The sequence below is a fragment of the Rana temporaria genome, chromosome 3 (genome assembly GCF_905171775.1).
Source record: "Rana temporaria chromosome 3, aRanTem1.1, whole genome shotgun sequence".
Taxonomy (NCBI): Eukaryota; Metazoa; Chordata; class Amphibia; order Anura; family Ranidae; genus Rana; species Rana temporaria.
In genome coordinates this window covers 98830647-98902681 of record NC_053491.1, presented here as the reverse complement: position 1 = coordinate 98902681, position 72035 = coordinate 98830647, and the positions used below count along the sequence as shown (strand labels likewise).

Here is a 72035-nt window from a genome sequence, read left to right as displayed (position 1 = left end):
TCTTTCCGTGCTGCCCCCCTGCAAAGTGCTGCCCTAGGCCTGGGCCTTGTTGGCCTAGGCCAGGATACAGCATTGGCTGGAGGGAGGGGGAAGAGACAGGAGGGGGGGGGAGCAGGTTGCGAGCACACAGACGACCTGCAGCTGCGCCTTTTCCCTGTGATAGCACAGCAAACCCGAGACCTGTAGTGGTCTGTGCAGCAGTGTGAGGGGAGAGCGCTCAGCTACACTGATATAATAGGGAGGCAGCATGGGCCCCTGTAGCCATGAGCAACCGCTGGGCTCAAGGGGCAGCTGCTTTGGACCCCACAAAAATAACTGGGCCCGGGGCAGCTTCCCCTTTTGCATTAATATGTGCCCTGCAGTAAACCCTTTTAACCACTTAAGACCCGGACCATTATGCAGGTAAAGGACCTGGCCCCTTTTTGCGATTCGGCACTGCATCGCTTTAAATGACAATTGCGCGGTTGTGAGACGTGGCTCCCAAACAAAATTGGCGTCTTTTTTCCCCCCACAAATAGAGCTTTCTTTTGGTGGTATTTGATCACCTCTGCGATTTTTATTTTTTGCAATATAAAAAATAGTAGAGCGACAATTTTGAAAAAAATTCTATATTTTTACTATAATAAATATCCCCAAAATATATATAAACATTTTTTTTCCTCAGTTTAGGCCGATACGTATTTTACATATTTTTGGTAAAAAAAAAAAAAAATCACAATAAGCGTTTATTGATTGGTTTGCGCAAAAGTTATAGTGTTACAAAATATAGTTTTATGGCATTTTTATTAATCTTTTTTTTTTACTATTAATGGCGGCGATCAGCGATTTTCTTTGTGACTGCGACATTATGGCGGACACATCAGACACTTTTGACACATTTTTGGGACCATTGTAATTTTCACAGCGAAAAGTGCTATAAAAATGCACTGATTACTGTGAAAATGACACTGGCAGTAAAGGGGTTAGCCACTTGGGGGTGCTAAAGGGGTAAAGTGTGTCCTATTGTGTGTTTCTTACTGTAGGGGGGCGTGGCTGTATGTGTGACGTCACTGATCGTCTGTTCCCTATAACAGGGAACAGACGATCAGTGACAAGCCACAGAGAAGAATGGGGAAGGTTTGTTTACGCTCACCTCTCCCCGTTCTTCAGCTCCTGTGACCCGATCGCGGGACACCGCAGGCGATCGGGTCCTGTGGTCACGGAGATTCGGACCGAGTCGCTCGCGAACCGCCGCCGGCGCGTGTGACCCACTTAAAGGGCTGGGGGGATGATTAGGGGTAATTTCTGCCCCCCAGGACCGTTCCTCTCCCCCTCAGTAACAGTCTCTCCTCACCATTCATAGAGGTATCCAGTAATAAATATGGCCGACGGCTGATGATGAAATCATAGAAACACAGCATTCGAGATAGGAGACATCTATGGCGGGGATCGGTATTACAGCCAGAGAAGACAGAGATCGCCATCTTGTGGCCAAATTCAATAATAACCATTAAAATCACCCAAAACTGTTTAATTATAAGTAAAATCAATAAAATGATATAAAATTGATAAAGGTTTGTGTTATATGACTGTTGGTGTGAGGGGTTTACTTCAGTGTGAGGCGCTGTGATTGGTCACAGGTTGTTGATCACTTCAGTCTGAGGACCTCTCAGCTCACTTCTACTTAGTAAGTTGCCGGAGTGACATTCAGAGAGCTATCTCCTGTATTTCACTGCGATTTTCAGCGACTTACGGCGAATAACCGCGACTTGTATCATTTTTATTGATATTTATCACTATTACTAACTCTTATTATAATATTCTTATTAAAATTAGATTTTTTTTGCCTTTTTTAGGTCTCCAGAATGCCTCGTCCATCACGTCGGGACGGCGACTCACCAACAGCCCACCGGAGGAGATCCAGATCCCGACGTCGGCGGAGGCGAGAGGAGACCCCACCCAGGAGCCGTTCACCCAGAGATCGCGTCAGGCCCATTGAACATCTGCCAGCACCGCCGCCGGCCATGGAGCCGCGTGGCGAGGAGCAGGTAACCTGTGCTATATGTCTTGTAGGTTATGAGGTTGGAGAAGAAACAGCCATCCTCTCCTGCGCTCACGAATACCACATGGCCTGCATTCAACGGTGGATGGAAGAGAGCGCAACCTGTCCACTGTGCCGAGCTTCCATCCCCCAACCGGACCGCAGAATCCAGTTCAACATCGACGACTTGATCGACGAAAGCTTTGATACTGAGGTTGATGAATATGGTAATGCATGGTACATTGATGAAATGGTAATGTACAGGTTTGAGATTTATAATGATGGAAATGGTATGATGTGGTTCATTGACTTGGAAGAGCTGATGGCGTTCAGGTTTGATATTGAGGTTGATGGAAGTGGTAATATGTGGTTCACCAACATGGAGGAGAGGCGCAGGTACAGGTTCAACACTCAGGTCGATCAAAATGGTAATGTATGGATCATTAACCTTGAAGAGTTTTAAAGACTTTCAGGGTAATGAAATGGTAATGATAAAAAAAAAATAGACACCACTGAGAAGGGGGACGAATGATCCTGATGCAGCGTCTAGCGCTCAGGTGAGTTCCCCAGACACCACTGAGAAGGGGACCAATGATCCTGATGTAGCGTCTAGCGCTCAGGTGAGTTCCCCAGACACCACTGAGAAGGGGACCAATGATCCTGATGTAGCGTCTAGCGCTCAGGTGAGTTCCCCAGACACCACTGAGAAGGGGACCAATGATCCTGATGTAGCGTCTAGCGCTCAGGTGAGTTCCCCAGACACCACTGAGAAGGGGACCAATGATCCTGATGTAGCGTCTAGCTCTCAGGTAATTTCCCCAGACACCACTGAGAAGGGGGACCAATGATCCTGATGTAGCGTCTAGCGCTCAGGTGAGTTCCCAGACACCACTGAGAAGGGGACCAATGTTCCTGATGTAGCGTCTAGCGCTCAGGTGAGTTCCCCAGACACCACTGAGAAGGGGACCAATGATCCTGATGTAGCGTCTAGCTCTCAGGTAATTTCCCCAGACACCACTGAGAAGGGGACCAATGATCCTGATGTAGCGTCTAGCGCTCAGGTGAGTTCCCCAGACACCACTGAGAAGGGGACCAATGATCCTGATGTAGCGTCTAGCGCTCAGGTGAGTTCCCCAGACACCACTGAGAAGGGGACCAATGATCCTGATGTATCGTCTAGCTCTCAGGTAATTTCCCCAGACACCACTGAGAAGGGGACCAATGATCCTGATGTAGCGTCTAGCGCTCAGGTGAGTTCCCCAGACACCACTGAGAAGGGGACCAATGATCCTGATGTATCGTCTAGCTCTCAGGTAATTTCCCCAGACACCACTGAGAAGGGGACCAATGATCCTGATGTAGCGTCTAGCTCTCAGGTGAGTTCCCCAGACACCACTGAGAAGGGGACCAATGATCCTGATGTAGCGTCTAGCGCTCAGGTGAGTTCCCCAGACACCACTGAGAAGGGGACCAATGATCCTGATGTAGCGTCTAGCGCTCAGGTGAGTTCCCCAGACACCACTGAGAAGGGGACCAATGATCCTGATGTAGCGTCTAGCGCTCAGGTGAGTTCCCCAGACACCACTGAGAAGGGGACCAATGATCCTGATGTAGCGTCTAGCTCTCAGGTAATTTCCCCAGACACCACTGAGAAGGGGGACCAATGATCCTGATGTAGCGTCTAGCGCTCAGGTGAGTTCCCCAGACACCACTGAGAAGGGGACCAATGATCCTGATGTAGCGTCTAGCGCTCAGGTGAGTTCCCCAGACACCACTGAGAAGGGGACCAATGATCCTGATGTAGCGTCTAGCGCTCAGGTGAGTTCCCCAGACACCACTGAGAAGGGGACCAATGATCCTGATGTAGCGTCTAGCGCTCAGGTGAGTTCCCCAGACACCACTGAGAAGGGGACCAATGATCCTGATGTAGCGTCTAGCGCTCAGGTGAGTTCCCCAGACACCACTGAGAAGGGGACCAATGATCCTGATGTAGCGTCTAGCTCTCAGGTGAGTTCCCCAGACACCACTGAGAAGGGGACCAATGATCCTGATGTAGCGTCTAGCGCTCAGGTGAGTTCCCCAGACACCACTGAGAAGGGGACCAATGATCCTGATGTAGCGTCTAGCGCTCAGGTGAGTTCCCCAGACACCACTGAGAAGGGGGACCAATGATCCTGATGTAGCGTCTAGCGCTCAGGTGAGTTCCCCAGACACCACTGAGAAGGGGACCAATGATCCTGATGTAGCGTCTAGCGCTCAGGTGAGTTCCCCAGACACCACTGAGAAGGGGGACGAATGATCCTGATGTAGCGTCTAGCGCTCAGGTGAGTTCCCCAGACACCACTGAGAAGGGGACCAATGATCCTGATGTAGCGTCTAGCGCTCAGGTGAGTTCCCCAGACACCACTGAGAAGGGGACCAATGATCCTGATGTAGCGTCTAGCTCTCAGGTAATTTCCCCAGACACCACTGAGAAGGGGGACCAATGATCCTGATGTAGCGTCTAGCGCTCAGGTGAGTTCCCCAGACACCACTGAGAAGGGGACCAATGATCCTGATGTAGCGTCTAGCGCTCAGGTGAGTTCCCCAGACACCACTGAGAAGGGGACCAATGATCCTGATGTAGCGTCTAGCTCTCAGGTGAGTTCCCCAGACACCACTGAGAAGGGGACCAATGATCCTGATGTAGCGTCTAGCGCTCAGGTGAGTTCCCCAGACACCACTGAGAAGGGGACCAATGATCCTGATGTAGCGTCTAGCGCTCAGGTGAGTTCCCCAGACACCACTGAGAAGGGGACCAATGATCCTGATGTAGCGTCTAGCTCTCAGGTGAGTTCCCCAGACACCACTGAGAAGGGGACCAATGATCCTGATGTAGCGTCTAGCTCTCAGGTGAGTTCCCCAGACACCACTGAGAAGGGGACCAATGATCCTGATGTAGCGTCTAGCGCTCAGGTGAGTTCCCCAGACACCACTGAGAAGGGGACCAATGATCCTGATGTAGCGTCTAGCGCTCAGGTGAGTTCCCCAGACACCACTGAGAAGGGGGACCAATGATCCTGATGTAGCGTCTAGCGCTCAGGTGAGTTCCCCAGACACCACTGAGAAGGGGACCAATGATCCTGATGTAGCGTCTAGCGCTCAGGTGAGTTCCCCAGACACCACTGAGAAGGGGGACGAATGATCCTGATGTAGCGTCTAGCGCTCAGGTGAGTTCCCCAGACACCACTGAGAAGGGGACCAATGATCCTGATGTAGCGTCTAGCGCTCATGTGAGTTCCCCAGACACCACTGAGAAGGGGGACCAATGATCCTGATGTAGCGTCTAGCGCTCAGGTGAGTTCCCCAGACACCACTGAGAAGGGGACCAATGATCCTGATGTAGCGTCTAGCGCTCAGGTGAGTTCCCCAGACACCACTGAGAAGGGGACCAATGATCCTGATGTAGCGTCTAGCGCTCAGGTGAGTTCCCCAGACACCACTGAGAAGGGGGACGAATGATCCTGATGTAGCATCTAGCGCTCAGGTGAGTTCCCCAGACACCACTGAGAAGGGGACCAATGATCCTGATGTAGCGTCTAGCGCTCAGGTGAGTTCCCCAGACACCACTGAGAAGGGGTTTAGTTATGGCGGCGTAGCGTATATCAGGCGGCGTAAAAAGAGGCTGGTTGGGGGCGTGTTCTATGCTAACTAATCGGCATGCGCCGTCCGTGAAAGAATCCCAGTGCGCATGCTCCAAATTACGCTGCAAATCGTCAATGCTTTAGACGTGAACGTAACTTACGCACAGCCCTATTCGCGAACGACTTACGCAAACGACGTAAAAATTTTTGCGCTGGCCCGACGTCCATACTTTACATTGCGTACGCCTCATATAGCAGGGGTAACTTTACGCCGGAAAAAGCCTAACGTAAAAAAATGCGCCGGGCGGACGTACGTTTGAGAATCGGCGTATCTAGCTAATTTGCATACTCTACGCGGAAATCAACGGAAGCGCCACCTAGCGGCCAGCGTAAATATGCACCTAAGATCCGACGGCGTACTAAGACGTACGTCAGTCGGATCTAGCCCACATTCAGGCGTATCTTGTTTTGTGAATACAAAACAAAGATACGCTGGCGCATCGTAGAACTTACGCGGCGTATCAATAGATACGCCGCCTTAAGTTCTTCGTGGATCTGGGCCAGGATGTCCAGATGTAAATAAACTGACCGCTCCATGCTTTAGATAGATGTAAAAACACACACACACAACCAAATTAGGAGAGAGTAGATGGCACACACAGATTATAAGATGAGGCCGTACTACAAACATACACCCAACATTAGAAAAAGGATGACTAGCATCCAGTAGGGTAGCTTAGTGTAGTCAGTGTAGATCCTGCCCTAGAAGAGTCTACCTTGCCGTGGTGGGCAGGCTTGGAATCTCTTGGTCAAAGGTGTGTCAGCGAATGGGCGAGACGATCACTAGATCTTCACTTCTGGCCAATTGATTATACCAAAGGACTCTTGGTTTAATCCGAGTATATATATAGTTGGAAAAGGAAAAAATATGTATAGGTCCATAATTATACTTTCATAAACACACAATAAAAAATTGGTATATTTACATTTGAATTGCTTCCTCTTTTATTTAACCCTTTCCTGGGGGGGGGCATGTGTCCGCCATAATGTCTCAGTCATGATAAAAATCGCAGATCGCCGCCATTACTAGTAAAAAAAAAAAATGCCATAAAACTTTCCCCTATTTTGTAGACGTTATAACTTTTGCGCAAACCAATCAATATACGCTTATTGCGTTTTTTTTTACCAAAAATATGTAGAAGAATACGTATCGGCCTAAACTGAGAAAGAAATTCTTTTTTTTTATATATTTTTTGGGGATATTTATTATAGCAAAAAGTAAAAAATAGATTTTTTTTCAAATTTGTAGGTCTTTTTTTGTTTATAGCGCAAAAAATAAAAACCGCAGAGGCGATCAAATACCACCAAAAGAAAGCTCCATTTGGGGGAAAAAAAGGACGTCAATTTTGTTTGGGTACAGTGTCGCACAAACGCGCAATTGTCAGTTAAAGCGACGCAGTGCCGAATCGCAAAAAATGGCCCGGTCATTGGGCAGCCAAATCCTCCGGGGCTGAAGTGGTTAAAGTAGAACTATAGGCAACATTTCTTTTTTTCCGCTTTGGATAGAGTAAGGGAGGGTTATAGCTCCTGTTACTTCTTTTTTGCCATCCGTTTATTTCCGTTCATTTCCTGCCCCATAGACAAACAGGAAGTGGGAGGAAATCTTTGCAGATTTAGAGAATCCACCCCCCCCCCCCCAAGGCCCTCAGAACTAGTGTCCCCACTGGAAAATTTCAGTGCATGTCTTAAACAGGAAGGGGCGTGACCTTGACAGGAAGGGGTGGGTCATATTTAAATGAGGGGTTGCAGGAGTTTAGTTGGGCCTAGGGCAGCACAAGACCTAAATACACCATTGCTCATGATACTTTATGTAGAAATATATTCTGATAATAATCTAATGATGATGATAAACTCTCATGATATTCTGATGATCTGAGTTTGGGATGTTGAAAGGTTGCAGGGTGACTAATGCGGATTGTTATGTAAGCCTCGCCTGGTCAGGTTTAACCACTTGACGCCCGCCATATAGCAAAATGACGGCGGCAAAATGGTTTCAATACGCTGACTGGACGTCATAGGACGTCTTCAGGATATTAAACCGATGCGCGCCCCCGGGGGGCGCATCGCGGCGATTGTTATTGCGGAGTGTCAGTCTGACACCCCGCAACACCGATCTAGGTAAAGAGTCTCTGACGGAGACTCTTTACCACGTGATCAGCCATGTCCAATCACGGCTGATCACAATGTAATCAGGAAAAGCCGGTAATCGGCTTTTCCTCACTCGCGTATGTCAGACACGAGTAGAGGTGAGCCGATCGGCTGCTCCTCTGACAGGGGGGGTTTGTGCTGATCGATTATCAGCGCAGCCCCCCCGAGGATGCCCACACTGGACCACCAGGGATGCCACCAGACCACCAGGGATGCCCACCACAGGTATGCCACCCTGGACCACCAGGCATGCCAATCAGAAATGTATAATGGATGCCAATCAGTTCCCACAATGGATGCCAATCAGTGCCCACAGTGGGCATCACTGATTGGCAGGCATTATTGTTTGGCACTGATTGGCATCCATTAGTACAACACATTACAGTACATCAGTGCCCAGCCATGCCACCTATCAGTGCCCATCCATGCCATCTATCAGTGCCCATCCATGCCGCCTATCAGTGTCCAGCCATGCCCATCCATGCCGTCTATCAGTGCCCATCCATGCCGCCTATCAGTGCCCATCCATGCCGCCTATCAGTGCCCATCCGTGTCGCAGACTCCCAGCCTCATCTATTGATTTGGTAATGTCCATCTCACAATGACTGGTTTCTAATGACACCTCTGGAGCTTCTCTGTGATTGGATGAGACTTTGTGACTTCATTTCAATTGATATTTATAAATTGAAGTGTTTACATGTAAGATAACAATGTGGAAATGTTTATAAATGACTAAAACTTTCTACTGCTTTGCGACGCATTCACACAATTGGGGGATGGGGACAGAGCGTTGTCACTAGGATGACCACGTGTCCCGGATTGCCCGGGACAGTCCTGTATTTTTCAGGTGTGTCCCGGGTCCCGGGCACATTCATTCCAGGACAATACAGTGTCCTGGAATGAAACTGACGCAGCCATCCCATGAGCCGATGATGAAAACTGTCTTGTTTCCCAGCCCAGGGTGTTCGCCCCGTCAAATGCCCTGCAATGCAGTGCACCCAACCAGGGTGCAGTAAAAGCTGGTTGTTAAGGAGCGGGGCTGGGAAGGCGGCATCCTTAACAACTGATGAGTCATCAGCGGTCAATGGGCTTCCCCGCTAACAGCTGAATAATAATAATAAAAAAAGCTGCCAATAAAAAAAATAAAAAAAAAAAACTCCCCTACCCAATTCCAGACCCTTTGGGTCCTTTGGGGGCTTCCAGATTCTGATAACCCCCTTGCCTGCATGCCACCACAACCACCGGCCAGAGTAAGATGGGGACAAGGTGCTTTGGGGTAGGGGGGGCGGAGCCCGAAGGGTCTGGTATGGACTGGGGCGGGGACCCCACTACGTAATTTTTTTTCAATAGTCGGGTGCCGGAAATTGCAACCACAATTCAACTTAAATGTGATTTGACTCATTTTTTTTTCTTTTGAAATTTCATTTTTGCTGCAGCATGTTCTATACATGGTACACATGTGTAACTTTACAGGCAGACTAAGGGGACCCCCAGGCACTAGATTTAGAGAAATTGTTCATTTTTATTGTTGCATATATATAATCTCCTGAAAAAAAACTATAATTTAAAAAAAAAATTGCATTGATAAATGTCCCCTAAGGCAGTACCCAGCCCCCCCCCCCCATACCCATATTATGGCCAATTACTTGCATACAAGCCTTTAAAATTGGCAAAAAATGTATCAAAAAGCATTTTTTTTAGTGAAGGGGGGGGGGGGGGTCCCTAAATGGCAGTTTGGAAATGTGGTCACCCTACAACAGGAAGTGCCTGAACAAGGACCGCCATGGCGGGATCACCAGGGATTATTATGAGTATGAAAGTTACATAGATAGTCAGGTTGAAGAAAGTCGTCTAGTTCACCGCTATGCGGAGCGATTCAGGGAAAATTACTGCGTGTGTATGGAGACATTGGATAACATGGAGGGGAGATTCCAGGCAGGAAATGAGAGCCGTTCCTTTGATCTGCAGTGTGCATGACGAGCCCTAACAGAAGTCAATGCGAGTGTTAAAGTCGCACCTCAGGCTTCTTTTCACACTAGTGCAACTTATCCTGCAACGTGGGACTGCAAAGTCGCATGACAAGTCGTTCCCCCATGATTTCCAATGAGTACCATTCATATATGTGCGACTTCAAGTCGCACCGACTTCAGCGTAGTCCCTGTACTTCTTTGGTCTGACTTTGATGCGAGTTGAGGACCAGAGACCTCATGTTTACACAGGCATTCCCTGAAATCGTGGTAAAATCGCTGTAAAATCGTGCGGCTTTGAAGTTGCAGCAGTGTAAGACTGTTTCCACTATTGCAACCCCAAGTCGCGCTATTTACATTGCGAATTTGCAATGCGATTTTTGATGCAATGTCATGCGACCGGTGAGAACAAGTCGCACCGAAGTCAGAACAAAGTAGTGCAAAAACCATTTTTGGAGTTTGATGCAACTTGAGTCGCACCAATTAGAACGGGGACCATTGAAATACATGGGTTTTGACTTGTCTTTCGACTTCACGTGTCAAGTCGCACAACTCACAGTAGTGGAAAACAGAAGCCTAAAAGGGGCCAAAGTAAGTACAGGAACCTTTTTCTAAGTCTAAGCGGCTTGAGTTGCACTGATCAGAACAGTTCCATTGCCGTTACTGAGGAGCGACTTGTCATGCGACTGTGAACTGTGTAACCAGAGCGGCGAAATCGCAGTAAAATCGCGTGACTTTCAAGTTGGCAGTGTGAAAGGGGTCTTTAGGTGCCTTTCACACTACTATGACTTCAAGGTCGCGCAATTTTGCGGCCGCGATTTTGACGTGATTTCAGGGAGACTTGAGGTCTATGAACATGAAATCGCATCAAAGTCGGACCGAAGTAGTGCAGGGACTACTTTGAAGTCGGCACGACTTGAAGTCCTACTAATATGAATGGTAGTCATTGGAAATAATGGGGAACGACTTGTCATGCGACTTTGCAGTCCCAAGTTGCAGGAAAAGTCACACAAGTGTGAAAGAAGCCTTAGGCTCTGTTTTCACTACTGCGAGATGTTGTGCAACTTGACACACGTGAAGTCGCATGTTCTAATTAGTGCGACTCCAAAAAAGGTTTTTGCACTCCTTTGTTCCGGCTTCGGTGCGACTTGTTCTCTTGTGGTTCTCACCGGTTGCATGACAGCCCATCAAAAATCACATTTCAAAGTCGCACTGTAAATTGTGCAACTTTGGGGTCGCAATAGTGGAAACCTAGCCTAAGAGCGGTTCTTACAGGGGCGGCTTCAAAGTCGAAAGACTTCCTGTACTACTAGTAGTTCCTGTACTACTTTTGGGGCGACTTCAGGGCGGCTTGCATTGACTTCTATACGGAAGTCGTTTTTCAAGCCGCGCTGCACGGGGCGGCTTTAAAGTCGGAAGACTTCAGCGCGGCTTGAAAAACGACTTTTGTATAGAAGTCAATGCAAGCCGCCCTGAAGTCGCCCCAAAAATAGCACAGGAACCTTTTTCTAAGTCGGAGCGACTTGAGTTCTGTGCATTTTCTGTTCCTTTTCGGGTCCCAATTCAGACAAAAATTTGGGATGAAATCCAACCTGAAAACAGTGAATGGAGACGCACCGGACCCAACCCCCCCCCCGGCTGTGAGCCGCTCCGTTCCTCAGTGTTATCCCAGCCTCACACAGCTCTGATTCATACCAGTGCTACTTCATAAGCCGCAGAGCAGTGCGATTTGCCCTTCATTGCAGCTTGCGACTTCAATTAACATAAGTCTATGGAAACTGCAATAAAATCAGAAAAAAGTAGTGCAGGAACCTTTTTTTTTAATTCCAAGTCACTGTGACCCGAGTCGCAAGCGGTTCCATTGCCTGCAATGCGCTGCGACTCGTCATGTGATTAGGAATGATCAAATCGCATTAAAAACTGGGGCTGATTCTCAAAGCTGTAATTGAACAAGCTGAAGTTAGGTTCTCTGTGTGTCGCTGTGACGATGGGAAGGGGCTGCGTCCGGCGCTGATGATGAAAAGTCGAATTTTTTCAGCTGAAAATTCCTGAAATGTAAATGAAGTGACCAGTGGCGGCCCGTCCATAGGGGGCGCCCAGGCGGAATATTCTGCAATGCCCGAGTCAATCACCTGATCTCAACCCATTTTACTTGCTGAAGACAAAACTAAAGGCAGAAAGACCCATAAAGAACAACTGAAGAGAGCTGCAGTTAGGACCTGGCAAAGCTTTAGAAAGGAGGAAAGCCAGTCTCTGGTAATGTCCATGGGTTCCAGACTTCAGGCACTCATTGCCAGTAAGACCCCTTTCACACTGAGGTCATTTTGTAGGCGCTATTGCGTTAAAAATTGAGCCTACAAACCGACCCTAAACAGCTGCTGCTGTGTCTCCAGTGTGAAACCCGCGAGAGCTTTCAACCTGGAGCGGTGCGCTAGCAGGACGGGAAAAAAGTCCTGCTAGCTGCATCTTTGGAGCGGGTTGTGTATACCGCTCCTCCACCGCTCCCGCCCATTGAAATCAATAGGACAGCGCAGCTATACCGCCAGCAATGCCCCTCTGCAGAGGCGCATTGCAGTTGGTTTTAACCCTTTATTGGCCACTAGCGGAGGGTAAAACCGCCCCGAATAGTGCCACGAAATTAGCGGTAAAGCACTGCTAAAAATAACGTCGCTTTACCACCACCGCACCTCCCGCCCCAGTGTGAAAGGGGCCTTAAAGGGGTTGTAAAGGTAAAAAAAAAAAAAAAAAAAAGAAATCCCTAAATAGCTTCCTTTACCTTAGTGCAGTCCTCCTTCACTTACCTCATCCTTCCATTTTGCTTTTAAATGTCCTTATTTCTTGTGAGAAATCCTCACTTCCTGTTCTTCTGTCTGTAACTCCACACCGTAATGCAAGGCTTTCTCCCTGGTGTGTAGTGTCGTGCTCGCCCCCTCCCTTGGACTACAGGAGAGTCAGGACGCTCTCTATGTTGCAGATAGAGAAAGGAGCTGTGTGTTAGTGGGTGTCCTGAGCACAACACTCCACACCAGGAAGAAAGCCTGGCATTACGGTGTGGAGTTACAGACAGAAGAACAGGAAGTGAGGATTTCTCAGAAGAAATAAGGACATTTAAAAGCAAAATGGAAGGATGAGGTAAGTGAAGGAGGACTGCACTAAGGTAAAGGAAGCTATTTATGAAAAAAAAAATTGTACTTTTACAACCCCTTTAAGGATTCTCAACAAAATATTAAAAATGAACATTTTATTTATGATTATATTCATTTATATTCATTTGTCCAATTACATCTGAGACCCTGAAAATGTGTATAAAAGTGGTTGAAGTTGCTAAAATTTTTACTTGATATTCATGTTCAACCCCTTGAATTAAAGCTGAAAGTCTGCATTTGGATTGGTTCGTTTTAATTTTATTCTGGTGACACACAGAGCCAAAAGTATGAAAAATGTGCCTGTGTACAAATACATACAGTTTTGGTCTCATCACTCCAAATGACTTCAAAGTATATATAACATAATATGCAAAGTGTTTGGAGGGAAGCTTCAGAATGGCAAAGATGTTTTTATTACAAATTATGTGAGCAGACGACTGTTCAAGTGGCATTGGCTTGTAATAAATGTAATTTGGATTGAGAGTAACTTGGTTTGAGAGCGTTTTGCAAGACAAGCAAAACATTTTAATACATTTTGACTTGAAATACAAGCGAGGTCTTGATATAAGAGTAGCGTCATGTCACCACTGAGTATAAAAGAGAAGAGAGGCGACTCTCTTTAAGGCCTCGTACACACGGACGGGCTGTCCTATGAAAACGGTCCGCCGCACTGTTTTCATCGGACATGTCCGCTGACGGATTTTGGTCTGATGGTTGTACACATCAAAATCCCCGCGGACAAGATAGGCGGTGACTTGGCCGCGCCGTCGTGCGTGGCCCTGGAAGGTCAATGCTTCCACGCATGCGTCGAATCACTTCGACGCATGCGAGGGCTTTCGGCCGAGCGGACAAGTCCGGTGAGTCTGTACAGACGACCGAACATGTCCGACGGACAGGCTTCCAGCGGACATGTTTCTTAGCATGCTAAGAAACATTTGTCCGCTGGAAACCTGTCCGATCCGCCGGAAAATTGTCCGGTCGGACGTACAGACGACCGAACATGTCCGCTGAAACTGGTCCGCGGACCAGTTTCAGCAGACATGTTCGGTCGTGTGTACGGGGCCTTAGTGTAGCAATATGGTTACATTTAATGAAGGTACAACATTTAAAAACGTATTGCTACACTTAGAGGCGCCTCTCTTCTCTTTTATACTCTGGAGCTTCTGCTGGATTCCATTTGTGGATGGACATTTTATGGTTACACAACTTATTACATTACCAGGCCTGCCATATTTTTTTATAACACACATATATATATATATATATTATATATATAATTTTTTTTTATTAAAGGGCCCAGAGGTTCCCGGATGGCAACCCCCCCGCTTCTCAATTTGCGGCAGCCCCCTGCTTCTGAATTTGAGGCGGCAGCACCCCTCCCCCAGTTCTCTGCCCATGCCTGAAGCTGTGTAAGGGGCCCCATAATTGCTGATGGCGGCCCTGACTGTGGGCTTCGAGGCACCTTCCTGCATATTTGGTGGGAATGCCCGAGGCTTCGGCCCTTCTGGCAGGATATCAGGGCACAGATAAAAATAATTTTAGATGTAGATTTGCAGGATTCCCCAATTGGAGTTCTTGCTGCACGTGCCATCCACTCAGCCTATACCATAAATCGATTCTTCCACACCTCCCTCATTACTGCCGGCATCTGATTCCCATACATTGGAAGTCGGCCCTGTCCCAGGGGTGACCCGACTGGGTGCGTCTGCTCAACTATTATCGCAGAGGAGTGGATGGCGAAGCGAAAGGACAGGTATGATGAATTTTACGCTATATGGGCCACTTTGATACTTTATAAGTCAAAATATGACGCAGACGCCACCTGATGCCACCCCCAGGCAGGCTGATTAGATGATGGTACATAATTTCCTTGAGGGTGAGACCTGCGTGCCACAGACCCCTAGGTTCTTTATAAAGGTTATGGATTTACACCCACTGCTGTTGTGCTGCTTGATCGTTATGTTCATGGTTTTCAGGTATGCCCATTCCCCCTCTTTCCTTCCCCCACCTTTTCACTTTGGGTTATAATGGACACAGCATGTTTCCTATATGTGAGAACGCAATCCTGTTTTGATACAACGGTGAAAATGCACACAAGCCCCTCTATTGTTGAGGTGTAACTTAAAGTCATATGAAGCTAGCTACTGAATGTATCAAAAGGTTCCTTTGCTCTTGTAACCCAATGTCCCCCTTTGCTATGTGCCCCCTAGGCACTTATCTCAATGTATGTTATTTTGAAAATATAAAATAAAAATTATACAAAAAAAAAATATATATATAAAAATGGCTTGGGAGAGGGATCTGGGCATCGCCAGTCCTCCCCCTCCAGGGCAATGCCCAGATCCCTCTCCCAAACCATTTTGATAACAAAGTTTGGACAAGGGGGGAAACACAGGATTTGTACAACATGGAGATACATCTCCTGTATGCATCTGTTTCTGAACTGTGTTCGCACTGCAAGATTGATTCAAAAAACCTAAGTAGTAAGTGTTGTATTTGTTGTAGGCGGAAACTCTCAGAGGGGGGGGCATCTGTAAATCCTGTACAACATACAATATCTCTATGGTCAAAATCGTGTCCTATGCAGTAGAGACCCTTGTCCATCCACAAACGAAAGAGAGCGGGCGTCATAATTGGCAGAAATTATGGATTGTAAAAGAGGGGTGCCACAGGTGAGTGGGGGGGAGCATATGGGCCATCGTCTGCAAGTTGAGTCCCATAAACTAACAGAATGGGAAAGTGTGGGGCATAGGATAGCCTATGTTTTGAAGGGATCCAGAGTACCAAGTTTATTGGCAATGAGGAACAGGCCTGGGCCTCTACAGACACCCATTCCGGTCTATAATGATTGTAGTGTAATTGACACAGCTGTGTAATATTTCCGAAAATCCGGAACCCCCAGGCCACCCAGGTCCTTGGGCGCAAAACATTGTGGTCCGAGCCAGACTGCTGCCCCTAGTGCCCCAAAGAAAATTGAATATTTTTGTTTGAAACTGCCGTAATGCCTCTACCAGTACCGGGATAGGTAGGGTTCTAAAGTAATATAGTATTTTTAGGCAATACCATCATCTTCACGGATGCGATCTTGCCCCATTCAGGAAAGGGCAATGTTGGAGAACCATGTTTCTTCAATTACTTCATCAGCTCAGTCAGTATACCACCTATCTAGGTGTTTTGGTGGGCACTGGGGTAAAAATAGCTGTAAAATACCCAGTAATCTTAGCAATTTGCCTCCCTTAGCATTCTAACCACCCTAAGCACAAAAAATTGCCCTAGTCTGTAGTTCCATAGTCATCTTTGCTGCCATGCCCCCTACCCAACGCTACTCCTCTTTGACACAACAGACAGGAATATGGCTGATGTCAATGTTATTCTGGTGCACACCTTCAATGGAAACACGCCCCTTACGCACTCCTGTCATGGGTGAAGTTGCCAATCCTCCCAAGTCTCGGCAGCCCCCCTAACAAGTGTCAACAGCAAACCCCCCCTTCCCCCTCTCCCCATTACCAGCCTGGAAGACAGACCGAGTTATATTGCATTTCGATTTTATCATGAATAAAGGGCCAGATTCACAAAGGGGATACGACGGCGTATCTCCTGATACGCCGTCGTATCTATGCGACCGATTCATAGAATCAGTTACGCATAGATATCCCTAAGATCCGACAGGTGTAATTGTTTTACACTGTTGGATCTTAGGATGCAGTACCGCGGCCGCCGCTGGGGGGAGTTTGCGTCGTAAACCAGCGTCGGGTATGCAAATTAGGAGTTACGGCGGATCCACGACGGATTTTCGCGTTCGCTACGTCGCCGCTAGTCTAGTTTCCCGTCGCAAAGTTAGTCGTCGTTTAAGGTGCCCTAACTTTAGTCAGCAAACGTATTGCTGTCTAAAGTAAGGCCGTCGTTCCCGCGTCGAAATTTAAAAATGAACGTCGTTTGCGTAACACGTCCGGGAATACGGAAGTACGCTACGAGCGTCGCCGTTCGAAAAAATTACGTCACGGCGCGCAAAGCACGACGGGATTTGCGAAACGGAGCATGCGCAGTAGGTCCGGCGCGGGAGCACGCCTAATTTAAATGGCACACGCCCATTTGAATTGGCCCCACTTGCGCCGGAGGCCGCCGGCGTAGTTTTCATCGCAAGTGCTCTGTGAATCGGGCACTTGCGATGAAAACTTGCGGCGGTGTAACGTATCTACGATACGTTACGCCGCCGCAGTTCTATGCGAATCTGGCCCATAGTGATTATGGTTTACAATGATAATTTAGACTTCACTGATCGATTGCGGATTATCAGCATTCACATACTTAACGGATACAGCTTCTGAGCTTGTACAAACCCATTAACAACAACATTCATCAACCAGAAAATGCCATTACCAGACATCATTTGGTATGGGGGTGTATCCTGTAGTCAGAAGGTACTCAGACACCACACCATTTTCTTGAATAGGCTTTAATTAGTAAAAGTTTATTATACGTGTCTAAATGGCACATTACAGAGATGTGCACTGACACAATGGCAGAAACAAGATAATTAGCAGTGTGCTCCTTCAAAGAGAAAACAATGAATGTAAAACGGTAACGCAAGTTAAAAAGTTGATAATTTAAGAAATACATTTTAAATACTGAAAATGCAGAGTAGCAAAGAAAAACAAATGATTCAATCTAAAAATACAGGCTCTGGGGCAGTTAAATCAGGAAAATAATACTTTCAAGCCATTTTGTTTTCACCAAGACAATGTGCAAAATAAAATTAAGACACAATCAGCAGCTTTAGATTCACAACAGAGACTGACGTCATCCTGAGAGTCCAAACAAGCTCAAGTACAATAGTGAGAGAAGTGGTAGAAGGGTCACAAAGTTCTGGAAGTTTTCAGGATTCCAGGGTCAGGCTTTGTTGGCTTACATAAAAAGGTAAAGAGCACATAAGCAACTCATACTCATGCATACGCACCACACATACAAAAGCAAGAACACCTATCTACATACACCAGCTTGCACAAAAGCTGCTAACATAGATTTACCAGTGCAATATAGATCAGTGGAGAGCAGCCCGTGGATCAACAACTCAAGCAGGGATCCAAAGTATACAAAAGTACTGAGCATACCTCCAAATATTAAGCCATGGTGAAGCCATACCCCCAATCAGCCCAAAACTACACCCACACATGGGTGGACTTTCTCCCATGTTTTTAAGCTCCTTTTGGTTATCAGAATGAAAAAACTGGATTGGCTTGCCAAAAATGGGAAAGGCTGGAGGCATGGTACTGGGAATAACTTCTTTATAGGTCCTATTACCACACAATCATTGTGTTCAATCATTTTTACATCAAGTGCTCGTGTGTCAAAATGACCATTGCTTGAAGACACCAAAAACATGCAATTCCAAACAGAACCCAAGATGAGAACAGTCATACCTAATCATTTTGAGACCCCAAAATAAATCGTGAGCCTTCCATGCAGGATTTGACCCACAGGCTGTATCCCTGAGCTTTGGATCACAGCCAACATAAAATTTAGGTTGGGTAAAACTTTGGGTGTAGTTCATACAATCATTTGGTTAAGTTGAATTTTTTTCCCTTTGTGAAATAATATAAAATACATTATCTCTGGCTTTACTATAAAGCCCTTGAAGAAGAACTGCCACTTGGTTCTCTAAAGCCGTTTCTCTTTAGGACATACAGCCTTGTGCACAATACAACTCAGAATACCGACAACCTGAGGGGGGGCACACCAAAATCTATTATTTTTTACCAAATATTGGCCTATAACCATCAGTTGAAGCCTGTAAACGTTTTTACTGGATTTCAAAGTTTAGATGGTAAAAGAGTAAATCATTTTTACCAACAAAATATGTCTATATACAAGTCCAAAGGAGATCAAAGATTTGCAGTCCAATGACCCCGCCTGTGGAATGCACTACCAACCACCATCCGACTGGAGTCGGACCACTTGGCCTTCAGGAGAAAGATTAAAACCCATCTCTTCTGAGGTCAAGGGGTTCCTTACCCATGAAATGGATACAGCGCCCAGAGGCGATTCAGTTCGCATGTGTTGCGCTTTACAAGTCTCTCTCTCTCTATATATATTAGTCCCTGCGGTAACCAACTACTGGAAAAGAGTTGACTCCAAAGAAATATGGGTACTGCAGTAATAAAGGGGTGTCAAGACCTAGCGTGAGCGACAGTGATGAGCTTGTAATAAATGACAGAAGAGAGAACAAGTAAGATTTAAGAGTTTTTTTTATCATTATGGAGGGGATGCTGGTATAGCAGGTATCGCAATAAATGAAAAACCTTTTCTGAGCTCCTAAAGTTAAGGTTGGGGGGCAAAAAACAAAAAAGACTAAATGCATCCCATTACGAACTCTCTTAAAAAGGCCACCCTAATAAAGTTTCAAGTGGAGCTCCCCCTCCTCCGCTGCCACAATTGGCACCTTTTGGGGGGAGTACTTTGTCTTGACAAGAACCCACTTCCAGGTGACTTCACAGCTGCAAACTCATCTGGAAGTTCAGCAACCCCCCCCCCCCCCCCCCGGCCATTCACAAAGCGCAGCGTGCATGCGCAGTAGGGAACCGGCTGTGAAGCTGCAAGACTTAACTGCTGGTTTCCCTTAGCCGAGATTGTGGCAGCAGCCGATTGAAAAACAGGCTCGAGTGAAGACACAGCTGGATTCGTGGACAGGTAGGTGTCCCAATATTAAAAAAGTCAGCAGTTACAGTATTTGTAGCTGCCGACATCATTTTTTTCTGAAGGAGCCTGGAGCTCCGCTTTAATTGGCCGTTATAAACTGATACACAGAAACTGCACTTCCAAACAGGTCCACCAAATGTAAAAAAATATTCCTTCTGTAGGACGACTCTAAACCATTTTGTAGACTGAGTGCATATGTAAACCCCTTAAAGGGGCAGTGCCCATGGCCGTATGTAGTAAAGAAAGAAAATCTTAAAATGAACCAGTGACATACCCTCTTTAAGCCAGTGCAACTTTTAAACATCTCTTAAAGAGCACATGTATTCCAGTCACTAACCATGTCCTAATAATTGTGTATCTCAGTATCTACACAATCAATATTTGAGGCACAATCTTTTGCTTAAAAAAAAAAAAAAGTTCGCTTTGACCTATTGACAACTCTAACTGCGTTCTGTCCTCAGCGGCTCCACCTGGGCTTAACCTCTTACCAGAATTTCATGCTGCCTTACACAAGGGTTCATTGGGCATCCAAATACAAAATGTTGGTAGCTTGTTTCTGGACAAACTATTTCAGATGAGCTTCGAATGACAAACTCAATACTCCTAACCCACCGATGTGAAACCTTTGCAGAGCTTGTACAATGTCACCGCTATTGTTGAATTCATTGCACCCAAACCATGAAACTATGCCCACCCACAGGAACAGGTGATCTGAACAGTTTGCATGCTTGAAAACCCTACCCACACATTTCTAAAAATCACATAGGTGACAATAGAAGTCGTTTTTAATGTAACCTCACCTAAGAACACAATAGCCATATTGGCTATTATGATACTGATCAGCTGGCAGATTAAAGTCCCATGCTCAAGACACTAAACAGATTACATAACAATGGCTGGACCTGCAATATTAAGCCATGCCTGAGCACATTAGGGACACAATGGCAGTCACTTTCATCCATAGTAGAGCACAGGGAGTCATTGCCTCTCTAATGACAGGTCAGTTGATGCTTCCATAGGCCAGCATTACTGGGCTCTGTATAAACAATCAAAAGGTAAAACAAATCTCTAAACTTGTGCTTATCATCACTCACACATACAGTCAAGTTGGCTCAAAAGACAGACAAGGACAACCCACTCATTCCTAGGCAGACAATCATAAGACAGAATATGACGATATTCACATTGAAGCAGGTGACAGATGATGGACGGTGCAATTACTCTTGGGTCTGGGAAGGCATGTTTGCACGTTCATTCATGGAGCAGGATTATGATCACTTGTCTAATAAGGGAAGCAAAATTCAAAAGGATCACGTCAGATATGGCAACTAATGTAAGCGAGAGGTCTACACCGACTCCCTCTTGGGCTACAATGCGTGGTCTGAAGAGTGTCAAGTGCACTAAACACATTCAAACCAAATATACAAATCCTAACCGATTTACAGAGAATATCTTATTTGCATCAGAGTAACTTTATTATGGCTAAAATTTCAGAATGTGTGTGTGGGGTCCGAGTATGACCCTGCATGAGCAACGCCACTACTCTGCAGATAATTCTTACTTTCTTCCAATGCTGTACCTACAAAGTTTTGCACCTTGCAATGACCAATGCATTCATTCCAATGCATCACAAAGTCCACAGGCAGCAAACATCATTAGCAGGTCTTCAAATAGCAAGAGGTTACCACTGTACATGAATTAAGGCCACCCTGCTTCTTTATAATCTTAATACACTCTTTAAAATTAAAAAAAGAAATTAAAACTGACGGCATGGCAGATCATGGATGTTTACATAGGAATTTCTAGAAACATTTGATTAACCATGCCAGCCAATGACCAGGCAAGAATACACAATGGTGCACTTTGAGGACTAAAACACCTTAAAAAAAAAAAAAAAAGGAAAGAAGTTTACACTCGTCTGTTTGTTCCCGTTTTCTTTCAAAGTGTATGAAAAGGCTTCCCACAATAATCTTCCACTCCAGAAATCCATGTCGGCAACTGTCTCATATCTGGCGCTTTCAGCAAACTGCATGTTTTTCCCCCAGAGGCCTTTGCAGCACCTGTGCTTGGCAAGAAGCCAGTCGATCAGGTGTGCCACAGTCCATCTCCTTTCTTCCATGTGCTACAGTTCATCAAAGTAACACACAACGAAAGAAACTGCTCTTCTTTGATGACTTCTCTGTAATTTTTACTGGACCTCCTCCACTCGGGGAGCTGCTTTCGTTCTGGAAAAGAAAACATTAAAAAACAGCCTAAATAGCAGCAACTTCTGTTTTTTTATTTTCGGTGGTGGCTCTACTGCAAGGAGGACAATCAATCAATCAATCAATCTCATAGAGGCATAGCTCCTTTTACCCCCAGAGGGCCTAACTTGGTAGAGCACGTCCTACCCGCGTCCAACACCTTAGATACTGGCCGAAAAACTGAGGTACTTCCCTGATGGGAGGGGTTATATGGAGGGGAACTGTATTCAATTGGTTCTGTCAGTGTCCAATCACCGTGGTTGACCCTTAACCCATTATGTAATGAATGGCTCTGTGTCTCATAGTGTACGATAAAGAAAGTAAACCTATTTCAGAGGGATCTAGCAAACGCTCTAAAAGCCCAACTGATACCAGAATGGGTGGGGAAGGGTTAGCCTTTGCGCCACTATATTTTGGTTACTACGTGGGCCAGTTGAGATTTCTCTTCGCTTCCTGTCCCTGTGACTCCTAAAAGAAGTTGTAATACCCCCACCCCCCTTTTAAAAAAAAAAGTAGACTAATCACCAAGGAATGCACTGTGCCACAGATATCCACAAGCCAGATGCAGATCACTGAGGATTCGTTACGCACAGAGATCCAAGGTTTGATTATTAATTAAAAGCAGGGTACATACACATTTTTTTTTTTGTCCAACCTGCAGGTTGAATAAAAACACAAAACACACATGTTGGCTTCGAGTACTGATCAGGACTGAAGTGAGAGATTGATACCACTCTAAAAACCGCTGATCCCTTGGCTTTGCTTCTGACCCACTAAACCAAAAAAGGTGCTGGCTATGCACAGGTGCATTGGATAGAAGAAGATCCTGGACTGCCGCATTCCTTAAAACGATGTCTTCGTTGCAGGGCTCGACAAAATCGCAATTGCGACAAGAAATTGTGACCTGGCGCCCGCCAGTAATTGAGGCCGCGGCTTTGCAGGCCTACAAAGCCTAAGCATCAATTGCAGGCCCGCGGCGGGGGAGCACGGAGGCACAGGATCCTGTGTCTCCGTGCGCCCCCACCTCCCCCGCCGTGCGATCGCCGCGGGCCTGCAATTGAGGCCTCGGCTTTGCTGCCTTGTGAAGGCCCAAGCTTCCAAGTAAAACAGCAGCTCCAATTTGTTTTTTCACTGTTTACACTGCCATCTCCTTCCCTCTAATTAGAACCCCCAAAACATTATATATATATATATATATATATATATATATATATATATATATATATATATATATATATATATATATATATATATATATATATATATATATATATATATATATATTTTTTTTTTATTCTAACCCCCTAGAGAATAAAATGGCGATCGTTGCAATACTTTGTCACACCGTATTTGCGTAGCGGTCTTACAAGCGCACTTTTTTGGGGGAAAAAATACACATTTTTTAATTAAAAAATAAAACAGTAAAGTTACCCCAATTTTTTTTATATTGTGAAAGATAATGTTACGCCGAGTAAATTGATATCCAACATGTCACGCTTCAAAATTGCGTCCGCTCGTGGAATGCCGACAAACTTATCCTTTAAAATCTCCATAGGCGACGTTTAAAAAATTCTACAGGTTGCATGTTTTGAGTTACAGGGGAGGTCTAGTGCTAGAATTATTGCTCTCGCTCTAACAATCGCGGCAATACCTCACATGTGTGGTTTGAATACCGTTTACATATGCGGGCGCTACTCACGTATGCGTTCGCTTCTGCGCACGAGCTTGGCAGGACGGGGCGTGTTTTCTGGCTAACTTTTTTAGCTGGCTCCTAGATTCCAAGCAAATTTGTCAAACCCTGCTTTATTGTACAAATGAAATCCAAAAAAACACCAAAGCGATGCAGGCAAAATGAAGTGAACAACAGGAAAAAGGTGGCTGACAGGTTTCATATAATGAGCTATGAGTAAGCATCACATGATGTGAAACATGTCAGCCACCTTTTTCCTGTTCACTACATTTTGACTATTCGATTGTTTTTTGGATTTCATTTGTACAATAAAGACATCGTTTTAAGGAGCGCGGCAGTCCGGGATCTTCTTCTATCCAATACTGATCAGGACTGTTGGACATTAGATTGGCTTGTGTTGAACAGACCACAGGTAGACATGTATTAATAGTTGGTCGGTTCTTGCTGAAGGTGTGTACCCAGCTTAAGGACATTAAATATCAAACAGTTATGTGCAGATCACCGAAGAAACGTCCCAATTGCTTTAAAGATACCTGAAGTGGGCTAATAGCCAAGTAAGCAAGTTGAATGCTTTAAAAAGGTAATGAAGTTAAACTCCTGCCTGCTAGCTGGACAAACCGGCTCCTACATTCTAGAGTAATGTGCAAAAATACCTACACTAATAATACAGCTGTCACAAAATATGACCCTATTATAATACTGCTTAAAAATATATATAAATATACATACCATTTTTCTGTTAAGTTTTGTCATGATGTCTCGACCAAGAGTAAAAAATGCCTTAAACAGGGAGAAAAAAAAAAAAAAAAAAAAAAGAACACTCAATAGATATCTACAGGTGGAAGGGTAATATTCTGGTTTAAAAAATAAAAAAGCGAAAAAAAATAAACCCAGAGGACAAAATTCCAGGTGAACTATAAACCTTAGCAAGATCCTTATCTGCTTCTGTTCTATAGATACTGAGAGGTTACATTCCACCTTACTAGGCTGGCCATACATTATTACGATTATACTTTAGATTTACCAAAACCATATAATATGAGGTCAAACCTAAACACTTTCAATTTGTATACAAATCAGGCAGTCCCTTGCACTACATAGTTGAAGGTAAATATAAAGGAAATGGAATAGGTAAAATAGTAAAATGTACGGGAAGCCATACTAAAACCCTAAAAATTGCAATGGCCCAAGCAGGAAGGTTGGTTTTTATTACAACCACATGATCAGTCCCTGGGATTGCAACGAAGAACAATGAACTCCAACACTGGATTCTAAAACTAGAAGGTCTTCAAACTGAAAAAAAAAAAAAAAAAAAAATTACCATGGTTGCCCATAAAGGAAAGTAGTATTCTTTGGGCAAGACTAATTTCTGTACAGCCATCGCTTTTGAATTTGCAACAAAAAAGCAAGAGAATTTGGAACTGCTGTACAGAGACATTAACCACTAGGGGGCAATATTTCAGTTTGAAAAATATCTCCAATTTATTTAATGCTTTTATGGGGCCTTTCATAGAAACCAAAAAGGGCCCAAATACCACTAATAAAAGGGTGAGCTAAATGGCTCAGTAAACAGTTTCAGGCTTATTTTTCATCACAGGTTAAATGTACCAACTCAAAAGTTGTACCCAATGTTCAATTTAGACCATGCTATTATGCTGTCCCATTCATTTCAACCGTTGCCAGACAGCACAACGCAAACACTGGCAGCAACATTAGAGCATTTGATGCTCTTCTGCATCTAGCATCCTTATGAACTCATTACCATCTATAGATTGCAATTAAAGTGGTTGTAAACCCTCTAGTTCAACTTTAGGCCATTGTAATCTGCACTGATCATGCTGCTGATCGGTGCCTGTGACACCTCACTTACTTTTAAAATCTGCCCAACAATCCTTTCTACAATTGTTTACGACGTCGCCGACGCGTGCGCAGTCCATCGATCCATTCACGGCATGTGTGCCGTTTCCGTGTCAACAGAATTCTTTTCTGTGTTTAAGCGGAGCTCCACCCTAAAGTGGAACTTCCGCTAAATCGGACCCCCCCCCCCCCCCTCCTTAGTCACATTTGACACCTTTCAGGGGGGAGGTGGGGTGAAGATACCTGTCTAAAGACAGGTATTTGCACCCACTTCCGGCCACACAGTCTGCGGGTAGACTGCAGGCAGGACGTCAGATCCTCCCCCCCCGTTGTGTTCTGGGAACACTCGGCTCCCAGAACACAGCGGGAACCAGTCAGCATGGCGCAGCGCGACTCGTGCATGCGTCGTAGGGAACCGGGCAGTGAAGCCGGAGCGATTCACTTCCTGGTTCCCTCACCGAGGATGTTGGGGGGGCAGCAGAGTGACGAGCGATCGCCCGTCACTCTGCTGCAGACGGCGCTGGACTCCAGGACAGGCAAGTGTGCCGATATTAAAAGTCAGCAGCTACAGTATTTGTAGCTGCTGGCTTTTAATATTTTTTTTCGCCGGTCATCCGCTTTAATGGCACAGCAAGTGAGCCTTGCGATACTGTGGCTTCCCCAATCTGCTCCCTGCTCACGGGGGAGTGAACTAGGGCATCTCAGACAAGCAACTCGAGATGGAGGCTTGGAAAAAAGAAAAAGAAGAAGAGCAAAAATCCTAAGTTTACTTCCTTTTTAAAGTTTATGATAGTATCCTATAAACTATTCTTTTTACCACCTCTCAATCAGCATTAACCATGTAATGCTTTATAGGCATTGCATGTCCTATACATTACAACCACAAGTCTCCAAAAGTTGGGACACTGTAATAAATCTACATAAAAACAGAATGCAATGATTTTCAAGTCTCAAATCCATATTTTATTCACAATAGAAAACATGTCAAAAGTTTAAACTGAGATAATGTACCATTTTAAGAAAACTTTTTAAATTGATAGTAGCAACACGTCTCAAAGAAAGTTGGGACAAGGCAACAGAAAGCTGGCAAAGTACAACCCCAGTTCCAAAAAAGTTGGAATAGGGCCATGTTTTTTTTTTAAATCACAAGAATGGGGTAGGGCCATGTTTACCAACCTGAAGTATCCCCTCTTCTTTTAACAACAGTCTGTAAACATCTGGGAACTGAAGAGACCAGTTGCTGGAGCTTTGGGGGGAGGAATGTTGTCTCATTCTTGCCCGATATAGGATTCTAACTGCTCCTGGGTCTTGTCATATTTTTTGTTGAAAATGCACAAAATATTTTCAATTGGTGAAAGGTATGGACTGCAGGCAGGCCAGTTGAGCACCTGGACTCTTCCACATGGCGTATGCGGTTTAACATTGTCCTGTTGAAATATGCAAGACCTTCCCTGAAAAATATGTAGTCTGGATGGGAGCATATGCTGCTCTAAAACATGGATATATCCTTTAGCATTGATGGTGCCTTTCCAGACTTGCAATCTTCCCCTTCCATACACACTAATTGCACCCCCATACTATCAGAGATGCAGGCTTTTGAACTGAATGCTGATAACAAGCCAGAAGGTCCCTCTCCTCTTTAGTCTGTGAAGATGTGGCGCCCATGGTTGCCAAAACTAATGTCAAATTTCAATTTGTCAGACCACAGAACTGTTTTTCACTTTGCAACAGACCATTTTAAAGAGGATGTAAACCCTGATGGGTTTACTTCCTTTGTTTCCCTGCAAAGGTAAAGCATAATGGGCTACTATGCATCGCATAGTAGCCCATTATGTGTCACTTACCTGCAGGAGAAGTCCTAGATCTCCTGGTCTTCCTCGCTAGTAGCGAGCCGATACTCTTCTCCCCTCTTCTTCCGGGGTCCGCAAACTCCGGCTCTGTGACTGGCTGGAGTCACGTGACATCACTCCCGCGCACAGATTTCTCCAGATTCCCTGAATCTTGATATTATGTACTGTAGGATGATGATATACTTAAAGTCTTTGCAATTTTACATTGAGGAACATTATTCCGAAATTAGTGAATTTTTCCCCATATTTACATCCGAAACGGTGACTCTTAAAGATGCTCTTTTAATACCCAGTCATGTTACTGATCTGTTGCCTTTTAACCCATTTGCAAAATGTTCTTCCAGCTCTTCCTTTATAGTACCACTCGCTTTGCCAGCTCTTTGTTGTCCCAACTTTGAGACATGTTGCTTCCGTCAATTTAACCAAATAAATCAAACAAAAATTACCTTATTTTTCCTAAAATAGTAAATTTTCTCAGTTTAAACATTTGATACGTTTTCTATTTTCTCTTGTGAATAAAATATGGGTTTATGACATATTGCAAATAATTACATTCTGTTTTTATGTAAATTTTATATAGCGTCCCAACCTTTTTGGAGTTGGTTTTGTCCAAATATTCTTGGAAAATTGGACTCATGACCAATTGAACTCCAGGCAGCAGCTATCCTCAAAAACAGGTAAAGATAACCACAATATACAAGGATGCAACAATAAATCACTGAGCTACCCATTACCAGTATGAAAATATACCTGCCTTAAGCGTGTGCGGAAAAATCGGAATAATGTGGGCAACCATTGCTGACCTTTTTTTTGAAAAAAGTTTATAACAAATGAACAACAAGTGCAAGTCTTTTCTGCAATTGCACTTTTCTAAAAGTTGGGTTTGGTTCCACTTTAACCACTTGTATACTGGGCACTTAAACCTCCATCCTGCCAAGGCCAATTTTCAGCACTCTCACACTTTGAATGACAATTGTGCGGTCATGCAACACTGTACCCAAAATTGTATTTTTATAATTATTTCCCCCCACACAAACAGAGCTTTCTTTTGGTAGCATCTAATCACCGTTTTTTTTTTTTTTTTTAAGTGTTTCATAGTTTGTTATAAACAGGTAATTTTTCTTCTTCATTAATGTGCGCCGATAAGGCTGCATTGTTGAGCACCGATAGGTGGCACTGGAGGGCACTCTCTCTGTTTGGGACAGAGGTCGTGAAGCGACTACCGATCTTCTGTTTACATCACGTAAACAGCCGGCATTGGCTGATAGCTGATCACGTGGTAATCTGTGATCAGCCAAATCTCACCGACTCAGTAAACACAGAGCGCGCTGCGTGCCCCACAGGGGGCATACAGGCAGCTCATGCACAGGACGACATCTATTGACACCCTCCAGGCAATTATGGCTAGCGCTGTAGCCACCATTCGGCTATAGCACCAGTGGGAGGTGGTTAAAGTGCTTGTAAGCCCTTATATATACACCCAGTGAGGCAATTGGCCTCAGGTGATACACCGAGATTACCCAAATCCTTCTACATAGGTTGTACATGTTTATCTGCAGTGTTCTCTTTTCTATATCAAAGTGCTGAATTATAAAGCTGGTCTAGGCTGTCGAAAAAAAAAGAAAAAAAAAAAGAAGGTTGGAGATCTGAAGTTACACTCCGCAGAGCTCAGTGACAAGACATCTGAGAGCTGATTGGAGGGAAGGGACACACTGCCTTCACACATCACACAGGAACAGAGCGGAGGCCGTCAATCAGCTGGAGGCCCTTCTCCTGTCACCAGGTTTTTCTTTGTGTCAGGGAAACTTGTCAGAAGTGATTCATGTTGATAACAGAGGAACGAAGCAGCAGACAGAAATTACACTTAGTGCTCTTAATTGATACAAGTACACACTATAGAGTGATATGCCTTGTTCATATTTCATGTCTGAGGTTTACAACCACTTTAATTATACAAAGTTATGTGAACAGCATAGTGCTCATTATCACCCTATACCCATGGCTTTGGTAAATATTGAGGACTCCATTTAACATGCACTTACCTCCTCCACATTGATGCTAGATTTTGCACTCGTCTCAAGGAACTTGATTCCATAATCAATAGCAAGCTGGAATACAACATACAAATACATAAAAACCAAGGAAAATGTTACCACGCCAATAGCTAGATTGTCCATCAAATATATCAGAATGTTTTAAGCAGTAAAATAAAAATAAAATAAATAAGTATAGATCACTAAAGTATAGAAAAGCCACTTACTTTCTCTCCCCTCTCTCGTGACACTTGTCTTTTGTCGTTCATGTCACACTTATTGCCAAGAATCATCCGTTCTACATCAGATGAAGCGTGCTGTGGGGGAATTGTGTGCACAAACATATGTTACTTCAAAGTCAAATGTATGCCTTTTCTGTAATGTACAGTGCATCCGCAAAGTATTCACAGCGCTTCACTTTTTCCACATTGTTATGTTACAGCCTTATTCCAAAATGGATTCAATTACTTTCCTCAAAATTCTGCAAATACCCCATAATGAAAACATGAAAGAAGTTTGTTTGAAGTTTTTGCAAATTTATCAAAAATAAAAAAAATCTATGTACATAAGTATTCACAGCCTTTGCCATGAAACTCAAAACTGAGCTAATGTGCATCCCGTTTCCACTGATCAAACTTAAAATGTTTCTACAACTTGATTGGAGTCCACCTGTGGTAAATTCAGTTGATTGGGCAAGATTTGGAAAGGCACACCCCTGTCTATATAAGGTCCCACAGTTAACAGTGCATGTCAGAGCACAAACCAAGCCATGAAGACCAAGCAATTGTCTGTAGACCTTCGAGACAGGATTGCATTCAGGCACAGATTGGGGGAAGGTTACAGAAAATTTTCTGCAGCATTGAAGGTCCCAATGAGCACAGTAGCTTCCATCTGTAAATGGAAGAAGTTTGGAACCACCAGGATACTTCTTAGAGCGGTCCACCTGGCCAAACTAAAGGAATGGGGGAAAAGGGACTTCATCAGGAAGGTGTCCAAGAACCAGGTGATCATGCTCACAGAGCTCGAGCATTTCTCTGTGAAAAGAGGAGAACCTTCCAGAGCAACCATCTCTGCAGCTCTCCACCAATCAGTATAGTAGAGTGGCCAGATGGAAGCCTCTCCTCAATAAAAAGGCATATGACAGCCCACCTGGAGTTTGCCAAAAGGCACCTGAAGGACTCTCAGACCATGAGAAGCAAAATTCTTTGGTCTGAAACAAAGATTGAACTGCCTGAATTGCAAGCGTCATGTCTGGAGGAAACCAGGCACCGCTCATCACCTGGCCAATACCATCCTTACCCTGAAGCATGGTGGGGGCAGCATCATGCTGTGGAGATGTTTTTCAGTGGCAGGAACTGGGAGACTAGTCAGGAACAAGTGCAATAGGAATGCAGCAACGTACAGAGACATGCTTGATGAAAACCTGCTCCAGAGCGCTCTGAACCTCAGACTGGGGAGAAGGTTCTTCTGGGGCGTGTTCAGACAACTTGAGGCTTACCAGCAGCCTGCTTATTTGCAGTGAATGGAGCTGTTCCCTTCCCCTCCCTCCAGGCGTAAAAAAGAACCCCCCCTTGTCCTCTGTTAAGCTGTGGAGGAGCGGTGGGGCAGGTCCGAGCCACCCAGTCAATGGACACAGACAAGGCAGTTTGGGAGCGAAACCACATAGGTGCCCATCATAGAAAGTGGATTTCTTTAGGGCACTTGAAGAGGAGGAGCCAGAACGCTGAAGGGGACCCCAAAAGAGGAGAGTTGGGGCAGCTCTAGGCAAAAAAATTGCACAGAGCAGGTAACAGACATGTTTATCATTTTATTAGGAAAAGAGAGAAAAAAAAAAACAAAAAAAAAAAAACAATCAACTTTTACTATCACCTTAAGAAGGCTTTAAATGTGGATATTGCAGACATTAGGCACAAGTGTACTAGGCTTTAAAGTGGGGGTTCACCCAAAAAATTTTTTTTAATTTTACACACATTAGAGCCAGCATACTAAGGGCATTTACATTCAGCGTTTTTTTTTTTTTTCCACTGTACATACCTTTATATTCTGTTTTTCTCCAGGGCTTCCGGGTTCCGATGGCTGCGGGACTGGGCATTCCTATGCTTCCGTTGGATGATTGACTTGACCTGTCGCACAACGCACGTCACCAGATGTTGGGAAATACCCGAGCTGCGAGTCGGCACTATACGGCGCCTGCGCAGTGAGCTCTACACGGCGGGCGCAGGTGCTGTATAGTGCCGACTCGCAGCTCGGCTATTTCTGTAAATCTGATGACGCGCGTTGTGCGACAGGTCACCTGTTTCACAAGCCGTCAATCATCAAACGGAAGGATAGGAACGCCCAGTCCCACAGTCATCGGAACCCTAAGGCTGGAATAGGAACGCCCAGTCCCGGATTCATCAGAACGAGGAAGCCCTGGACAAAATCAGGATATAAAAAAGGTAAGTACAGAGAAAAAAACATGCCGAAATTAAATGTCCGTACTATGCTGGCTGTAATGTAAAAAAAAAAAAAACGTTTTTAGGGTGAACCTCCACTTTAAGGATTAGTTCACTTTTACCACATTCAACCTGTGTGTATGTGAGCCGGTCCAACAGTTTGCTGGAAAACAAGCAGCCGACCAGTTTTGGATCAGCTCTCCCAGCCAACGTCCCCTGTCAGAACACAACAGCTCAGCGGGGGGGAGATCGCTGTACTAACATCATCCTTAGTACAGTGCCTTCGAACCTGAGCTTTCAGTTTTTTCTGCCGAGTTGAATGAAAAAAACCTGAAAGTGTGTACTAGTCTTCAGGGTGGAATGACCCTTTAATAAAGCTGAAAGCAGTAGTTACCTTATAAAAAAGCAACCTTAGCAGGCCTCAGCCATTTCGTACAACTTTAAAACTTTCATGTTACATATGGCTTAGCAACTGTTCTGCAACATTTCTGTCTTATGTAATGACACCCTCCAAGTGTCAAAACTACAAAAGAAGTACAAGTTAAAACAGGTAAATGACACCTGTGACTCGAGGGGATAAAAACAACAGTCCTAGCAGTGCTCCGCCATCACACCCTCTATTATCCAGATCACCTTTGTTCACAAGCAAATGCACAAAAAACAAGTATAGAGCTACTAAATGAGCCGTTTAAACAAAGTCAAGCATAAAAAGGTGGAACCATACTAAAGCATCCCAAGAACGCAACAAAGCATCAAGTCTTCCACAGATCCAGCACCTACCTCCTCAATGTTCCTTATCCAGTTTTTAATGTTGTCAAAAGATTTCTCATTGGTGATATCATACACCAGCATAATACCCTGAGAGGAAGAAAGAATTCATCCAGTGTTACAAGGCAGAGTTGTGGGAATCACAGAGAAGAGCTACAAACAATTGAATGAGTCAGAAGCAAAGGTTACAGAGACAATAGGACATGTTATACACAGAGGAAAAGCAGAACGTACAGGAAGCCATCACATGACATTCTATACAAGTTGTATCAGGGGTGACATAAAATAAAGCAAGGTTTACCATAGCTCCTCTATAATATGCTGTGGTGATAGTCCGGAACCTCTCCTGGCCCGCTGTGTCCCTAAAAAGAGAACCCAACATATAAATTCATAGCAATATTTACTATACAAAGTAATAGCCCTTCCTAGAGCCACTTACAGCATTTTAATACTACAGTAAAACCTTGGATTGTGAGCATAATACGTTCCGGAAGCATGCTTGTAATCCAAAGCACTTGTATATCAAAGCAAATTTCCCCATAAGAAATAATGGAAACTCAAATGATTCGTTCCACAACCATTTATTCATAAGTCCTTCAGTTTATAGTCCATAAAAAAAATTATAGCAATGTGATAAGTTGTGCAACCATAAAATGTCCATCCACAAATGAAGGAGATTAGAAGCAAAATCCAGAAGAGCTACAGAGTATAAGAGAGAAGAGAGGCGCCTCTAAGTGTAGCAATAGGGTTACATTTAATGAAGGTACAACATTTAGAAACTCACATGGTTGATGATTAAAAGAGGTACATCCAAGTATGCAGGCATCCGGGGTAAAGCGATCCACATAGACCGTCCTTCTCACCGCTATCAGTCTGTAATCGTGACCCAGGAAGACTACCCTGCAGTAGAGCGATCTGAAAGCGAGGCTTGAACCACTCATGGAAGGGACCTCAATGGTGGTGCGGAGGACGGTCTATGTGGACAGCTTTACCCCGGATGCCTGCATACTTAGATATGTCCGTTTTAATCAACCATGTGAGTTTCTATATGTTGTACCTCCATTAAATGTAACCATATTGCTACACTTAGAGGCGCCTCTCTATTTTATACTCAGTTGTGACATGACACTACTCTTATATCAAGACATTGCTTGTATATCAAGTCAAAATTTATTTAAAAAAAATGCGTATCTTGCAAAACGCTCTCAAACCAAGTTACTCTCAAACCAAGGTTTTATTCCGCTGTTAAGCATGGATGGGGAAATTAAGTGATCTTCTCATGGGCTGAACAAGGAAAATCTAAACATGTATGGCAAGCTTTTGACCGTTTTCTCTGAGACTAATGAACCCAGAAGCAACCTGTATTATGTCACTTAGGGGGGTTCATAGCTGTAATTCCCCAGTTACTGCAGCTGGGGAAGCAGCCAATCAAGCATGAGCCTTTGACTCGTCCCAATCAGAACAAAGAATTGTAATTGTATTAGCCAATTCTTCCCTTATTCCTGTATTGGAGTAGAAGGTTTCTACTGACATATACAGTATCTGACAAAAGTGAGTACACCCCTCACATCTTTGTAAATATTTTATTATATCTTTTCATGTGACAACACTGTAGAAATTACACGTTGCTACAATGTAAAGTAATGAGTGTACAGCTTGTATAACAGTGTAAATTTGCTGTCCCCTCAAAATAACTCAACACACAGCCATTAATGTCTAAACCACTGGCAACAAAAGTGAGCCCATCCCAAAGTGTAAATGTCCAAATCGGGTCCAAAGTGTCAATATTTTGTGTGGCCACCATTATTTTCCAGCACTGCCTTAGCCCTCTTGGGCATGGAGTTCACCAGAGATTCACAGGTTGCCACTGGAGTCCTTTCCACTCCTCCATGATGACATCACAGAGCTGGTGGATGTTAGAGACCTTGCACTTCTCCACCTTCTGTTTGAGGATGCCCCACAGATGCTCAATAGGGTTTAGGTCTGGAGACATGCTTGGCCAGTCCATCACTTTTACCCTCAGCTTCTTTAGCAAGGCAGCGGTCATCTTGAAGTCGTTATGTTGAAATACTACCATGTGGCCCAGTCTCCGAAGAGGGGGGGGGGGGAAATCATGCTCTGTCACAGTACATGTTGGCATTCATGGTTCCTTCAATGAACTTTAGCTCCCCAGTGCCATCTGAACCAAATAAGTTTATCTTGGTTTCATCAGAACACAGAACATGGTTCCAGTGATCCATGTTCTTAGTCTGCTTGTCTTCAGCAAACTGTTTGCAGGCTTTCTTGTGCATCATCTTTAGAAGGGGAGTCCTTCTGGGACGACAGCCCTGCAGACCAATCCGATGCAGTGTGTGGTCTGAGCACTGACAGACTGACCCCCCCCCACCCCTTCAACCTCTGCAGCAATGCTGACAGCACTCATACGTCCAAAAAACAACCCATCGATACGACGCTGAGCATGTGCACGCAACTTCTTTTTGTCGACTATGGCGAGGCCTGTTTTGAATGGAACCTTAGGGGTGTACTCACTTTTGTTGCCAGCGGTTTAGACATTAATGACTGTATGTTGGAGTTATTTTGAGGGGACAGAAAATTTACACTGTTATACAAGCTGTATATTCACTACTTTACATTGTAGCAAAGTGTCATTTCCTTAGTGTTGTCACATGAAAAGATATAATAAAATATTGACATAAATGTGAGGGGTGTACTCACTTTTGTGAGATACTGTATATGTTATGCAAGTGGTATACTGTACCCATTTTGTTATACTCAACAACAGTATAAAAAACAAAAAAAAAAAATCTGATGATCTGTGCTTGGTTAGCTGCATTGGAGACAATAGTGGTCTAAGGCACCATTCGGACAGGCCTCTACACTGTGACCTTATGGCGGACACATCGGACACTTTTGAAAATTTTTGGGACCATTGGCATTTTTACAGCGACAGTGCTATAAAGATGCACCGATTACTGTGAAAATGGCACTGAAAAAAAAAAAGCCAAAACACCAATAAACTGCAGTTTGTCAGCTTCAGTGTGCATGGAGCATTACCATTGCTAGATATTAACACAAACAGAACAGAGAAAAACATATGTAATAAGGTATAACGTTTCGTTTTTTTTTAAGAAAAATAAATAAAATAATAATAATAATAATAATAATAATAATAATAATATGCCCATTGCTCCAACATCAGGATTCTATTGCACTTGCATGGCCATTTAGTCACGGGGTGAATCCCAGCAGCAGAAATATACATCACTCGCACAGGCATTTCACCACAAATGCCAATCCCAGTGGCAGGAATCTGCTGCTGCTATCCGCACACAGCGGTCAATGCCAGCAGCAGGAAATCAGTCGATTTCTGCCACTGGGATTCACACCGGGGCTAAATGCCTGTCTGAAAGTAGCCCAATACACATCAGCCGGACTACTGCTCATATTCACAAAGGGCTCAGAGAGCTGCCTGCTAGAGCTGCCTGATGCCGACACGGCATAGAAAACACAGCAGATCCCTCCCAATTAGTAAAGGGGCTTGCATTTTGTAATTAGGAGCAGGAACTTTCCTTAGTTTAAAGTGGAAGTAAACATCCATCTCTGATTTGTACCTATAGTTAAAGCGGGAGTTCACCCATTTATTAAATTTTTCCCCTTTTCCCCTTAGATGGATGCTCGTTTTGTCTAGGGGAATCGGCTATTTGTATTAAAATATGATCCGTACTTACCCGTTTTCGAGATGCATCTTCTTCCGTCGCTTCCGGGTATGGGTCTTCGGGAGCGGGCGTTCCTTCTTGAGTGACAGTCTTCCGAGAGGCTTCCGACGGTCGCATCCATCGCGTCACTCGTAGCCGAAAGAAGCCGAACGTCGGTGCGGCTCTATACTGCGCCTGCGCACCGACGTTCGGCTTCTTTCGGAAAATCGTGACGCGATGGATGCGACAGTCGGAAGCCTCTCGGAAGACTGTCAATCAAGAAGGAACGCCCATTCCCGCAGCCCATACCCGGAAGCGACGGAGAGGATGCATCTCGTAAACGGGTAAGTACTGCACATATTTTAAAACAAATAGCCGATTCCCCTAGACACAACGAGCAGGAATCTAAGGGGAAAAAGTGCCCTCTAAGGGTGAACCTCCGCTTTAAGCCTTATTTACAATACTTATAGGAAAGCCTATAATATCTCCTAAACATGTACCGTTCACTACTATATATGCAACCGATGACATCATCGGCACATGCGCTCTGAAGGAACGGCCAACCAAGCCATTCCTTTAGGCTGCATTCACACCTGAGCGTTTTGTCGCCTGAAGCGCAACGCTCAAATACGCTAGAGGGGAAAAAATACATTATTCCCTATGGAGATGGTTCACATCTCCACTCCAAGCCGCCTGAAGCTCAAACAAGTTCAGGACCGTTTTTTGTCGCACGTATCGGGCGGTTTGGTCGTTTTTGAGCGTTTCCATTTCCCCTAGAAAGTAATGGAAACGCTCGATTCAAGCGATTAGCGCGACAACGAGCGTTTGCTACGGGCGTTTCGTCGCTTTAATCAATAGAACATTTCACCCAGGCAGAAGATTAAAAAAATCAACCAACATAGCAACAAGTGATGAAAAGATGATCATTTTTCCTATTGGCTAAAATAAAAAACGTTGAAGTACAAAAACGTCGGACGACGCTGTATGCAAACGCGCAAAAAAGCATGAATACGCCGGAAAAAAACAACCGAACGACCGCCGCTCAGGTGTGAATGCAGCCTTAGGCCCCATGCACACGAGAAGCAATTACAAACACCTCTAAACTCACGTTTTCAAAGGCAAAAACCGGCGTTTAAAACGCCCGTTTTTGCCGCGAATTGCGCAGCGTTTTGCCGCGAATTGCGGCGTTTTACCGCGTTTGCGGCTGTCAGTGCTTATCTCAAAGACATTGTAGTTTAAAACGCAAAAATAAAACGCTTCTGAACCCAAAATTTTGCATCTGAAAAAACGGACATAAACCCAACTGCTTTAAAACGCCAAAAAACGTGATTGTGTGCATGGACACATAGGATAACATTAAATGTGTTCAGGGGCAGTTGAAAAAAATGCCCAAATGCCTCTGAACTCGAGTTTAGCAGCGTCTCGTGTGCATGGGGCCTAAGAATCCTGTGCCGTAAACAGTGGCTCCCCCACGCATGCGTAGGAGCGACGTCATCGTGGCTCCGCAACGAAGACCGGGTGAAAATGGAAGCAGCCTCCAGCAGTGACATTGCATTGCTAGAATGCTTCGTTTTCAGGCAAGTTTCGCATAATGTGCTAGTATGCAATACTAGCACATTATGGCTTTACCCAGCAGTTTACAACCGCTTTAAGTAGGATAGTGCAGACTTTATAAAATCGTCTTTGTGGATGGACTGAAGTGTACATACCATATCTGAAGTTTAATCTTCTTTCCATCTAATTCTATAGTTCGGATTTTAAAATCAATACCTGAAAAAAACGTTAAGAGAAGGTTAAGTTTAGGATTAGAGTATCTAGCAATGACATGTTTACACAAACACGGCTTGCTTCTTTTGTTTGGGGCAGGAAGTGGCCTAAGTGCGTCATGCATTGTACAGAGTTCACAGACCACTTCCTATAACACACAACCCAGATACACACAGCACGCTTGTTACATGCAGCACACCGTAACCTTGTCATAGAAAGAAAATTAACAGTTTCCCGAAAGGAAGAATAGTTTAAATAAAACCTACTGCCAAACATCCAAAACACCCAACAGCATTCTCATTTTAATAAACACACTAAATCAGCTTGCAGCAGATGGAACCCTCAGTAATGCCGCGTACACACCATCATTTTTCCGGTTGTAAAAAACTACGTTTTTCAGGCTCTAGAAAAAACAACATTTTTTTCAACTTCATCATTAAAAACGGCCTTGCCTACACACGATCGTTAAAAAAAATGCTCTAGCAAAGCGCGGTGACGTACAACACGTACGACGGCACTATAAAGGGGAAGTTCCATGCGGATGACGCCACCCTTTGGGCTGCTTTAGCTGATTCCGTGTTAGTAAAAGACGATTCTCACTTTTCTGTCTGTTACAGCGTGATGAATGTGCTTACACCATTACGAATGATAGTTTTACCAGAACGAGCGCTCCCGTCTCATAACTTGCTTCTGAGCATGCGCGGGTTTTTCATGTTGTTAAAGCCCACACACGATCATTTTTCACAACCCAAAAAACGACATCGTTTAAAACGTTGTGAAAAAATAGAGCATGTTCGGAAAAAAAAATTGGCCGTTTTTCAGAACCCGAAAAATGCTCTGTAGCCCACACACGATCGTTTTAATGACATATTTAAAAAACGTTGTTTTTTACAACCCTAAAAATGATCGTGTGTACGCGGCATAAGAGTGACAGAGCAGGAAAAGTCACAGCTCTGGTTTGTCTCATTAATATCAACTTTGTGATCTTAAAGCGGGGGTTCTCCCTAAAACATTTTTTTTTTCTCTAGCATTTGATTCAGCATAGTAGCGTGAGCTACAGTATAACTTTATATATTTTTTTAGCGCCGTACTCACTCTGTAATCGAGTAGTAAAGTTTCCGGGGAATGGGCGTTCCTATTCAGAGGGCTCGTGATTGACGGCCGGCTATGGCGCGTCAAGCTTCACGGAAATAGCCGAAATAGGTGTTTGCTCTTCACGGCGCCTGCGCAGTCAGCTCCGATGTCTGTGCGCAGGCACCGTATACTCCGGCTATCTTCGGGGAGCGTGACGTGCCATAGCCGGCCGTCAATCATCTTCCCTCTGGATAGGAACGCCCATTCCCCGCGGGGAGTCGGAATCGTCTCTATAGGATTACACAGCGAGTATGGGGCAAAAAAAATAAAAAGGCATACTGTAGCTCGCGCTACTATGCTGAATTTAATCCTACAATGTTGTTACTGAGGGTGAACCACCGCTTTAACAAAAGAACGACTCATTGTCTATCTTTTGTATTTGATCCCCTGCCGATTTTGTACGTTTGCCCACTGACAAATTATCAGTCTATAATTTTAATGGTCGGTTTATTTAAACCGCGAGAGACAGGAGAACAAATATATATCCAGAAAAACAAAATACAAACAAAAAGTTATAAATTGATTTGCATTTTAATGAGTGAAATAAGTATTTGATCCCCTATCAATAGGCAAGTTTTCTGGCTCCCAGGTGTCTTCTATACAGGTAATGAGCTGAGATTAGGAGCACCCTCAAGGGAATGCTCCGAATCTCAGCTTGTTGCCTGTATAAAAAACAAACAAACAAAAAAAAAAAACACACACACACACACAATTAATAAAGATTCCAATCTCTCCACCATGGCCAAGAGTCCAGACCAAAGAGCTGTCCATAGATGTCAGGAACGAGATTGTAGACCTACACAAGGCTGGAATGGGCTACAAGGCCTAGAACTGCACGAGAGAATCCGGTCAATAATCTCCAGACAGCTGGGGCCTTGGTCACCAGGAAAACAATTGGTAACACACTATGCCGTAAAAGACTGAAATCCTGCAGCGCCCACAAGGTCCCCCTGCCCAAGAAAGCACATGTACAGGCCTGTCTGAAGTTTGCTAATGAACATTTGAATGATTCAGAGAACTGGGTGAAAGTGTTGTGGTCAAATGAGACCAAATTCAAGCTCTTTGGCATCAACTCAACTCGCTGTGTTTGGAGGAGGAGGAATGCTGCCTATGACCCCAAGAACACCATCCCCACCGGTAGGCTAGGTTCACACTGCTGCGAATTGAAAATCGCGGTAAAAATCTCGATTTTTTACCGCGATTTCGCGGCTGCGGTTTTGCCGCGATTTAAGAGACATCTGTGCAGGGTTCAATGTAAATCGCGGCCCGAAATCGCAAAAAGTAGTACAGGAACTACTTTTTGAAATCGGTGCAGCGCTGCAGATGCGGCGTCGCACCGATTAGGACAGCGCCATTGCCGACAATTGCCGGAAAATGCTGCCGATTTGAGATGCGATTTGACATGTGAAATCGCATCTCAAATCGTACCCAGTGTGAACCTGGGCGTAAACATGGAGGTGAAAAGGTTATGCTTTGGGGGCGTTTTTCTGCAATGGATGACAACGGATGGTGCCATATACCTTCAATCTTGGGTGAGAACCTCCTTCCCTCAGCCAGGGCATTGAAAATGGGTCATGGATGGGTATTCCAGCATGACAATGACCCAAAACACACAGCCAAGGCAACACACGCAGAGCGCAAAAAGTGTGAACCAGCACTAAAGCTGAACAAAAAATAAAAAATCCAGTATGCTGGCCTCTTCCAGGTTCTGGGGGCACAAGCCCCCCAGCCCCCTGGTTTACTTACCTGAGCCCTCGAAAGTTCTGCGTCATGAACGCACTGGCTACTGGCCCCAGACTTCTCGGCTCATCATTGGAGATGGATAGCAGTGCAGCCATTGGCTCCCGCTGCTGACAATCTAATCAATGATGCAGCGCACCAGGGACGCCGGCCGTATCACGGGAGCGCACCCGCAAGCTAACCAACCCCCTTGGGAGATAGTTTCCCATGAAGGGGGTTAGCTCTTGCAGGGGAGGAGCCCAGACAGCCGCCGAGGGACCCCAGAAAACCAGGATTAGGGGCCACTCTGTGCAAAACTAACTGCACAGTGGAGGCAAGTATGACATTTTTTTTTTTTTTACAACCCCTTTAAGTTAGCAGCTACAGTATTTGTAGTCGCTGACTTTTCATTAAATAACTTTTATTTTTAACAGACTGGAGCTTCTCTTTAAGCTTTAATGACGTTGACATCACTCAGCATAAAGACTAAACTATAAAAAAAAATGCACAGTGATAAAATAGATCAGCCTGCTTGGCTATTTCCTATAAACCATTACTGCGTACGAGTCATCAGGATCAATATTTTATTAGCCAATAGGCCTTATGGTATAGTTGCCACTTCACAATACAGGGCCAGATTCAGGTAGAAGGTATCGTAGATACGTTACACCGCCGCAAGTTTTCATCGCAAGTGCCTGATTCACAGAGCACTTGCAATGAAAACCTACGCCGGCGGCCTCCAGCGTAAGCCCGCATAATTTAAATGGGCGTGTGCCATTTAAATTAGGCGCGCTCCCGTGCCGGACCTACTGCGCATGCTCCGTTTCGAAATTCCCGCCGTGCTTTGCGCGAAGTGACGTCATTTTTTCGACCGACGACGTGCGTAGCGTACTTCCGTATTCCCGGACGTCTTACGCAAACGACGTGAATTTTTTAATTTCGACGCGGGAACGACGGCCATACTTTATACAGCACATACGTGTGCTGTGTAAAGTTAAGGCACCCAAGACGACGACTAACTTTGCGACGGGAAACTAGACTAGCAGCGACGTAGCGAACGCGAAAAACCGTCGTGGATCGCCGTAACTCCTAATTTGCATACCCGACGCTGGTTTACGACGCAAACTCCCCCCAGCGGCGGCCGCGGTACTGCATCCTAAGATCTGACAGTGTAAAACAATTACACCTGTCGGATCTTAGGGATATCTATGCGTAACTGATTCTATGAATCAGTCGCATAGATACTCTGAGAGATACGGAGTATCGGAGATACTCCGTCGTATCTCGGCTGTGAATCTGGCCCACAATGTCTAACTATACTGATCCTTGCAGAACATGTATGAAGGGGTATGGGCTCTTATGCTTGGCCCCAATGTACACAAGAGTTATGTCATTTGGAAAGCACGCAGGCTGTAATTCCTTCCTATGTACTGGGCTGTCCCAATAAAATGCTTACATTGCATCTCTGTTACACAATTAGGAAACTTCTAATTAGAAGGAGGAAGTAATGCCTGCTGCTGCCAAAGGGCACAAATAGTCCTTTTACAAAACAGGATTAACAAAACCAACAGCCAAGATTTTTTAATGAGGACAATGATTACTCAGAAGCAGATTGTTGCATTTCTAAAAATAAAAAAGGGGAGAAAACAAAAGCGTTACTCTTCACACCTTTGTCAGGCCACTTCGCTATGGACGAGGGAGGGGGGGGGGGGGGGATCTGGTGTACGCAGGGAAGATAGAATGTGATCATCTTCAAGAAAAAGTCCTGCAGTGTTAGTCACAAGAAATCCTGTTAAGAGGGAAATCTTCTAAAGAGGCGGGTTGGGGGCGACAGGAAGGTGATGGGGTGAGATGATGGTTACAGTCCGGAAAACTATTGTGACCACCCTGGAAATCCCCAAGGGCACGCGCAACTGCTGAGAGCATAGAAAAGCTCACGTTTTTTTTTTAAAGCTCGACTTTACAAAATGAATGGCAGTACTAAATATGATCCCACGCAGTGTACGTTAAGAGCAGTAAAAAGAGCCCTTGTTAGTCTGGATGGCCATTTATACAAAGCAGCACTAAGGTACATGTGGGTGGCGTTATTGTAAAAGGTCACAGATCTGTACTGGCAATGAAAGAGTGGCAGCATTCTTTATATTCTAAATAGATCGCTAGCCTGCCAGCTCCTGATGTACAGCAGAGGAGTGGGTGTATATGCAGTGTTACCATGGAGGAGATGAAATACAGCCCTGGTGAGTCATTGCAGCCTGTACCGCTGTGTATGCCACATTATGCACACTGATAGAACACATTAGGTGACAGGTCCATCAACTATTCTAAGGCGGACCATACACCCCCCCATTTATTTCACACTACAGGCTCACCAAAAAGAAATCCAAATCGATTCCTCAGGTCAGCATGGAAGTACGAATCTGCCTGCTGAGCCATTGTATTCTGACAGCCACTAGCAGCTGTCAGAACACAGGATCAGCTTCACCTGATTGGATGCAGCCACTGTTCAGTTGACAAGTTTTGCCTCTTTAAAAGAGGAAGTAAACCCTTCCATTTAAAACACTGTGCAAGAGAAAGGCATAATGAGCTAGTATGCACAGCATACAGTGTGCAATACCGCAATCTGGGGGTTCCTGAGATCAGCCGAGCTGTCCGAGTAATTCCGAGGCTCTCTGGAACCCCCCACCTCTGGCCACATGTGGTATTGCGTGCCATAGAAGTCGATGCGGAACAAATTATCTTTGTTTCTATTGACTTCTATGGGAAAACTCGCTTTGATATGTGAGTGCTTTGGATTACTAGCATTTTCCTGTAACGAATTATGCTCGTAATCCAAGGTTCCACTGTATAGCCATTTGGCACTACCTTGAAGTTAGAACGTTTAATAAAATTGTATATTTAAAAAAAAAATTTGGTACTGTAAAGCAGGGCTTGACAAATTTGCTTAGAATCTAGGAGCCAGTTCAAAAAGTTAGGAGCCAGTTCTTTTTTATGTTAACTAACAAAAGGTTTGTTTTCTGTTTCTGTATAAAGTGGCAGAATAGAGTAAAAGCTATAAGATGACTAATTCTTACTCTGCTGGTCCCATGAGGCAGGCAGTTATAAGAAATTTATGGCTATTAATTTATTTAAAAATCAGACAGCTGTCTCATTCAGTTACAATGCTACTGAATGAGACAGCTCTCACCAAGTAATTTCAAGGGAAGTCACATGATATTACCGCAAAGGTCTAGGAAATGAAACATTTCAGAAAACAAGCAAAAATACATAAAAAAAAAAAAAACCACACACGTTAATTTTAGGGCACAAAAATGTGAAAATGATCTATTTTTTGATAAAACATAAAATTATGTTTTATCAAAAAAAATTATGTTGCACTCGGTGCAACATCATTTTATGTTTCATCAAAAAAAAAAAAGATAATTTTCACATTTTTGTGCCCTAAAATTAACGTGTGTGTGTTTTTTTATTTTTATGTATTTGTTTGTTTTCTGAAATGTTTCATTTCCTAGACCTTTGCGGTAATATCATGCGACTTCCCTTGAAATTCACTCAGTCATGTGAACGCGTAAAACCATAAATTTGCGTGCACCTGTGAAATGGCGACAAACTTCAGTATCCTATATTTTAAAAGCCCCTATAGGTCATCAGTTTTAGCGTTAGAGGTCTGGTGTTAGAATTATTGCTCTCATTCCAGCGTGTGCACCAATATGTAACATGTGTATCGCAAATGTCACTTTCAAGTGTAGGCGCCCCAACACGTGCATATATGTGGGGGCCGCGTCATATTTTTTGGGGAGGGGATTTTTTGTGCTTGGGTGCAACTCTCATTTTTACAAGAAAAAATTAAAAATTCCATTCTTTCTCAGCCATGCTGGCTGGAAAAACTGTCAATGGGGACCCGGAAGTGACATCATACACATTTAGGTAGATTCACAAAGTTAGGCCGGCTTATCTACAGATAAGCCGACCTAACTCTGAATCGAAGCCGGCCTATGTTTAAGTGTATTCTCTAACAGAGATGCACTTAAACATACCTAAGATAGAATGGCGCAAGCCAGCCCATCTTAGGCTGCAATGTTTCTTTTGCCCGCTAGATGGCGCTGCCATTGCGGCTGGCCTAGATTATGTAAATGAGGGGCTATGCCGATTCCCGACGATTTACGAGCGTACGCCGGGCCTACACCGTCGAGTTACGTCGTTTCCGTACGCGATAGGCCGCCTTAATATATTCCACCTATGAGGTGGAATAACAATGTTAAGTATGGCCGCCGTTCCCGCTGCGAGGTTCGAATTTTTTTACGTCGTTTGCGCAAGTCGTCCGCGAATCGGGATTTACGTCGTTTACGTACGCGTCGAAATCAATAGGCCCGTACGGCCTACTTAGCCGCAATGCGCACTGTAGTCGCCCGGCGCATGCGCAGTGTAAAAAACGTAAAAAAAACGTGAGGTCAAGCCTCATTTCAATAATACACACCCCCCTCCCAATCATTTGAATTAGGCGCGCTTACGCCGCCTAAAATTTGAAGGTAAGTGGTTTGAGAATCACTTTTAACCTAAATAATTTAAGGCGGTGTAGCCTAAAAAAAGTAGGCTAGGCCGTCCTAATTTTAGGCGGCCGTACGTGAATCTACCCCATTGCTTCTGGGTCAGGAACAAGATAGGGAGAAGAGGGGATGCGTGTCCGATCTTCTCTACCCTACGGCGCTTGGGAGGGTGGGGGAATTTTACCTGCGTGTGTGGAAGCAATCGGGTGGCAGCATAGCCCAGGCACCAGGATGCAGTTTCTAGTCGCCATGACAACCTGGGATTTGTCGAGCCCTGCTGTCAAGACTATCAGCTCAATTCACCAAGCTGTAATAATCATTCTCTTTAGCAATGAGAGCTAAAAATAGCAATAATCATGGCACATAACAAATTTATTAGAACATAAAGTATCTGAATGCAGTACTAGCAAAGCTATTAAAGAAGTGGTAAACATAGCTTGGACACTTGTCCCTTCAGGTAAGCTTATAACAAAGGATAACCTGAAGGTACAAGGAATAACTTTTATACCGCTTAGGAGATAGTCACAGTTTCTGCAGGCTGTAACATCACTGGCGCTCTGAAGGGATGGCATGCTTGTGTGGGCCCTTTAGAGCTCTGTGCCTCGGCCTTGACACCGGTGAGCATGCGTGGGAGTGAAATCACAGCTCAGCCATGCAAACGGGCATGGAGCCCATGAACACCGAAGGTAGACTGGGTGAAGATGGCAGCAGTGACAGCGCACCGCTGGAGGGCTTTGTTTTAAAGCAAGTTTTTCATTATGCGTTCGGGTGCTTTTTGTATACAAGGGTTTACTACAGCTTTAAAAAGTAAACCTCAGACATGAAATACAAACACAGCATATCCTTCTATAGTGTGTACTTGTCTCAGTTAAAGAGGATGTCTGCTAAAAAAAAAATATTAAAAGCCAGCAGCTACAAATACTTCAGCTGCTGACTTTTATTATTAGGACACTTACCTGTCCTGGAGTCCATCGCCGTCTGCAGCAGAGGACGAGCGATTGCTCGCTACTCTGCTGCCCCCCCCCACCGCCATCCTCGGTGAGGGAACCAGGAAGTGAAGCGCTCCGGCTTCACTGCCCGGTTCCCTACGGCGCATGCGCGAGTCGCGCTACGCCTGCCAATTGGCTCCCACTGAGTACTGGGAGCCGAGTGTTCCCAGAACACAACGGGGGGGGGGGGGGGTCGGGAGGTGACGTCATGCCCCCAGTTTACCCGAGACTGTGTGGCTGGAAGTGGGTGCAAATACCTGTCTTTAGACAGGTATCTGCACCCCCTCCCCCCTGAAAGGTGTCAAATGTGACACCGGAGGGGGGAGGGTTCCGATCAGCGGGACTCCACTTTAGGGTGGAGCTCCGCTTTAAGAGCACAAAGTGTAATTTCTGTCTGATGCTTTATTATAATGCTATCAGCAGGAATCACTTCTCACAAGTTTTCCTGACATCGAGAAAAAGGGGTAAAAGGGGACTTCCAGCTGATTGGCACCCTCAGCTTTGTTGCTGTGTGAAAGGGGTGTGTCCCTTCCCTCCAATCAGCTCTTGGAGTGCTCCTTACTGAGCCCTGCAAAGTGTAACTTCATCTCTCCGCCCACATTTTCTGGCAGCTCAGGGAAGCTTTATAAATTCTGGAATTTGAATGTATGCAGAGAAGAGGGAGCTGTAGATAAAAAAGGTACAGCTTATGTAGGAGCATTCGTTTCATATCTGTATCACCTGAGGCCATTCAGTTCACTGGGTATATGTAAGGTTTTACAACCACTTTAAATGTAGCAAACATGAGATTTTTATTATATGCATAAATAGGAACTGCTCTGTGCCAAGCGACTTTCTGTTCATTCACAAACTGAAGCATAGTAAGCAGTTTACAGAGTCCTTCTCTCTCCGTGTGTGCAGAAGCTTTCAGTCCAATCCTGGGAGAATGGATAAGGAGGCAGCGCCAAGCTGCGCTTCATGTGTCTATGGATGCACAAAGCCCAGATCGGGTGTAAGCCCGCATGTGTGCCCCCATAGCAAGCAGCTTGCTAGGCAGGCAAACAAAAGAGGTGCCAAAAGCGCTAGCAGGGTCCCCGGTAGGGGATGTTTGGGGTCGCTCTGTGCAAAACCAAATGCACAGGAAACATTTTTTTCCTAAAATAACAAAACAACCTTTACAATAACTTAAAGGAATGTTTAGGGAGAGCCATGCGATCTTGGTGAGAGGTAATAAAATATCGATAAGTGGCTCACACATTACTTAACGTAATAGGGAAGAAAAAAAAACACAACACCCGATGACAAGTCAATGGTAACAGAGAAATGAGTTCATCATTCTGAGAGCAATCTGGTTTGGAAATGACAAATACACGCCAACACTAAATCTTGAATCCAATGCTCTAACCCTACAGTGAAAAAACAGGGTAACAGGAAGATTGCTGAATCAGTTCATGATTAACCACTTAAGGACTGTCTTTTGCTAGAAAATTACTTGGAACCCCCAAAAATTATAAAAAAAAAACATTCGAACACCCTATAGAATAAAATGGCGGTCATTGCAATGCTTTTTGTCACACCGTATTTGCGCAGCGATCTTACAAGCGCACTTTGTGGAAAAATTAACTTTTTTGAATTAAAAAAATAAGACAACAGTAAAGTTAGCACTATTTTTTTTATATATTGTGAAAGATAATGTTACGCCAAATAAATTGATACCCAACATGTCACGCTTCAAAAATTGCATCCGCTCGTGGAATGGCGTCAAACTTTTACCCTTAAAAATCTCCATAGGCGACATTTTAAAAATTCTATAGGTTGCATGTTTTGAGTTACAGAGGAGATCTAGGGCTAGAATTATTGCTCTCGCTCCGACGCGGCGATACCTCCCATGTGTGGTTTGAACACCATTTTCATATGCGGGCGCTGCTCACGTATGCATTCGCTTCAGCGCGTGAGCTCATCGGGTCGGGGGCCCTTTAAAAAAAAAAAATGTTTTTCTTATTTTAATTTTTGATAACACCGTTTTAAAAAATAAATTTAAAATTGGGTCACTTTTATTCCTATTACAAGGAATGTAAACATCCCTTGTAATAGAAAAAAGCATGACAGGCTCTCTTAAAATATGAGATCTGGGGTCAAAAAGACCTTCACTGCAATAAAAAAAAAAAAAGTCATTTGAAAAAAAATTACAAAAAAAAAATGTCCCTTTAAGACGTATGGGCGGAAGTGACGCCTTGACATCGCTTCCGCCCTGCAGTGATATGGAGACGGGTGGGGGACCATCTTCCCCTCACTCGTCTCCATACACAGGCAGGGACAGGACCGGATCGCCTCCGGTAAGCGTATCCGCCGCATGGACCACTTTTATCTTGTAACGGACGGCCCACTGAAGAAGAGGATACCAGGGTTGTGGTAGCTAGCTGCTACCATAATAACAACGGTATTCCTCTTCAAACAGATCACGTATAATGATGGTGGGCGGTCCGGAAGTGGTTAAGACACTCCTTTGACGAGTTTATCCTCACTGTGCAGTTCTGCTTTTACAAATAAGTGGCAGGTGTTGGTCACTCCACTTTACACCTTATGGAGCATGATGTCTAGGTTCACATCTATGCGGCTGTGCTTGATGCGTTTTTTAGGCACGTTTTGTGCTATTAAACCCTCATTTGTCACATGAAAAAAATATAATAAAATATTTTTTATACTGTGTGCACGCACGTGCGTGTATATACATACACACACAAAAATTCAATGTGGATGGGAGAATCCTCCCCATTGAGTCATTGTATTTTGACAGTGGGGAGACTTCCCGGCTGTCAGAATACACCGAATATAACCCAGGGCTCGACAAATCCTGGTCGCCATGGTGACTAGAAATAGCGTCCTGGCGATTGGGGTCTTGGCTTGGAAGGTGGACATGGGCAAAAAATAAAATAAAAAAATGTTTGTTCCATAGGACGGCGCTCCGAGGACTAGGCCGAAGCCGCGGCCTCGCCTAAAAACATCCTACCCGCCACTCGCAGCGATCCTGGGAAAAGGCCGCGAGCGTCATCTGCCGCTTGCGTCCTTTTTACCAGGATTGCTGCGGGCAGGATGTTTTAGGCGAGGCCGCGGCTTCAGCCTAGTCCGCAGAGCGCCTTTTCCCCAGGATCGCGGCGGACTAGGCCAAAGCAGCGGCCTCGCCTAAAGCATCCTGCCCGCAGCTCGCCGCGATCATGGGAAAAGGCCGCGAGCGGCATCAAGCCGGATGCTGCTCGCACCCTTTTCCCAGGATCACGGCGAGCTGCAGGCAGGATGCTTTTTTTTTTTTAGAAACAAAAACGGTAGTGCAAAGTGTTAATGCAAAGGCATTCGGAATTCAGCAACCCTATTTAGCAGTGCATGCATATCACCACCCCAGTACGAGAATTAGACATTTAATGTAAAATATATAATAAAAAGTGTTTGAACAGTATTAATTCCAAGGGTGCCTTCTACAATCCTCCTCTGTCAGAATTAAAATGCATTTATATATACTAGTGTCTCAAAGCTCCTTTTTCTTAGTTGTACTGCAATGTCTTCTGCCCTGGCACAGCATGCATACTCACCGTTAACCATCCTCTGACAATTAAGAGTTCTACCCGGCGACAAACTTTTACCCTTTAAAATCTCTATAGGCGACGTTTAGAAAAATTCTACAGGTTGCATGTTTTGAGTTAGAGGAGGTCTAGAGCTAGAATTATTGCTCTTGCTCTACCAATCGCGGCGATACCTCACATGTGTGGTTTGAACACCGTTTACATATGCGTTGGCTTCTGCGCGTGAGCTCGGCGCGGGTTTTCTGGCTCCTAACTTTTTTAGCTGGCTCCTAGATTCCAAGCAAATTTGTCAAACCCTGATATAACCAGTGTGGTCACAACCAGCCACACTTGTCAGTGTATTCTGACAGCCAGTGTATTCCAATCAACGCTGCAGGCGCTGGTTAAGTAGGGATAATCCAACAGGCTGGTTGTACAGCTAGATCAACTTCTATACAACGAGCTTGCCAATACATGGATAGAATTCATTCCTTGTACTTGGCTTTACTAAAGAGAACCTTAAATCACAGGCAAGTCATGGAAAGTTATACAACCATCACTGCAAATTTACTCCGCTGGAAGGTGACCTCTCCATAGGAACAAATGTAATGTTTTGCACATGCCCAGAATAGGTAAAGACTAGCAAAGATAGTTTGCATTGGCAGATGTTTGGGCACAGAGCTTGGGGGTCTGCTTAAAGCGGGGGTTCACCCTATCGACAGGAAAAAAAAAAAATTTTTTTCTTTTACCTTTAAATCAGGCACTGTAGCGCGAGCTACAGTATGCCTGTCCCGAATTTTTTCCCCCCATACTCACCTTGTAGTCGTCCATCGAAGATACCGGGGAATGGGCGTGCCTCTGGAGACGGAGGATGATTGACGGCCGGCTCTGGCGCGTCACGCTTCTCCGGAAATAGCCGAAATAGGCTTGGTCTTCACGACGCGTGCGCATAGCCTGTGCGCACGCGCCGTGAAGAGCCGAGACCTACTCCGGCTGTCTTCGGGGAGAGTGACGTGCCAGGGCCGGCCGTCAATCATCCTCCCTCTCCATAGGCACGCCCATTCCCCGCGGGAGCCGAAATCTACGATGGACGACTACGAGGTGAGTACGGGGTTAAAAAAATCGGGACAGGCATACTGTAGCTCGCGCTACAATGCCTGTCTCGATGGTAACATCATGTGGGTCAGGGTGAACTACCGCTTTAAAGCTGATCTCGAGCTTTTAGTGAAATTTTAAAATAGTAATTTGGACCAAGCTGCTCCAAATGAACCATTACCTTCACTAAGCAATGCAGCAATTGGGAGTGCTGTATAAACTGTATATATCCTCATCTATATAAAAGTACACAGCACCGTGTTCCGGCAGTGGGACAACATCCCATCAGACACACAGAACAAAAACAATTGTGCTGAGTGTTGCCCCCACCATTCACAGGGAGGTTTGTATTTTCTGAGGTGGAGATTCTGGTGTCATTCACTTGTCTGCCCCATCATCCAAACAGAGGAAGCACTATACCTGTGATCTGTGTAGGGGCAAGCTTAGAAAGTGGGGAAGAAGCAACCATAGGGTTTTTTAAATAGCAAGTTGAACTTGTACTTTAAAAAATAAAATAAAAAATAAAAATTCTATACCCACCACATACGGTGCTTTGAAAAAGTATTCATACCCCTTGAAATCTTCCACAATTTGTTGTTATGTTACAACCCAAAACATATTTATTGGGATTTTATGAAGTAGGCCAACACAAAAATGGCACATAAATTGTAAAGTGGAAGGAAAACTATAAATGGTTTTCAATTTTATTTATTTTTTACACATAAAGATCTAAAAATTGTGGCGTGCTTTTGTATTCAGCAACCCTGAGTCAATATTTTGTAATGTCAAAATGTTTATACTGAAATATTAAAGTTTTATATTTATGTAAATAAGCAAGGACCCAAGATTAAAAGGAGATAATCTCCCCATAAAATGTAATAAGAATAATAAAATAGAAATTATTGCTAATATAATTACTTGCTATTAATAATACTTGTTTATAGGGCCGAAACAACAAATCGATTATTCGACAACTAATCGATTATGAAATCAATTACAATTTTCATAATCGATTAATCGGCCAGTAACATAATGGGGTAAAAACTAAAATTAGCCCTTTATAGTACAAAAAAGCAAATCGCTACTGTAAATATTACTTTCACTGTCCCCCCCCAAAAAAAAAAAAAAAATTAACCCCTTACAGTAGCGATTATTTGCTCTTCGTACTTTTGTTTATTTAAACCCATTAGGTTACTAAACATCTCAGGCCTGGGTTTACACCTCCGTGTTTTTTGCAGAAACACACTATAGTTCAGTTACATGTTTTCCTATGGTAAAACGTTCACATCCATGATTTTTTCAGCTGCTGCGTATTAGGAAAGGGCAAGGACTTTTTTTTTTTTTAATGCAAAAACTGCTTTTGTTTTTTTTGGTTCAATATACTTCAATGGAGAAGCTGCAAAAAAGCATGTAATTCGTTTTTGCGGCAATTTGTGTTTTTTAATCTGGACAACATATTGTCCAAAAAAAAAAATTCAAAATGCTAATTGCAGCACAGTTACCGTTTTTTTTTTTTTTAAAGGTTATTAACCGATTAATCGAAACCATAAAATCGGCCAACTAATAGATTATGAAAATAATCGTTCGTTGCATCCCTACTTACATAAGGCAATTTTTGAAGAAGACCCCTTTTCCTTTTTCCGGTAATAAAAATAAAAACCTGTCATTGTTGAGTTGAGACATGAGTCGTCAGTCCCATTACACATAGTCTAGCACCATACCATGGCCAGTCCTCATCTTGTTATAGTAGTCTAGGACTCATAAATTCACAAACTGGGAGAATATGAGGTGAGGCTTTTAAAATCTTCTTGCAAGAGTCCTTGTTCAAAAGCAATGAACTTGTATTCACCTTTTAACAAACACGAAGATGGTTTCCCATATGCCCATGAAACTATAGACAAAATACCGTATTTGCCGGCGTACAAGACTGGGCTTTTATGATGACCCCCTATTTTTCCAGGAAAAATGTTGGTTTTGGGATATACGCGCCGTATAAGACGACCCCCTTCCTACTAGTCTGTCTGGAGGCTGAGGGGTAGACAAACAACCAATGACAGAAACAGACTTTTTTTTTTAGATCTCCCTGTGCCATTACATTACATGCCTCACTGTGCCATTGCCTACCTCATTGTGCCATTATACATGCCTCACCGTGCCATTGCCAACCTCACGGTGCCATTGCCTGCCTCGACAAACTCCCTACCTTATCCTGTTTGCAGAGTTTGTCAGGCTGCGGGCATCCATTATTTAAAAGCCACGCCTCCTCCTCAGGCTGTTCCGTAATAGGCGAAACACAAATTTTCCCAGCAGAGCCTCTGTTCAGTGTTCCGTCTATCACGGATGCCCTCTAGTCCGAGGATGAGAAGGCATTTGTGATAGGCGGAACACTGAACAGAGGCTCTGCTGGGAAAAAGAGTTCTGCCTATCACGGAACAGCCTGAGGAGGAGGCGCGGCTTTTGAATAATGGATGGCCGCAGTCTGACAGACAGGTACCGGCGTATAAGACGAGGCATTTTTTTTACATACAAAAGGTAGCCTTATACGCCGGAAAATACAGCATGTATAGGCCTTGGAAATTAATTCTTTTTATCCTCAATAGTCCGACAGTAGAACCACCTTTCGCTGCAATTACAGCTGCAAAGACTTTTTGGGGGATGTTTCTACCAGGTTTGCACATCCAAGTGTGAAATTTTCACCCCTTCTTTGCAAAAAGAGCTCAAGCTCTGTCAGATTGGATGGAGAGCGTCTGAACTAAAATTTTCTAATCTTGCCACAGATTCTCAATTGGATTTAGGTCTGGACTTTGACTGGGACATTCAAAACATGAATATGCTTTGATCTAAACCATTCCATTGAAGCTCTGGCTGTACAGGGAGTGCAGAATTATTAGGCAAATTAGTATTTTGACCACATCATCCTCTTTATGCATGTTGTCTTACTCCAAGCTGTATAGGCTCGAAAGCCTACTACCAATTAAGCATTTTAGGTGATGTGCATCTCTGCAATGAGAAGGTGTGTGGTCTGACATCAACACCCTATATCAGGTGTGCATAATTATTAGTCAACTTCCTTTCCTTTGGCAAAATGGGTCCAAAGAAGGACTTGACAGGCTCAGAAAAGTCAAAAATAGTGAGATATCTTGCAGAGGGATGCAGCACTCTTAAAATTGCAAAGCTTCTGAAGCGTGATCATCGAACAATCAAGCGTTTCATTCAAAATAGTCAACAGGGTCGCAAGAAGCGTGTGGAAAAACCAAGGCGCAAAATAACTGCCCATGAACTGAGAAAAGTCAAGTGTGCAGCTGCCAAGATGCCACTTGCCACCAGTTTGGCCATATTTCAGAGCTGCAACATCACTGGAGTGCCCAAAAGCACAAGGTGTGCAATACTCAGAGACATGGCCAAGGTAAGAAAGGCTGAAAGACGACCACCACTGAACAAGACACACAAGCTGAAACGTCAAGACTGGGCCAAGAAATATCTCAAGACTGATTTTTCTAAGGTTTTATGGACTGATTAAATGAGAGTGAGTCTTGATGGGCCAGATGGATGGGCCCGTGGCTGGATTGGTAAAGGGCAGAGAGCTCCAGTCCGACTCAGACGCCAGCAAGGTGGAGGTGGAGTACTGGTTTGGGCTGGTATCATCAAAGATGAGCTTGTGGGGCCTTTTCGGGTTGAGGATGGAGTCAAGCTCAACTCCCAGTCCTACTGCCAGTTTCTGGAAGACATCTTCTTCAAGCAGTGGTACAGGAAGAAGTCTGCATCCTTCAAGAAAAACATGATTTTCATGCATGACAATGCTCCATCACACGCGTCCAAGTACTCCACAGCGTGGCTGGCAAGAAAGGGTATAAAAGAAGAAAAACTAATGACATGGCCTCCTTGTTCACCTGATCTGAACCCCATTGAGAAACTGTGGTCCATCATCAAATGTGAGATTTACAAGGAGGGAAAACAGTACACCTCTCTGAACAGTGTCTGGGAGGCTGTGGTTGCTGCTGCACGCAATGTTGATGGTGAACAGATCAAAACACTGACAGAATCCATGGATGGCAGGCTTTTGAGTGTCCTTGCAAATAAAGGTGGCTATATTGGTCACTGATTTGTTTTTGTTTTGTTTTTGAATGTCAGAAATGTATATTTGTGAATGTTGAGATGTTATATTGGTTTCACTGGTAAAAATAAATAATTGAAATGGGTATATATTTTTTTTTTGTTAAGTTGCCTAATAATTATGCACAGTAATAGTCACCTGCACACACAGATAGCCCCCTAAAATAGCTAAAACTAAAAACAAACTAAAAACTACTTCCAAAAATATTCAGCTTTGATATTAATGAGTTTTTTGGGTTCATTGAGAACATGGTTGTTGTTCAATAATAAAATTAATCCTCAAAAATACAACTTGCCTAATAATTCTGCACTCCCTGTATGTTTAGGGTCGTTGTCCTGCTGGAAGGTGAACCTCCACCCCAGTTTCAAGTCTTTTTTTTCTAAGATTGCCCTGTACTTGGCTCCATCCATCTTCCCATCAACTCTGACCAGTGTCCCTGCCCCTGCTGAAGAAAAGCATCCCCACAACACCATGTTTCACGGTGGGGATGGTGTGTTCAGGGCGATGTGCAGTGTTAATTTTCCACCATACATAGCATTTTGCTTTCAGGCCAAAAAGTAACATTTTGGTCTCATCTGACCAGAGCACCTTCTTCCACATTTGCCGTCTCCCCCACATGGCTTCTCGCAAACAGGACTTCTTATGGCTTTCTTTCAACAGCAGCTTTCTTCTTGCCACTCTTCCATAAAGACCAGATTTGTGGAGTGCACAACTAATAGTTGTAAAGTGAACAGATTCTCCCACCTGAGCTGTGGATCTCTGCAGCCCCTCCAGAGCTACCATGGGCCTCTTGGCTGCTTCTCTGATTAATGCTCTCCTTGCCCGGCCTGTCAGTTTATATGGACGGCCATGTCTTGGTAGGTTTGCAGTTGTGCCATACTCTTCACCTTTTTCGGATGATGGGCTGAACAGTGCTCCGTGAGATATTCAAAGCTTGGGATATATTTTTTTTTTATAATCCGGCTTTAAAATTCTCCACAACTTTATCCATGACCTGTCTGGTGTGTTCCTTGGCCTTCATGATGTGGTTTGTTCACCAAGGTTCTCTAACAAACCTGAGGGCTTCACAGAACAGCCGTATTTATACCGATATTAAATTACACACAGGTGGACTCTATTTACCAATTAGCTGACTTCTGAAGGCAGTTGGTTCCATTAGATTTTAGTTAGACGTATCAGAGTAAAAGAGGCTGAATACAAATGCATACCACACTTTTCAGATTTAAAAAGCATTTATCATTTTACTTCCATGTCAATATTATGTGCCACTTTGTGTTCATTTATTATATAAAATACATTTAAGTATTTGGTTGTAACATGACAAATTGTGGAAAATTTCAAGGGGTATGAATACTTTTTCAAGGCACTGTACACTTAGATTTTTTTTTTTTATCATTACAGCATTGTAATACAATACAAACCATACTTATTTTGTCAATCCTCTATAACAGGGGTCTTGAATTAAAATTCAAGGAGGTCCGGTCACTAAAATTTTCTTTGGGCCGAGGTCCGAATCTCAAGTCCCCATTTGTCCCCATCACAGTGGATCTTTACATCAGGTGTCGCTATCACAGCACCCCTTTACAACAGGTGTCCCTATCACAGTCCCCCTTTACATCAGGTGTCCCCATCACAGCGCCCCTTTAAATCAGGTGTCCCCATGACAGCACTCCTTTACATTAGGTGTCCTCATCACAGCGCTCCTTTACATCAGGTGTCCCCATCAGAGTCCCCCTTAACATAAAATGTGCCCATCAGCATGCCCCTTAACATAAAATAAGGGTCACGCTGATGGGCACATTTTATGTTAAGGGACACTCTGATGGGCAAATTTTATGTTAAGGGGCACCCTTATGGGCACATTTTATATTAAGGGGCACTCTGCTGGGCACAACAGAACGTGTCCCTTAACATAAAATTTGCCCATCAGAGTGCCCCTTAACATAAAATTTGCCCATGAGAGTGCCCCTTAACATAAAATATGTCCAACAGCATGCCCCTTGACATAAAATGTGCCCATGGGCACATTTTATATTGAGGGACACTCTGATGGGCACATTTTATGTTAAGGGACACCCTGAAAGGGGAAAAATGTATATTAAGGGGCACTCTGATGGGCACAACAAAACATGGCCCTTAACATAAAATCGGCCATTTAGAGTGCCCTTTAATACAAAATGTGCCCATCAGTGTTGCTCTTAAAATAAAATATGCCCATCAGAGTGCCCCTTAACAAAAAATGTCCCCATCAGCAATGTCCCTTAACATAAAATAAGGGTCACGCTGATGGGCACCTTTTATGTTAATGGACACATTTTATTTTAAGGGGCACGCTGATGGGTATATTTTTAATGTGTACACAGATGGGCATATTTTATGTTAAGGGGCACTCTGATGGGCACAACAAAATGTGTCCATCAGTGTGCCCCTTAACAAAATATGCCCATCAGTGTGCAGATTAAAAATATACCCATCAGAGTGCCCCTTAAAATAAAATTCGTCCATCAGAGTGCCCCTTAACATAAAAAAGGTGCCCAATAGCGTGACCTTTAAACATATGACCAGCAGTGATCACTAAGAAACATGTCACATACCTTGAATGCAATGCTGCGAGATAAGGAGCCCGGGACCGCGAGTAGCAAGGGGGCAGGGCGCGCATGTGACAACGTGCTCATACTCGTAAGGAGAGCCAGGAGTGGACCCGCGAGCAGCAGGGGGCGGGGCGCGCATGTGACGTCAAGCCCCTACTCGCGGTCCGTGAGTGCAAGCTGGTCAACTCCGAGACCTGCGGTGCGCTCACAGCGTCACTGGTTGCTGGGGAAACCCGCGGCCCCAGCAAACCAACGCTGACATTAAAATTATACTGGCGGCATTGCGGTCCGGGCAGAAGCATCACTCGGGCCGGACTCGGACCGCGGGCCGCCATTTAGTGACGGCTGCTCTATAAGCTTACTTGAAAAATCTCCTTTTATGTTGCGAGTGCTGCCCATCTCTTACCACAACGTCCTGGATACCCTCTGCATGCATTGCAGCTTCTCTTCTGCTGTTTATTTTCAATTTCTAAGGCTGTATTCACAACTGACGTTTCAAAGTCGTGCGTTTTTAACACGATTTTGTTCAGGTCACCGATGTAAAAGGCAGTAAAAAGCCTGTAAACTGCCCCAAAGAAGCTCATGTTCTTTTTTGAGCTTAGGGTGTTTTTCATGCATTTGCTTCAGGTGATAAAACGCTCAGATGTGAGCAGGTGCCATTGAAATGAATGGGATTTTGCTTGTTGTGGGGTGTTTTATGAGCTGAAACAAGCCCAAGGACTTGTTGCCTCCAAGCACTGAGTCTTGAAACTCCTCCTCTCAGCACCTCTGTAGTTCAGAAGGCAGGCTCTGTGAAATGTGTAACACAGCTGTGCCTACTTATGGGGTTTAGCCCCGCCACCCACTCCCATGATTTGATTGACAGCAGCACGAGCCAATGGCTCCCACTGCTGCCTGTGGAGAGAGGGACCAGTGCCGCTGCAGACAGGTACATCCCTGCACTGAGATAGAACCCACGTAGGTAGAACACGGATGAGGTGGCGTTACGAGTACTGGGAATTTTTTTTACCTTATAAGGCAAAGTTCACCTTTGAAATGTAACCTGCCTCCCATCTCTCCCCCCAACCCACGATCTTCTCCCTGCACCCACTGACACAATTCAAAAACAGCATTGCTGTGCGGTGCTCCACCCACAGGGTCATGTCAGGACATCTTTAAATTAAAAAACACAGATTGCAGTGATAAAGATTTGTGTTTTTTGGTGTGTAGATTTACATGGAGAGATGTGAAGGGTGTCTTAAAGCGGTAGTTCACCCCCCCCCCGACACGATTTTACCATCGAGACAGGCATTGTAGCGCGAGCTACAGTATGCCTGTCCCGATTTTTTTAACCCCGGACTCACCTTGTTCTCGTAGATCGTATTTTTCGGCTCCCGCGGGGAATGGGCGTGCCTATGGAGAGGGAGGATGATTGACGGCCGGCCCTGGCACGTCACTCTCCCCGAAGACAGCCGGAGTAGGTCTCGGCTCTTCACGGCGCCTGCGCACAGGCTATGCGAAGACCAAGCCTATTTCGGCTATTTCCGGAGAAGCGTGACGCGCCAGAGCCGGCCGTCAATCATCCTCCGTCTCCATAGGCACGCCCATTCCCCGGTATCTTCGATCTACGCGTACAAGGTGAGTACGGGGGTAAAAAATTCGGGACAGGCATACTGTAGCTCGCGCTACAATGCCTGATTTTATGGTAAAAGAAAAAAAAAAATTTTTCGTCGTCGATAGGGTGAACCCCCGCTTTAAAGAGGAACTGCGGTCTGCGCACATAATTTGTAATAAACATTTTTGCCATTCTGAAGCTTCTCTCCAACCAGTTATTCTGTAATGTAGAAGGCCGCAAAACTGCAGCCCAACGCGATCGCGAGGTGGGGGCACACGGAGACACAGGATACCCCAGCTTTTTTTCCCGCGCCAGGTCGCTAATTGCGACCGAGTTTTGTCGAACCCTGTCTTATAGTACTCCATTTTGTATATGTTTTAAAGTCTATGACCTATAGGTGTATCAGTGACAGACATTTGCTGTATCAGTGAACCTTAATAAATAAAATGTAAAAAAAAAAAAGCAGAATTCGTATTTTCAGTGCACACTGTTGTAGTGTGAACATTAGAAGCCAGGTATTTTGCCTTGTCATTGCATTGGCGGTGTGCTGGAAATAGCTGCCAACACAGCCCCAATGCATCTGCCGTGAATGAGCCTTAAAAGAGGATACATGTTGGTCACGTATGAGAATCGTGAAAAAATCTTGTTCTTTTCCAGTTTGCGTTAAGCTAAATGCCAATTGGTTAATACCACACATTAATTGCACTGCTGAAAAAACAAGGGACCCAATAAAAACCTTTTCTGAAAGAAGAGCCAAAGTCCATACAACGCAGAATGTGTGTTTGTGATATGACTTCATGTACTTTGCACTTGATGGCAAACTGCAGGTCAACAGATTCAAAATGCAACAGGAACTGCATTGGAATCCATTCATAGAATATGCCGACAATGAAGTCACTCGCACCCATACAGTTGTCTGCGCAGGAAACGTATCACAAACGTATGACAATGAATCTGGACGGATAGGACCACAAGGGGGTTCCATAATAAATAGAAACTGAAAACATTTATCGGAACTAGAAAAGCGCGGTTTCTTCACGTTCTGAGATCTGAGCGATTATAAAAACGTATTACAATTTCAGAAGTCCACCAATACGGCATACTGCTTAATACATGCAGTTTGATCATCATGATTAAAGACCTGTCCCAATGGATGGGGATATGGGCAACTCACAGTTAAACAATATGTACAGAGACAAATCCCTAGCACTATAGAACAGTTTGTAGACTGATTCATGTGGCACATCACTGTATCTGAGCACCAAACACTGGAAATGTGAATCAATTCATTTTTATTAGCAAACTTGCCAATCCATCCATGCCCCCATGTTTTATATGGTAGAAAAAAACGATTTGAAAAACCACCACCCTGGTATTTCTAGCTGTGTTTTCTATGCTAGAAAGGGCATATGATTCATGTTTCATTTACTTCCTGGAATCCATCTGCCCTTAGCTGAGGCATGCAGATAAAGTGGGGGGGGGGGGGGCGTGCCAGTCCTAAAGTGTCACCCATTAGAGGTGGGCAGTCATAGGCACCATTTAGATCAGGGTTTGACAAATTTGCTTGGAATCTAGGAGCCATCTAAAAAAGTTAGGAGCCAGAAAACACACCCCGTCCCGAAGAGCTTGCGCGCAGAAGCGAACACATACGCGAGCAGCGCCCGCATATGTAAACTGTGTTCAAACCACACATGTGAGGTATTGCCACGATTGCTAGAGTGAGAGCAATAATTCTAGCCCTAGTCCTCCTCTGTAACTCAAAACATGCAACCTGTAGATTTTTTTTAAACTTCGCCTATGAAGAGTTTAAAGGGTAAAAGTTTGTCGGCATTCCACGAGCGAACGCAATTTTGAAGCATGACATGTTGGGTATGAATTTACTCGGCGTAACATTATCTTTCATAATATAAAAAAAAAATGGGGATGACTTTACTGTTGTCTTTTTTTTTTATTTAAAAAAGTGTAATTTTTTTCCAAAAAAGTGCGCTTGTAAGACCGCTGTGCAAATACGGCGTGACAGAAAGTATTGCAACGGTCGCCATTTTATTCTCTAGGGTGTTAGGATAAAAAATATATATAATGTTTGGGGGTTCTAATTAGAGGGAAGGGAAGAAGATGGCAGTGAAAAATAGTGAAAAATTACATTAGAATTGCTGTTTAACTTGTAATACCAACGGCCACCACCAGATGGCGCCAGCTCACACATCTGGTGGTAATAACTTGTAATACCAACGGCTCACCACCAGATGGCACCAGCTCACAAAAAAAGCCCACCTTCCAAGCCAAGTCGCCAGGACACCATTTCTAGTGGCCATGGCGACCTGGCGCCCGGGATTTGTCGAGCTTTAGATACAGCCTGTTGGTGCACAGAGCCGCTAGATGCCATTAGGGTGAAGCAGAGATAAGCATTGCAGATATCATTTCTGCTGTACCATTGCACTGTGGGAGACACCCCCCCCCCCCCCCACAGTTTAGCCTATACCTTGGCATTCTAAGAAATTTAGAGCCGCTTCTCTGCCCTGCAAATCCTTTCACACCAGCCCCAAAACAAAAACAACATACTTGATGGCTGCAGTACCACACAGTATTACAATGCGATTTGTAAGCATTTTGCGATTCCTTTGAATGGCATTGCAAAGCTCAAACACAATGCACATTTTCTACAGAGCACTGCAGCACCCAATGGGGGACATTCAACAAAATCACATGCAAAGCTGCTTCTCATTTGGCAAAGTCTTTGCACCAGTTTTTCTGTCCATCTGCGACCCGGTGCAGCCAACAGAGACACATGTGCTCAGGTCTGAGAGAGATTTATCAAGGAGACCAATTCTCCCTCCAAACAGAAGCACAATGAAGTACTGGGGAGGCTTCATTCTGTCCACCGTCTCATAACTTCTTCCTCAGCTCCCATTTAGCATTACCTTGCTGTGCACAACAGATAAATGTGTGTATGCAGCATTGCAATACACGGCAACAACAAAAATACAGCAGTAACAATGTTCCCGTGTACAAAAAGAGCCATGGTGAGAACGGGCCCTAAAGTGGTATTAAGCCCACAGTTTTAAGCACCTTCGGCAGCTGATTTAATCACTTCCTGAGTACACAGATTTTTTATCGTGTAATCCTCGTCTAGGTTCCAGTTTAAGCCGGTGCCATGACCACTACCCCAATGTTTATTTCAGGGTGGCTCCTTTCTCTTGCAGCATCCTATGGAGTCACTCTTGCATGGAGAGCCTAGAGTTTGGTCTCCCTACCCAGGACTATTGAATTCAAATTCATGGAGGTCTAATCAGGGAAATTTTCTTCCAGGAGAGGTCTGCATTGCATGTTTGTACAACGATCCTTCACATCTTATATCACAATCCATGTCCTTACATCAGTGTGCTCAGTCTCCCTACACATCAAAATCCCCCTCAGAGCAGCGTTCCCTTCCCCCCCTTTCACATCACAGCCCCCCCATAGCCCCACTCCCCCATTCATACATACCGCAGCCCCCAGCTCCCCCATTCATACATACCGCAGCCCCCAGCTCCCCCATTCATTCATACCGCAGCCCCCCAGCTCCCCCATTCATACATACCGCAGCCCCCCAGCTCCCCCATTCATACATACCGCAGCCCCCCAGCTCCCCCATTCATACATACCGCAGCCCCCCAGCTCCCCCCATTCATACATACCGCAGCCCCCCAGCTCCCCCATTCATACATACCGCAGCCCCCCAGCTCCCCCCATTCATACATACCGCAGCCCCCCAGCTCCCCCATTCATACATACCGCAGCCCCCCAGCTCCCCCATTCATACATACCGCAGCCCCCCAGCTCCCCCATTCATACATACCGCAGCCCCCCAGCTCCCCCATTCATACATACCGCAGCCCCCCAGCTCCCCCATTCATACATACCGCAGCCCCCCAGCTCCCCCATTCATACATACCGCAGCCCCCCAGCTCCCCCATTCATACATACCGCAGCCCCCCAGCTCCCCCATTCATACATACCGCAGCCCCCCAGCTCCCCCATTCATACATACCGCAGCCCCCCAGCTCCCCCATTCATACATACCGCAGCCCCCCAGCTCCCCCATTCATACATACCGCAGCCCCCCAGCTCCCCCATTCATACATACCGCAGCCCCCCAGCTCCCCCATTCATACATACCGCAGCCCCCCAGCTCCCCCATTCATACATACCGCAGCCCCCCAGCTCCCCCATTCACCATCACAGCCCCGCTCCCCTTTCACCATCACAGCCCCGCTCCCCTACCTGCCTGCTCGCCGTCTTCTCTGGCACTGTAAACCTAGCTGTGCATGAGCAGCTCAGCTTACAGCACCGGGTCAGTGTGCCGAAATGATTGGCTGACATCTTGTGACGGCCAATTAAGGCAGCCAAAGATCGGCACACAGAAGGTGTTGGCAAAAGACAAGGCCATTGGAGGAAAGGTAAGTATCTCACTCCTTTTAGTTCTGCTTTAAGAAGCACATGAGTAGATCTATGGCTTGTATATAATTGAAAGTTACTAAAAATAAAATATGTTCTGTATTTGTAATGAATTTACACCTGTTTTTTTTTTTCTTTGTAGTGCCTCTACAATTATTATTTTTATTACAAAATAGTTGGACTCTGAAGTTCACACTAAACTTTGGTTAAAAAAAAAAAAAAACACCTTCTCATTCATTTCTTTATTTTCATGACTATGAAAATTGTAGATTCCCACTGAAGGCATCAAAACTATGAAGTAACACATGTGGAATTATACATAACAAAAAAGTGTGAAACAACTGAAAATATATTTCATATTCTAGGTTCTTCAAAGTAGCCACCTTTTGCAGCAGACACATCTCTAGAACTGTTAAGAGGAGACTGTGTGAATCAGGCCTTCATGGTAGAATATCTGCTAGGAAACCACTGCTAAAGAAAGGCAACAAGCAGAAGAGACTTGTTTGGGCTAAAGAACACAAGGAATGGACATTAGACCAGTGGAAATCTGTGCTTTGGTCTGATGAGTCCAAACTTGAGATCTTTGGTTCCAACCCCAGAGTCTTTGTGCGACGCAGAAAAGGTGAACGGATGGACTCTACATGCCTGGTTCCCACCGTGAAGCATGGAGGAGGAGGTGTGATGGTGTGGGGGTGCTTTGCTGGTGACACTGTTGGGGATTTATTCAAAATTGAAGGCATATTGAACCAGCATGGCTACCACAGCATCTTGCAGCGGCATGCTATTCCATCCGGTTTGCGTTTAGTTGGACCATCATTTATTTTTCAAACAGGACAATGACCCCAAACACACCTCCAGGCTGTGTAAGGGCTATTTGACCAAGAAGGAGAGTGATGGGGTGCTGCGCCAGGTGACTACCTCTTGAAGCTTATCAAGAGAATGCCAAGAGTGTGCCAAGCAGTAATCAAAGCAAAAGGTGGCTACTTTGAAGAACCTAGAATATGAAATATATTTTCAGTTGTTTCACACTTTTTTGTTATGTATAATTCCACATGTGTTCATTCATAGTTTGATGCCTTCAGTGTGAATCTACAATTTTCATAGTCATGGAAATAAAGAAAACTCTTTGAATGAGAAGGTGTGTCCAAACTTTTGGTCTGTACTGTATAATTCAAATATATATTCTTGAGTCAGAAAAGTAACTTTGATCCCCCTCAGCCGCCTCCAAATAAATTTTTGCTGCGGTGACCTGACTTCCTGTTAGAGGGTGGCCATGTTCATTCTCCATGGTGCCACTGTATGTAGGAACATAGTAGAGCTGCACTAATCTGGACAAAATGAGAATACATTTTTTTGCTTAGAAAAAAGATCATGATTCTCGACGTAACATCATCTTTTACATTATACAAAAAAAAAAAAAACTGTAAAAAAAAAAATTGGCTAAACTTTACAGTTCAGTTTTTTTTATTTTTTTATTTCATGCGTACATTTCCCCTCGCCCAAAAAAAAAATGCGTTTAAAAGACCGCTGCGCAAATACAGTGACATCAAATATTGCAACAACCACCATTTTATTCTCTAGGGTCTCTGCTAAAAAAATATATTATAATATATATATATATATATATATATATATATATATATATATATATATATATGCAAAAAATACAGGATTTTTACTTGTAAGCAATAAGTGTAAAAAAAAAAGGCCTGGTGTTTAAAGTGATTGTAAAGGGAAAAAAATACAAATAAAAAAACAAACATGTTATACTTACCTCCTCTGTCCAGTTGATTTTGCACAAAGCAGATCAAATCCTCCTCTTTATGGGTCCCTCTTTGCTGTTCCTAGCCCCTCCCTTTGAGTGCCCCCTCAGCCAGCAGCTTGCTACAGGGGACACCCAAGCCGAGTCAAAGCTCTGTGTATCCATTCAGACATGCAGCCCCAACCCCTCTTTCCCGATTGGCTGGCTGGCTGGCTGACTTTGACAGCTGCAGGAGCCAATGGCACAGCTGCTCTGTCTCAGACCAAAGTTCATCCCTTTGATCTCTAAAAGAACAAAAGATACAATGGGGTTTATTTACTAAAGGCAAATCCACTTTGCACTACAAGTGCACTTGGAAGTGCAGTCGCTGTAGATCTGAGGGGGACATGCAAGAAAAAAAAAAAACACAACAGCATTTTTGCTTGTACATGATTGGATGATGAAATCAGCAGAGCTTCCCTTCATTTCAGATCTTCCCCTCAGATTTACAGCGACTGTACTTCCAAGTGCACTTGTAGTGCAAAGTGGATTTTCCTTTAGTAAATCGGCCTCAATGTTTCTTTTTATCTATCTTTCAGCACTGAGCAATGTTGTTGCTAAACATCGTCAGCTGCTTTTTTTGACAGCTGTAATTTTTATAATTTTTTCCCACAAATAGAACTTTCTTTTGGTGGCATTTGATCACCTCTGTGGTTTTTATTTTTTGTTAAAAAAATAAAAAAAGAAGAACGAATTTAAAAAAGAATAAAAAATACAAAACCGTTTTAGATTTTGTTATAGAATTTTGTACACGGGTAATTTTTCTCCTTTATTGATGTACGCTGATGAGGCTGCACTGATGGGCCTGATAGGCAGCACTGAAGGGCATTGATAGGTGGCACTGAGAATGGGTAGTGATAGGTGGCAGTGATGGGCACTGATCAGGACGGGTAGGTGAGACTGATATGCAGCACTGATAGGTGGCACTAATGAGGCACTGACTGGCACCACTGGTAGACATTGATAGGTGGCAGTGATGGGCACTGACAAGTGGCACTGGTGTGCCCCTTTCACTGGGGACTGTTGTCCCCTATGCAGGAGCCGATGATCTGCTTTTTTTTTCTCCTCACGCTGTCAGCGCGGAAAAAAATAAAATAAATAAAACACGATTAGCGCATATTGTTTACATCACGTGATCAGCTGTCATTGGCTGATAGCTGATCACGTGGTAATGGGGCCAGGCGTGGCCCCTTACTCGGATCACCCGAGTCTCAGTGACTCGTGATCACAGCCCTTCAGGGGGCGCGTGCAAAGGGGAGGATGTCTATTGACGTCCTCCCGGCAGTTGGGGTCCACGCTGCAGCCGTCATTTGGCTATAGTGCGGGCCTCTAGTGGTTAAACATAATACATCCTGCCTTAACCACCGGCCCATTGCCAAAATACGTCCTGTTTTTAAAGATTGATATCTCGGTAACGGCAGCAGCTGCCACAACCGAGGTATCGATCTTTAGTGCCAACGGTCCTGTAAACGATAACGGCGGTCTCCGCGGCGGATTCGCCGCAAGATCGCCATTATCGGTGGCGGGAGAGGGGCCCTCCCCTCCCGCGCCCTCCACCGCTTACCGGAGCCGTCGGTAGCGGCGGAGGAGATCGGGACCGTTCGGCTGCTGACTGAGGACGAGACTGAAGGAAAAATCTCCTTCGCCCGTCCCCATAGCTCTGCTGGGCGGAAGTGAAAAAATGACTGTTTAAATTTTTTTTTTTTTTTTTTTTGCATTTTAGTCTAAATATGAGATCTGAGGTCTTTTTGACCCCAGATCTCATTTTTAAGGAGGACCTGTCATGCTTTTTTCTATTACAAGGGATGTTTACATTCCTTGTAATAGGAATAAAAGTGATCATTTTTTTTTTATTATTATTATTTCAGTGTAAAAAATTATAAAAATAAATAAGAAAACAAAAAAAAAAAATTTTAAAAACGCCCCGTCCCGACGAGCTCGCCCACAGAAGCGAACGCATACGCGAGTAGCGCCCGCATATGAAAACGGTGTTCAAACCACATAAGTGAGGTATCGCCGCGATCGTTAGAGCAAGAGAAATAATTCTAGCCCTAGACCTACTCTGTCACTCAAAAAATGCAACCTGTAGAATTTTTTAAACGTCGCCTATCGAGATTTTTAAGGGTAAAAGTTTGACGCCATGCCACAAGCGGGCGCAATTTTTAACCGTGTCATGTTGGGTATCATTTTACTCGGCGTAACATTATCTTTCACAATATATAAAAAAATTGGGCAAAAATTATTGTTGTCTTATTTTTTAATGCAAAAAAGTGATTTTTCCCCAAAAAAGTGCGCTTGTAAGACCGCTGCACAAATACGGTGTGACAAAAAGTATTGCAATGACTGCCATTTTATTCCCTAGGATGTCTGCTAAAAAAAAATATATATATAATGTTTGGGGGTTCTGATTAATTTTCTAGCAAAAAAATTGTGATTTTTACATGGAGAGAAGTGCCAAAATAGGCCTGGTGATTAAGTGGTTAAATAAGGTGCGATAGTGGATCGGCAGCCAATGCAAGGCACAGGGGACAGGGGTGATATGATCCCTCAACTTCCTTGCCGCAGCATTTTAAATAAGTTGAAGCTTCCGCACTAACAGTTGCAGTAGTCTGGGCAGCTACCTATCGTGGCACAGATGGCAGTTTTTCTGTCTGAGATATCCAGATATTTAAAACAGCCCCCTCAGGAGTTTTAGCTGCCAGTGCCATGCACCGATGACCTTTTCTTTACCCGAGGAGCCAGGGTTAAACCCGAATCCCAGACCTGGGGGGCCACCTCCGGAGCAGGACCAAATGAGGGAGGCCAAGGTGGTCGCTGAAAATGATCACATCAGTTTTCCCCCCCCCCCATTAAGTTTCAGGAAGTTGGCAGACATCCATGTGTTGATGGCCTCCAAACAGCTGGCTAGGGTGGCATCAGCCATCTGGTTCCTAGGAATCTTCAGGTAGACCTGGGTGTCGTCCACATAAACATGGTACTGGACGGCGTGGGACTTTAGCAGGTTGGCAAGGGGCCTCACATAGATATGAAACAGCAGGGGTGACAAGGCAGAGCCCTGTGGCACTCCGCAGTCCAGGGCGGTGTACTTGAAAAGGGGCCGGTCTTGACTCCCTGAACTCTACCCACCCATGGCAGAGCCGACCCGCTCATACCCAAGACAGATCTCATCCGCTCCAGTAAGATGCCATGATTTATGGTGATCATAGACGGACCGATTTTATATACGATCGTATTTTCGATAGATTTATAGTCCAATCTGAAGTTTGAAAAGATCAATCGATGTGCCACTTGACCATCGTGCCGACCAATCTACATTCCCTATAATCGGATTTTCTATCAGGACCACTCAGCAGAATTGCAATGAAATCAATCCGTTTTACTGATAAACGCAGCGCGTGTCTTTTCCATTATTCATGGATCCGATCCCATGAAGAATCCTTCCATCAGATCGTTAGGTGTATGACCACCATAATGAAGACTGTACAACCAGATTGTGTCGTGTACAACCACCTCCAGACTTTCCAGGTGTCTCCAGAACAAAAGGCGACTGTGAACTAAGGAGCCTGTTTATATGCGACGCTCTTCAAAGAGTGGTGTGCAGTGGATCACTTTTCAGAGGGGGGGTGCAGTTGTCAGGCACACAGGAGGCTTAACCTCTTCCTGCCTGCCCTGGTGTCCCTTCAAATAGTTCCGAATGTATAGGGGTGGGAAGGATCAGCAATCATGTGACCACTGTCACGATTGGAAGCTGGTCCTGTCCGTTACTGAATTTGAGGAGAATACACACCAGTCAATGCAGCACAGTGGGATACAAGCACTGCCAATTGCAGTCCATTGCACTTTTTTCTTTGTAAATCAACTTTATTAAAACCTCAGAGCGACATTTCATTAACGTGTTACTAAACCCAGGACCCTGCATTCACTAAATCTAAACTCCCACAGTACACAGAACATGGAAATATAAACGGCTAAATACCCATTCTCATCAGCAGTATATAGCAGTCTTGTGACTTCCATCGGTGTCTGGTTAAAGCTTAATAATAAAGAAGGAGTTGCGCTATAAGCCTTATGGGTATGATAACCATAAGACCAGTGATATGTGTAGTCCCACAGTGATGGTTAATCTGGTTAAAGCTTGTAGGAGGAGTTTTCATTCTCCTCCGACTGTCCTGAGACTGCAGGACCCCTGACTCCTCACCCCTTGGCCCTGTGCTGATCACATGCACCCTCCCCCAAAAAAAAAAAAAAAAACACAACAACAACAACAATAATAATAATAATAATAATAATAGTAAAAAAAAAAAAAAACTCTAGCAATACACAGCAAACTGAGCATAGGCTGGCTTGGCTCTGTATTATCAGAAAATATATTGAGGACAGTGGAAGAAGGGGAGGATCGGGGGAGACAGGATCAAACAGCTGTTTTAGCACAATGCAGAGTCTAATACCGTTCAGCCCCCCCATTTTAATTTGTGTAAACTAAGTGTAGAAGGGGAACCTCTTACTTTGTAGGGATTTCCTGTTGCATCACTATATACTCTATACTGCCCGCTACAGGCCGTGCGCACCCTCTATACTGCCCACCCTAGGCTCTGCGCACCCTTTACACTGCCCGCTACAGGCCGTGCGCACCCTCTATACTGACCGCTCCGGACCCTGCAAATTCTCCATACTGCCCGCTCCGGGCTCTGCACACTCTACACTGCCCGCTCCGGGCTCTATGGTATCCATACTGCCCAGTCTGGGCTCTACGCACCCTCTATACTGCCCGCTACAGGCCGTGCGCACCCTCTATACTGCCCACCCTAGGCTCTGCGCACCCTCTATACTGCCCGCTCCGGACCCTGCAAATTCTCTATACTGCCCGCTCCGGGCTCTGCGCACTCTACACTGCCCGCTCCGGGCTCTGCGCACTCTACACTGCCCGCTCCGGGCTCTGCGCACTCTACACTGCCCGCTCCGGGCTCTGCGCACTCTACACTGCCCGCTCCGGGCTCTGCGCACTCTACACTGCCCGCTCCGGGCTCTGCGCACTCTACACTGCCCGCTCCGGGCTCTGCGCACTCTACACTGCCCGCTCCGGGCTCTGCGCACTCTACACTGCCCGCTCCGGGCTCTACGCACTCCATACTGCCCGCTACGGGCTCTACGCACTCCATACGGCCCGCTACGGGCTCTACGCACTCCATACGGCCCGCTACGGGCTCTACGCACTCCATACGGCCCGCTACGGGCTCTACGCACTCCATACGGCCCGCTACGGGCTCTACGCACTCCATACTGCCCGCTCCGGGCTCTACGCACTCCATACTGCCCGCTCCGGGTTCTACGCACTCCATACTGCCCGCTCTGGGCTCTACGCACTCCATACTGCCTGCTCTGGGCTCTATGAAGCCTGGAGAATAGTAGCAGGGAAGGAGAGCAGGTTGTGGCTGGGCAGAACCGTTATAGGTGACCCGGGGAGCAGCACAGCAATGGATGGATGGAGGAAGGAAGTGAGCGGTGGGTGTGGCCATAGCACTCACCGATGGTGGAGATGAAGGTGGTGTTGAAGGCGTCTTCGCTGAACCTGAAGAGCAGGCACGTCTTCCCCACCCCGCTGTCCCCTATCAGCAGCAGTTTGAACAGGTAGTCGTACGTCTTCGCCATCTTCACACTTTCCTCCCTGGGAACAGGAGCCACCGCCGGCCCGCCGGGACCGCTCACACCAATAGGATTCCGGTACGGGGGACTCTACCGATGACGTCACCTTTCCTTCCACCCGCTCGCCAATAGAGAAGGAGAGGCGGGACCCCGAAGTCCGGCGTCACCCCGGAGACGGGTGACGCGCCCACGCTATCCCCGCCTCTTCAGTCTAATTAGCTGTCCTGGCGCAAGGCAAAGCGGGCAATGTAGTCCTCTCTATGCAGGCTGTGCTGACCAGAGGCCACGCCCTGTGTGTGTGTTCTGTGTAGTACCACCATCTGGAAGTGGATGATTATAGCGCTAGGACTCCCTCTAGTGTGCGAAATGAGAATTGACAGGCCATATCAAAATAAAGTGTAACTATGTGGAGAAAAAAAATACACCAAAGTATCCAGTCAGCTTTGTTCATCCTGCTCTCTGTTCTAATGACAGTGATGTTTGCTTTACAATGTCCTTCCTCACACTAGGCCATGGTTGCCACGTTTTCTTCAAGTCAAACCTGAACACTTTAGCGGCACACAGCAATTTTCTAATAAACAGACCTGGGACACCTTTGGGCACTCCAAAGAAAATAGTGATGTGGCGTGCATAGTGCCCCCTCACCCTCCTGGCAGGAACAGTTCTGAGCCACATTCCTGTGAGAATATTGTGTGGAGGGTTCAGTCCGTCTGAAACCCGGGCACATGATTCAAAACCCTGATCTGCCCCCGCATGGTACCGCCGTTTTGGAAAATAGTCTGAGATTTAATTTCCAGGTTTCTCACACATGGGGCCGTCCACTAAAGTGAAAACGCACGA

At 44.8% G+C, this 72035-nt stretch overlaps 1 protein-coding gene across 1 annotated transcript; it reads right to left on the bottom strand.

Moving 5' to 3' along the window:
• Window positions 1-21548: 21548 nt before the first annotated feature.
• RAB8B (RAB8B, member RAS oncogene family) lies at window positions 21549-71351 on the bottom strand. Its single transcript, XM_040343073.1, has 8 exons — window positions 71078-71351; window positions 37941-38001; window positions 32838-32898; window positions 32549-32626; window positions 29561-29650; window positions 29343-29408; window positions 24323-24373; window positions 21549-21885 (listed from the first exon to the last, which is right to left on the bottom strand). Exons 1-8 carry the CDS (start codon window positions 71199-71201, stop codon window positions 21793-21795), a joined length of 624 nt encoding a protein of 207 aa, XP_040199007.1. The 5' UTR covers window positions 71202-71351; the 3' UTR covers window positions 21549-21792.
• Window positions 71352-72035: the final 684 nt, after the last annotated feature.

Bases quoted from the DNA above. Each gene is read 5' to 3' on its own strand.
- RAB8B (XM_040343073.1), bottom strand. From the start codon at position 71,201: ATGGCGAAGACGTACGACTACCTGTTCAAACTGCTGCTGATAGGGGAC. The intron at 38,002-71,077 runs GTGAGTGCTATG...CGTTTTTTTCAG, and splicing joins CACCTTCATCTCCACCATCG to GTATTGATTTTAAAATCCGA. The intron at 29,651-32,548 runs GTAGGTGCTGGA...ATTCCCCCACAG, and splicing joins GGATAAGGAACATTGAGGAG to CACGCTTCATCTGATGTAGA.